The 72,089-nt window shown below is 39.9% G+C and overlaps 3 protein-coding genes across 3 annotated transcripts; 1 reads left to right on the top strand and 2 right to left on the bottom strand.

Moving 5' to 3' along the window:
* Positions 1-45,113: 45,113 nt before the first annotated feature.
* Positions 45,114-63,741, bottom strand: LOC119729312. Its single transcript, XM_038201937.1, has 8 exons — positions 63,659-63,741; positions 62,722-62,865; positions 61,419-61,596; positions 48,249-48,399; positions 47,509-47,630; positions 46,580-46,719; positions 46,228-46,369; positions 45,114-45,499 (listed from the first exon to the last, which is right to left on the bottom strand). Exons 2-8 carry the CDS (start codon positions 62,827-62,829, stop codon positions 45,294-45,296), a joined length of 1,047 nt encoding a protein of 348 aa, XP_038057865.1. The 5' UTR covers positions 62,830-62,865; positions 63,659-63,741; the 3' UTR covers positions 45,114-45,293.
* Positions 54,379-55,888, top strand: LOC119729304. The gene has a single exon (XM_038201929.1). The coding sequence runs from the start codon at positions 54,454-54,456 to the stop codon at positions 55,501-55,503; it is 1,050 nt and encodes a 349-aa protein (XP_038057857.1). The 5' UTR covers positions 54,379-54,453; the 3' UTR covers positions 55,504-55,888.
* Positions 63,736-68,784, bottom strand: LOC119729321. The gene is made up of 5 exons (XM_038201949.1): positions 68,664-68,784; positions 67,270-67,389; positions 66,218-66,346; positions 65,505-65,615; positions 63,736-63,888 (listed from the first exon to the last, which is right to left on the bottom strand). Exons 1-5 carry the CDS (start codon positions 68,772-68,774, stop codon positions 63,754-63,756), a joined length of 606 nt encoding a protein of 201 aa, XP_038057877.1. The 5' UTR covers positions 68,775-68,784; the 3' UTR covers positions 63,736-63,753.
* Positions 68,785-72,089: the final 3,305 nt, after the last annotated feature.

Here is a 72,089-nt window from a genome sequence, read left to right as displayed (position 1 = left end):
CTCCACATATGCACATTCTTTTCATGGCACAAAGAGTTACATTTACAATTGTGTAAGTCGTGTTAATATCCATATATGTAGGCTATGGTTTTACAAAGGTCAAACCTCTCGTAAGGTCACCAGTGGTTGAATATAAAATGCCGTATATATGAAAATTCTCTTTATAGCATGAATACCTTTCATTTAGACTTGAATTGTGAAAAAAAGATGGGGTTTAAAGAACAAATGGTACAAATATCAATAAACAGGTTTACAAAGGTCATTTACCTCTTAAAGGTCACCAGAGGTCAGATATGAAATGTTCCCACATCTGATCACTATTTTCATGTTATGAAGACCCATGACATAGGGTCATAGGAAAGTGAAGTTTTGAAGAACAAACGTTATGAATAGAGTATGTAAAGTCCATTGACCTCTCAAAGGTCACCAGAGGTCAAATATGAAATGCCTTTATATCTGAACAAAAAATCATGGGGTGAAGAACCAGCATGCGAAGTTTCATGCTTTTATCACAATTTGCACAATCCTTTAGCATATCAGGGCTATGCCGCGCACAAATATCGGTTCTTTGTTGACAAAAGTTTTCCATGAGAAATGTCGGAAATGTAAAAAATAAAATAAAACCCCTGAATTCATACATAGTCACAATACAATTATACAGGACGCGTCAAAAAGTGACCACTATGCGCTGCAGACTGTCGGAATGCTTCTGTTTGTAATCGAACCAATGAGATTACCTTTGTGCTGGTCCCAGAGGGCCAACCTACAGTCTTCTTTGTACAAACCTCACTGACTCACTGACGGACTGGCACCTGTGAATACGATTTTTTAAAGCCTCACCTGGGCCCCAAAATATCACTCAGATGACTACTTTGAATACTTATACCAAGTTTAAGGGACGAGCTAAAGGGGGCTTGCCAGTTGTCTTGTTTATCATTTCCTCGTCTTAACATTTAATATTACAGAAAAAAAGAGCTTCACTTTGTAGGAATGTATAACCAAAGCTGCTGTAAATATAACTGCGTGGTTAAGTAACTTTCTTAACAAGTGGAATAAGAGGATTTCGAAACAGTTGCAGGATAATTCTGCCAGATTGGGACGAACTGAATTCATGTTCAGTTTTATGTACTTAATAGGTATTAGTGTCGAAGCATGTAATAGCTGTTCGTGTACAATGTACGCATGAACGGTGGACTTCGCAAGGACATACACGCAAAATCATGATTTGTTTTACAAATTTCTTCCCCCTTTGGCATGTAATTTATAAAATTATCAAAACATCTTTCAAGCAAAACATGTAACGTATATGTGTCATCAAAAAAAGCGAAAGTTTAAAATACTTATTCTTGTCTATTTGCAGACCTTTCATAAAGCCCTAAGTATTTTAATGATTTGAAGAGTTTTTTTTCCAAAGCGCGCTATTTGAACAATGTGAGAAACTTCACGATTATGAAACTTAACAGAATAAAACTGGTATTACATTCTGTTTCTCAACTTGAGTTTTCGCTTTATTACTTTTAAGTAGGGGAGGGGGAGGGTGGGATTCTAAATAATAACAAAATGGCGTCTTTTGCGATTTGGAAAAAAAAACTAATTAATGTTCATGCTTTTGTTGCACCGATATCGTCAGCTTATTACCTTACTTAAAAGAATATTTAATCAAAAATAAAATTACTTCATGTTTAGCCAATAATCATGTGGTTTCGCAGATTTGTTGATTGTCGACTAAAGTGTAATTATTTGGATCTCATAGATTTTTGTGTTTTGTTATTTTGTACAAGGACATAATTAGATGTAGTAGTACATTGAGAAGACAATATTGTTTAAGTATGGCCATCCCTTTTAATTTCTTAACCTGGCTTCTTTGGTTTTATGAGAGCCTGTAGTTTCAGCTTGATGGGTTAGAGCAGGGTTTAATGATTGGATTGAGTCGTGGGTTGGGTTGGGCTGGACTTGTTGCTGGGCTGTGCTGGTCTTTGGCTTGGTTGGATGTGGGTTGGATGTGGCTTGGATGCAGGTTGGGCTGGGCTCAATGGCGGATCCAAGGGGGGGGCAGAGGGCCATGCCCCCCCCCCCAAAAAAAAAAAACGAATCCAATTTTCTTTTTTTTTCAGTGACTTCGCAGGCAGGCAATGAGTACCCCACCATGTTTTCCTAAAAAATATTGGTTAAAGTGGTCAGAAATTGCCTCAGATCGCACCACAGCGCATCTAGAATCCAAAAAAAATCGGGGCCCAGAAGCAGGCCCGAAACCCCACGCCGTAATTTTGTTGGACACACTTTTTAGGGACCAAAGTTTTTTTTGGCCACCCCAAAAGTTGTGTTCTGGATCCGCCCTTGGCTGGGCTTGGTTGGTTTGGGTTGAGCAGGGTTGGGCTAGGCTGTGCTCGGCTGATCTAGGCTGTGCTGATCTAGTATGGCTGGGCTTGGCAATTCTAGTCTTGTCTGGGCTTGGGTGGGCTGGGGCTCCGTTCGGCTTGGTTTGTGTAGGCTCGGCTCAGCTCGATCCAGTACTAGGCTTTTTTAGTGGCAAGGTTTACGTACAGTGTTTTACGGATACATCATGTGAAGTAAATATCCTTAAAGAGAGAAGTGACTCTGAAAAGAACTTACGGTGAACGACAGTGTTGTAGTACTCGTACTCGGTACTCGAGAAGTACTCGAGTACTTTTCTTGGAGTACTCGTACTCGTACTCGAATGTCAAAGTACTCGTACTCGAAATGATGGTACTCGTGCTCGGGCAGCAAAGAACTCGTGCGCGACATGTCGAAATTTGTACTCCATCATTTAAGTACTCGTACTCGAACAGCAGTACTCGGGGAATAAATGGTATACAGCTTTAGTTACCATGGCCTTATTTAATCGATACTTTCAGTTTGAAATGTTTGATTGGCTTGTGGAGAAATCGAAAATTCCTGATTTTCATCTGTGAACGCGCGTCCGGACAAACACATTTAACAGCTAGCTGTGAGTGGGTCTGTACAACGGTCTGACTGGGCCTGGGCAAATTACGCACAATGAACCATTTGCCGTATGGCCGTATTCGGAAATACTCGTACTCACACTCGGAAGTACAAGTACTCGTATTCGTACTCATCACAAAACTGCGCTGCAACAACCAAGTACAATTTATGAAGCACCGTAGACAATACAGACTATACAAAACTCGAAAACGTGGGATCGCTATCAACAATGTGAAACAAGGAATTAGACATGAAAAAAATATGTGACAAGTTAGCCCGTCTCAATGGAAATTTTTTGAACCATGCACATTTTATTTGCTCAGTCATGTCTATTGACAAAGAAAACCGGATACGTATACGATCGGCAGATAAACAGAGTAGAACCACGAAAAAAACATTATTAAATGAACAATGATGAGATCATTTCAAATAAATTGCTAACAAGAACGCAGATGTAACTCGACGGCGAGGAGTAGGAGAACACGCGCGCGCGCAACTTGGAACTCCTCTGACATGCCCAGACACCGCCACCGCCGCCGCCGTCTTTATTCCATCTTTTCAGCGTTTATTCTATCTACAAATAGAACATGCATGATCCACAACTTGATCCACACAGATCCACAACTTGATCCACAAACTTCCTTCTCAACGTAATCCTCCTCCTCCTCACAGATCCACAACTCGCTCCTCCTCATCACAAACTCCCTCCTCACAACTCACTCCTTAATTCACTCCTCTTCCTCCTCCTCACAAAATCCTAAAGCAATGCCCGATATACCCCTCAACTACTACTCATCGTGTTGTTGAGAATATGGCAATTATTTAACACACCTCATTTTGGGTCCATTCCAATGACATTACCACAGTACCTATTTGTGCATGAAATTTGTGTAGCGCATTGTGTCCTAGTTCTTACCAACAAAAACACCAAAACATGGCACATAATATAATGTGGGGAGCTGGGTTTGCGACTTGAAGAAAGTCTATTTATTTAGTACGCGGGACATGCACTTTTCCTGCTGTTCCAGGCTAATAGCCTGTGGTAGTGATTCCTCGGCTGCTCTTCCCTACTTACGGTACTGGGGTACCCCGTGGAATGAAACAGACACCGTGACTATCTGGATTTATTATATCGGTTAGTTTATTCTTTGAATTCATATGATTTGCCGTCAACATTATTTAGAAACCTACTTAATGTAAGCTGACTTTGTAATAATCCAGAGGGGGATATAACCGGAACGACGGAACAGCCCATGTGGTCTGATATGCGCGCTGCATGGCGCAGCAATGCGTTTGTGCGGCCTTTTTGCCGTTGTCACCTTGGCTTGGAACACCACTCTTACATTTATTGCTCGAGAAAGTTTCGTGGGTTTGACAAGCAGCTAGCCCCATAAATATAAAATGTGGCCTATTTACTGGACTACCTCCGTAAACATAGGCCACACATCCACATGTACAAAAACGTGTCGCACTTTGCCAAATTTTGATTTTCACATTTAGGCTTAGTTTCAGGGTTTTTTTTGCTTTAGAAGCATACTCACCCTCTTTATAGGATAATCAAAAAGTGCTGCCATTTTCAGATGTCTATTTTTCGTGAAATTTCCAGATTAATTTTCACACGTTTGCGTATCAAAATTTCAACATAAAATTTCACAAAAATTAGACATCTGAAAAAGGCAGCACTTTCTGATTAGCCTATAAAGAGGGTGAGTATGCTTCTTAAGCAAAAAAACCCTACAAACTAAGCCTAAATGTGAAAATCAAAATTTGGCAAAGTGCGACACGTTTTTGTACATGTGGATGTGTGGCCTATGTATGTTTACGGAGGTAGTCCAGTAAATAGGCCACATTTATGGGGCTAAGGGGCCATTCAGAATTGTCAATGTTTTAAAATTTCGACTTTTTTTCCAAATTACTTTGACCCACCCACCCACCCACCCCTAATTTCGATTAATACATATACTTGAACATGAACATATACCCATGTACATGTGTGTCTAGTTCAGTGACGGCGTGAAGTTGTTGGTCTTCCTCTTTTGCACTGGTGACCTCCAGTTTTCTTGTGTTTTGCCAGCTGATATGCTGTTGGGAATGACAGGTTGCAGTTTTGGAAGCCACAAAGATGACCGTGGTTTTGTCGTTTTCTGGATGAGGTGGATGACATGTGACACTAGGTTGTGCCTGTCACGTGAGGTAGCTGAGAAAAACATTCGCTCGTACCCCCCCCCCCCCCCCCCCGCCCTGTTTGCAGGGTGAGGGGTACGAGCGAGGTTAGAAAAAACATAAGGTTTGGGCAGACATCACATCACAGGCTGCGGTCCTCGTAGTCTTGAAGTCCAGTGGTTGAATAGTCCAGTTTTTATAGCGATTGGTAATCGACGCCCGCGGCGTGTTATAGAGCCGATCTAGTACACCTGGTACCCTGCTGCCTCTACACGGCCTAACCGCTACAAACGCCCGGCGTCCAAAAGTCTACTGAAAAACCACCTCCCTCTCATGCCACAGTGGGTCTATATACACGTACATGACGTATGTACAGTACATTTACAGGGGACGAAGTTGAATTGAATTCTTGCCAGATGATTTATCATGATAAATAGACAAACAAGACAGAAGATTGAGAAAAAATATTGTTATTCTCTCCCTCAACAGTATCTTGTGCAAAACTGGAGAAACACTTGGCGATAGGCTGCAGTTGCAGTCCAAACCGACCATTTGCCTCACTTTTGCACAGAAACGAAAGCACTGGAGGACAAAATATCTGACAACTTAAGTAACGCACCAAATTGAATTCTTGCCAGATGATTTATCATGATAAATAGACAACAAATAAAGAAGATTTAGACGAAATATTGTTTTTCTCTCCCTCAACAGTGTCTTGTGCGAAAACCGGAGAAACACTTGGCGATAGGCTGCAGTTGCAGTCCAAACCGATCATTTGCCTCACTTTTGCACAGAAACGATAGCCCTGGAGGACAAAATATCTAAAAACTTACGTAACGCACCAAATTGAATTCTTGCCAGAAGATTTATCATGATAAGTAGACAAAAAGTACAGAAGATTTAGACGAAATATTGTTTTTCTCTCCCTCAACAGTGCCTTGTGTGAAAACCGGAGAAACACTTGGCGATAGGCTGCAGTTGCAGTCCAAACCGATCATTTGCCTCACTTTTGCACAGAAACGATAGCCCTAAACGACAAAATATCTGACAACTTAAGTAACGCACCAAATTGAATTTTTGCCAAATGATTTATCATGATCAATAGAGAAACAAGACAGACGATTTAGGCAAAATATTGTTTTTCTCTCCCTCAACAGTATCTTGTGCAAAACTGGAGAAACACTTGACGAAAGGCGGCAGTTGCAGTCCAAACCGACCATTTGCCTCACTTTTGCACAGAAACGATAGCCCTGGACGACAAAATATAAATAAAAACTTAAGTAACGCAACAAATTGAATTCTTACCAGATAATTTATCATGATAAATAGACAAAAAATACAGAAGATTTAGACGAAATATTCTTTTTCTCTCCTTCAACAGTGTCTTGTGTGAAAACCGGAGAAACACTTGGCGATAGGCTGCAGTTGCAGTCCAAACAGACCATTTGCCTCACTTTTGCACAGAAACGATAGCCTTGGACGACACAATATCTAAAAACTTAAGTAACGCACCAAATTGAATTCTTGCCAGATGATTTATCATGATCAATAGACAAAAAAAAAATACAGAAGATTTAGACGAAATATTGTTTTTCTCTCCCTCAACAGTGTCTTATGTGAAAACCGGAGAAATACCTGGCGATAGGCTGCAGTTGCAGTCCAAACCGACCATTTGCCTCACTTTTGCACTGAAACGATAGCCATGGAGGACAAAATATCTAAAAACTTAAGTAAGGCACCAAATTGAATTCTTGCCAGATGATTTATCATGATAAATAGACAACAAATACTGAAGATTTAGACGAAATATTGTTTTTCTCTCCCTCAACAGTGTCTTGTGTGAAAACCGGAGAAACACTTGGCGATAGGCTGCAGTTGCAGTCCAAACAAACCATTTGCCTCACTTTTGCACAGAAACGATAGCCCTGGACGACAGAATATCTAAAAACTTAAGTAACGCACCAAATTGAATTCTTGCCAGATGATTTATCATGATAAATAGACAAACAAGACAGAAGATTAAAACGAATAATGTTTTTCTCTCCCTCAACAGTGTCTTGTGTGAAAACCGGAAAAATACTTGGCGATAGGCTGCAGTTGCAGTCCGAACAGACCATTTGTCTCATTTTTGCACAGAAACGATAGCCCTGGACGACAAAATATCTAAAAACTTAAGTAACGTACCAAATTGAATTCTTGCCAGATGATTTATCATGATAAATAGACAAAAAATACAGAAGCTTTTGGCAAAATATAGTTTTTCTCTTCCTCAACAGTGTCTTGTGCGAAAACTGGAGAAACACTTGGCGATAGGCTGCAGTTGCAGTCCAAACCGACCATTTGCCTCACTTTTGCACAGAAACGATAGCACTGGAGGACAAAATATCTAAAAACTTAAGTAACGCACCAAATTGAATTCTTCCCAGATGATTTATCATGATAAGTAGACAAAAAATACAGAAGATTTAGACGAAATATTGTTTTTTTCTCCCTCAACAGTGTCTTGTGTGAAAAACGGAGAAACACTTGGCGATAGGCTGCAGTTGCAGTCCAAACCGATCATTTGCCTCACTTTTGCACAGAAACGATAGCCCTAAACGACAAAATATCTGAAAACTTAAGTAACGCACCAAATTGAATTTTTGCCAAATGATTTATCATGATCAATAGAGAAACAAGACAGACGATTTAGGCAAAATATTGTTTTTCTCTCCCTCAACAGTATCTTGTGCAAAACTGGAGAAACACTTGACGAAAGGCGGCAGTTGCAGTCCAAACCGACCATTTGCCTCACTTTTGCACAGAAACGATAGCCCTGGACGACAAATATAAATAAAAACTTAAGTAACGCAACAAATTGAATTCTTACCAGATAATTTATCATGATAAATAGACAAAAAATACAGAAGATTTAGACGAAATATTCTTTTTCTCTCCTTCAACAGTGTCTTGTGTGAAAACCGGAGAAACACTTGGCGATAGGCTGCAGTTGCAGTCCAAACAGACCATTTGCCTCACTTTTGCACAGAAACGATAGCCTTGGACGACACAATATCTAAAAACTTAAGTAACGCACCAAATTGAATTCTTGCCAGATGATTTATCATGATCAATAGACAAAAAAAAAATACAGAAGATTTAGACGAAATATTGTTTTTCTCTCCCTCAACAGTGTCTTATGTGAAAACCGGAGAAATACCTGGCGATAGGCTGCAGTTGCAGTCCAAACCGACCATTTGCCTCACTTTTGCACTGAAACGATAGCCATGGAGGACAAAATATCTAAAAACTTAAGTAAGGCACCAAATTGAATTCTTGCCAGATGATTTATCATGATAAATAGACAACAAATACTGAAGATTTAGACGAAATATTGTTTTTCTCTCCCTCAACAGTGTCTTGTGTGAAAACCGGAGAAACACTTGGCGATAGGCTGCAGTTGCAGTCCAAACAAACCATTTGCCTCACTTTTGCACAGAAACGATAGCCCTGGACGACAGAATATCTAAAAACTTAAGTAACGCACCAAATTGAATTCTTGCCAGATGATTTATCATGATAAATAGACAAACAAGACAGAAGATTAAAACGAATAATGTTTTTCTCTCCCTCAACAGTGTCTTGTGTGAAAACCGGAAAAATACTTGGCGATAGGCTGCAGTTGCAGTCCGAACAGACCATTTGTCTCATTTTTGCACAGAAACGATAGCCCTGGACGACAAAATATCTAAAAACTTAAGTAACGTACCAAATTGAATTCTTGCCAGATGATTTATCATGATAAATAGACAAAAAATACAGAAGCTTTTGGCAAAATATAGTTTTTCTCTTCCTCAACAGTGTCTTGTGCGAAAACTGGAGAAACACTTGGCGATAGGCTGCAGTTGCAGTCCAAACCGACCATTTGCCTCACTTTTGCACAGAAACGATAGCACTGGAGGACAAAATATCTAAAAACTTAAGTAACGCACCAAATTGAATTCTTCCAGATGATTTATCATGATAAGTAGACAAAAAATACAGAAGATTTAGACGAAATATTGTTTTTTTCTCCCTCAACAGTGTCTTGTGTGAAAAACGGAGAAACACTTGGCGATAGGCTGCAGTTGCAGTCCAAACCGACCATTTGCCTCACTTTTGCACAGAAACGATAGCCCTGGAGGACAAAATATCTAAAAACTTAAGTAAGGAAACCAAATTGAATTCTTGCCAGATGATTTATCATGATAAATAGACAAAAAATTCAGAAGATTTAGACGAAATATTGTTTTTCTCTCCCTCAACAGTGTCTTGTGTGAAAACCGGAGAAATACTTGGCGATAGGCTGCAGTTGCAGTCCAAACCGACCATTTGCCTCACTTTTGCACGGAAATGATAGCCCTGGAAGACACAATATCTAAAAACTTAAGTAACGCACCCAATTGAATTCTTGCCAGATGATTTATCATGATCAATAGACAAAAAAATACAGAAGATTTAGACGAAATATTGTTTTTCTCTCCCTCAACAGTGTCTTGTGTGAAAACCGGAGAAACACTTGGCGATAGGCTGCAGTTGCAGTCCAAACCGACCATTTGCCTCACTTTTGCACAGAAACAATAGCCCTGGAGGACAAAATATCTAAAAACTTAAGTAACGTACCAAATTGAATTTTTGCCAGATGATTTATCACGATAAATAGACAAAAAAATACAGAAGATTGAGAAAAATATTGTTTTTTCTCTCCCTCAACAGTGTTTTGTGCGAAAACCGGAGAAACACTTGGCGATAGGCTGCAGTTGCAGTCCAAACCGACCATTTGCCTCACCCTTGCACAAAAACGATAGCCCTGGAGGACAAAATATCTAACAACTTCAGTTACGCACCAAATTGAATTTTTGCCAAATGATTTATCATGATCAACTGAGAAACAAGACAGACGATTTAGGCAAAATATTGTTTTTCTCTTGCTCAACAGCATCTTGTGTAAAACTGGAGAAACACTTGGCGATAGGCTGCAGTTGCAGTCCAAACCGACCATTTGCCTCACTTTTGCACAGAAACGATAGCCATGGACGACAAAATATCTAAAAACTTAAGCAACGCAACGAATTGAATTCTTGCCAGATGATTTATCATGATAAATAGACAAAAAATACAGAAGATTTAGACGAAATATTGTTTTTCTCTCCTTCAACTGTGTCTTGTGTGAAAACCGGAGAAACACTTGACGAAAGGCGGCAGTTGCAGTCCAAACCGACCATTTGCCTCACTTTTGCACAGAAACGATAGCCCTGGACGACAAAATATCAATAAAAACTTAAGTAACGCAACAAATTGAATTCTTACCAGATAATTTATCATGATAAATAGACAAAAAATACGGAAGATTTAGACGAAATATTGTTTTTCTCTCCTTCAACAGTGTCTTGTGTGAAAACCGGAGAAACACTTGGCGATAGGCTGCAGTTGCAGTCCAAACAGACCATTTGCCTCACTTTTGCACAGAAACGATAGCCTTGGACGACACAATATCTAAAAACTTAAGTAACGCACCAAATTGAATTCTTGCCAGATGATTTATCATGATCAATAGACAAAAAAAATACAGAAGATTTAGACGAAATATTGTTTTTCTCTCCCTCAACAGTGTCTTATGTGAAAACCGGAGAAATACCTGGCGATAGGCTGCAGTTGCAGTCCAAACCGACCATTTGCCTCACTTTTGCACAGAAACGATAGCCATGGAGGACAAAATATCTAAAAACTTAAGTAAGGCACCAAATTGAATTCTTGCCAGATGATTTATCATGATAAATAGACAACAAATACAGAAGATTTAGACGAAATATTGTTTTTCTCTCCCTCAACAGTGTCTTGTGTGAAAACCGGGGAAAAACTTGGCGATAGGCTGCAGTTGCAGTCCAAACAAACCATTTGCCTCACTTTTGCACAGAAACGATAGCCCTGGACGACAGAATATCTAAAAACTTAAGTAACGTACCAAATTGAATTCTTGCCAGATGATTTATCATGATAAATAGACAAACAAGACAGAAGATTAAAACGAATAATGTTTTTCTCTCCCTCAACAGTGTCTTGTGTGAAAACCGGAAAAATACTTGGCGATAGGCTGCAGTTGCAGTCCGAACAGACCATTTGTCTCATTTTTGCACAGAAACGATAGCCCTGGACGACAAAATATCTAAAAACTTAAGTAACGTACCAAATTGAATTCTTGCCAGATGATTTATCATGATAAATAGACAAAAAATACAGAAGCTTTTGGCAAAATATAGTTTTTCTCTTCCTCAACAGTGTCTCGTGCGAAAACTGGAGAAACACTTGGCGATAGGCTGCAGTTGCAGTCCAAACCGACCATTTGCCTCACATTTGCACAGAAACGATAGCACTGGAGGACAAAATATCCAAATTGAATTCTTGCCAGATGATTTATCATGATAAGTAGACAAAAAATACAGAAGATTTAGACGAAATATTGTTTTTCTCTCCCTCAACAGTGTCTTGTGTGAAAACCGGAGAAATACTTGTCGATAGGCTGCAGTTGCAGTCCAAACCGACCATTTGCCTCACTTTTGCACAGAAATGATAGCCCTGGACGACAAAATATCTCAAAACTTAAGTAACGCACCCAATTGAATTCTTGCCAGAGGATTTATCATGATAAATAGACAAAAAATACAGAAGATTTAGACGAAATATTGTTTTTTCTCCCTCAACAGTGTCTTGTGTGAAAAACGGAGAAACACTTGGCGATAGGCTGCAGTTGCAGTCCAAACCGACCATTTGCCTCACTTTTGCACAGAAATGATAGCCCTGGAGGACAAAATATCTAAAAACTTAAGTAAGGAAACCAAATTGAATTCTTGCCAGATGATTTATCATGATAAATAGACAAAAAATTCAGAAGATTTAGACGAAATATTGTTTTTCTCTCCCTCAACAGTGTCTTGTGTGAAAACCGGAGAAACACTTGGCGATAGGCTGCAGTTGCAGTCCAAACCGACCATTTGCCTCACTTTTGCACAGAAACGATAGCCTTGGACGACACAATATCTAAAAACTTAAGTAACGTACCAAATTGAATTTTTGCCAGATGATTTATCACGATAAATAGACAAAAAATACAGAAGATTGAGAAAATATTGTTTTTTCTCTCCCTCAACAGTGTCTTGTGCAAAAACCAGAGAAACACTTGGCGATAGGCTGCAGTTGCAGTCCAAACCGACCATTTGCCTCACCCTTGCACAAAAACGATAGCCCTGGACGACAAAATATCTAACAACTTCAGTTACGCACCAAATTAAATTTTTGCCAAATGATTTATCATGATCAACTGAGAAACAAGACAGACGATTTAGGCAAAATATTGTTTTTCTCTCCCTCAACAGCATCTTGTGCAAAACTGGAGAAACACTTGGCGATAGGCTGCAGTTGCAGTCCAAACCGACCATTTGCCTCACTTTTGCACAGAAACGATAGCCATGGACGACAAAATATCTAAAAACTTAAGCAACGCAACGAATTGAATTCTTGCCAGATGATTTATCATGATAAATAGACAAAAAATACAGAAGATTTAGACGAAATATTGTTTTTCTCTCCCACAACAGTGTTTTGTGTGAAAACCGGAGAAATACTTAGCGATAGGCTGCAGTTGCAGTCCAAACCGACCATTTGCCTCACTTTTGCACAGAAAAAATAGACATGGAGGACAAAATATCTGAAAAAACTTAAGTTACGCAACGAATTGAATTCTTGCCAGATGATTTATCATGATAAATAGACAAGAAATACAGAAGATTTAGACGAAATATTGTTTTTCTCTCCTTCAACTGTGTCTTGTGTGAAAACCGGAGAAACACTTGGCGATAGGCTGCAGTTGCAGTCCAAACAGACCATTTGCCTCACTTTTGCACAGAAACGATAGCCCTGGAGGACAAAATATCTAAAAACTTAAGTAACGTACCAAATTGAATTCTTGCCAGATAATTTATCATGATAAATAGACAAACAAGACAGAAGATTGAGAAAAATTCTTGTGTGAAAACCGGAGAAATACTTGGCGATAGGCTGCAGTTGCAGTCCAAACCGACCATTTGCCTCACTTTTGCACAGAAACGATAGCCCTGGAGGACAAAATATCTAAAAACTTAAGTAACGTACCAAATTGAATTCTTGCCAGATGATTTTTATCATGATAAAGAGACAAAAAATACAGAATATTTAGACAAAATATTGTTTTTCTCTTGCTCAACAGTGTCTTGTGTGAGAACCGGAGAAATACTTGGCGATAGGCTGCAGTTGCAGTCCAAACCGATCATTTGCCTCATTTTGCACAGAAACGATAGCCCTGGACGACAAAATATCTAAAAACTTAAGTAACGCACCAAATTGAATTCCTGCCAGATGATTTATCATGATAAATAGCAAAAAAATACAGAAGATTTAGACGAAATATTGTTTTTCTCTCCCTCAACAGTGTCTTGTGTGAAAACCGGAGAAACACTTGGCGATAGGCTGCAGTTGCAGTCCAAACCGACCATTTGCCTCACTTTTGCACAGAAACGATAGCCCTGGACGACACAATATCTAAAAACTTAAGTTACGCACCAAATTGAATTTTTGCCAAATGATTTATCATGATCAGTAGAGAAACAAGACAGACGACTTCAGCAAAATATTGTTTTTTCTCTCCCTCGACAGTGTCTTGTGTGAAAACCGGAGAAATACTTGGCGATAGGCTGCAGTTGCAGTCCAAACAGACCATTTGCCTCACTTTTGCACAGAAACGATAGCCTTGGACGACACAATATCTAAAAACTTAAGTAACGCACCAAATTGAATTCTTGCCAGATGATTTATCATGATCAATAGACAAAAAAAAATACAGAAGATTTAGACGAAATATTGTTTTTCTCTCCCTCAACAGTGTCTTATGTGAAAACCGGAGAAATACCTGGCGATAGGCTGCAGTTGCAGTCCAAACCGACCATTTGCCTCACTTTTGCACAGAAACGATAGCCATGGAGGACAAAATATCTAAAAACTTAAGTAAGGCACCAAATTGAATTCTTGCCAGATGATTTATCATGATAAATAGACAACAAATACTGAAGATTTAGACGAAATATTGTTTTTCTCTCCCTCAACAGTGTCTTGTGTGAAAACCGGAGAAACACTTGGCGATAGGCTGCAGTTGCAGTCCAAACAAACCATTTGCCTCACTTTTGCACAGAAACGATAGCCCTGGACGACAGAATATCTAAAAACTTAAGTAACGCACCAAATTGAATTCTTGCCAGATGATTTATCATGATAAATAGACAAACAAGACAGAAGATTAAAACGAATAATGTTTTTCTCTCCCTCAACAGTGTCTTGTGTGAAAACCGGAAAAATACTTGGCGATAGGCTGCAGTTGCAGTCCGAACAGACCATTTGTCTCATTTTTGCACAGAAACGATAGCCCTGGACGACAAAATATCTAAAAACTTAAGTAACGTACCAAATTGAATTCTTGCCAGATGATTTATCATGATAAATAGACAAAAAATACAGAAGCTTTTGGCAAAATATAGTTTTTCTCTTCCTCAACAGTGTCTTGTGCGAAAACTGGAGAAACACTTGGCGATAGGCTGCAGTTGCAGTCCAAACCGACCATTTGCCTCACTTTTGCACAGAAACGATAGCACTGGAGGACAAAATATCTAAAAACTTAAGTAACGTACCAAATTGAATTCTTGCCAGATGATTTTTATCATGATAAAGAGACAAAAAATACAGAATATTTAGACAAAATATTGTTTTTCTCTTGCTCAACAGTGTCTTGTGTGAGAACCGGAGAAATACTTGGCGATAGGCTGCAGTTGCAGTCCAAACCGATCATTTGCCTCACTTTTGCACAGAAACGATAGCCCTGGACGACAAAATATCTAAAAACTTAAGTAACGCACCAAATTGAATTCCTGCCAGATGATTTATCATGATAAATAGCCAAAAAATACAGAAGATTTAGACGAAATATTGTTTTTCTCTCCCTCAACAGTGTCTTGTGTGAAAACCGGAGAAACACTTGGCGATAGGCTGCAGTTGCAGTCCAAACCGACCATTTGCCTCACTTTTGCACAGAAACGATAGCCCTGGACGACACAATATCTAAAAACTTAAGTTACGCACCAAATTGAATTTTTGCCAAATGATTTATCATGATCAGTAGAGAAACAAGACAGACGACTTCAGCAAAATATTGTTTTTTCTCTCCCTCGACAGTGTCTTGTGTGAAAACCGGAGAAATACTTGGCGATAGGCTGCAGTTGCAGTCCAAACAGACCATTTGCCTCACTTTTGCACAGAAACGATAGCCTTGGACGACACAATATCTAAAAACTTAAGTAACGCACCAAATTGAATTCTTGCCAGATGATTTATCATGATCAATAGACAAAAAAAAATACAGAAGATTTAGACGAAATATTGTTTTTCTCTCCCTCAACAGTGTCTTATGTGAAAACCGGAGAAATACCTGGCGATAGGCTGCAGTTGCAGTCCAAACCGACCATTTGCCTCACTTTTGCACAGAAACGATAGCCATGGAGGACAAAATATCTAAAAACTTAAGTAAGGCACCAAATTGAATTCTTGCCAGATGATTTATCATGATAAATAGACAACAAATACTGAAGATTTAGACGAAATATTGTTTTTCTCTCCCTCAACAGTGTCTTGTGTGAAAACCGGAGAAACACTTGGCGATAGGCTGCAGTTGCAGTCCAAACAAACCATTTGCCTCACTTTTGCACAGAAACGATAGCCCTGGACGACAGAATATCTAAAAACTTAAGTAACGCACCAAATTGAATTCTTGCCAGATGATTTATCATGATAAATAGACAAACAAGACAGAAGATTAAAACGAATAATGTTTTTCTCTCCCTCAACAGTGTCTTGTGTGAAAACCGGAAAAATACTTGGCGATAGGCTGCAGTTGCAGTCCGAACAGACCATTTGTCTCATTTTTGCACAGAAACGATAGCCCTGGACGACAAAATATCTAAAAACTTAAGTAACGTACCAAATTGAATTCTTGCCAGATGATTTATCATGATAAATAGACAAAAAATACAGAAGCTTTTGGCAAAATATAGTTTTTCTCTTCCTCAACAGTGTCTTGTGCGAAAACTGGAGAAACACTTGGCGATAGGCTGCAGTTGCAGTCCAAACCGACCATTTGCCTCACTTTTGCACAGAAACGATAGCACTGGAGGACAAAATATCTAAAAACTTAAGTAACGCACCAAATTGAATTCTTGCCAGATGATTTATCATGATAAGTAGACAAAAAATACAGAAGATTTAGACGAAATATTGTTTTTTTCTCCCTCAACAGTGTCTTGTGTGAAAAACGGAGAAACACTTGGCGATAGGCTGCAGTTGCAGTCCAAACCGACCATTTTCCTCACTTTTGCACAGAAACGATAGCCCTGGAGGACAAAATATCTAAAAACTTAAGTAAGGAAACCAAATTGAATTCTTGCCAGATGATTTATCATGATAAATAGACAAAAAATTCAGAAGATTTAGACGAAATATTGTTTTTCTCTCCCTCAACAGTGTCTTGTGTGAAAACCGGAGAAACACTTGGCGATAGGCTGCAGTTGCAGTCCAAACCGACCATTTGCCTCACTTTTGCACAGAAACGATAGCCCTGGACGACACAATATCTAAAAACTTAAGTTACGCACCAAATTGAATTTTTGCCAAATGATTTATCATGATCAGTAGAGAAACAAGACAGACGACTTCAGCAAAATATTGTTTTTTCTCTCCCTCGACAGTGTCTTGTGTGAAAACCGGAGAAATACTTGGCGATAGGCTGCAGTTGCAGTCCAAACAGACCATTTGCCTCACTTTTGCACAGAAACGATAGCCTTGGACGACACAATATCTAAAAACTTAAGTAACGCACCAAATTGAATTCTTGCCAGATGATTTATCATGATCAATAGAAAAAAAAATACAGAAGATTTAGACGAAATATTGTTTTTCTCTCCCTCAACAGTGTCTTATGTGAAAACCGGAGAAATACCTGGCGATAGGCTGCAGTTGCAGTCCAAACCGACCATTTGCCTCACTTTTGCACAGAAACGATAGCCATGGAGGACAAAATATCTAAAAACTTAAGTAAGGCACCAAATTGAATTCTTGCCAGATGATTTATCATGATAAATAGACAACAAATACTGAAGATTTAGACGAAATATTGTTTTTCTCTCCCTCAACAGTGTCTTGTGTGAAAACCGGAGAAACACTTGGCGATAGGCTGCAGTTGCAGTCCAAACAAACCATTTGCCTCACTTTTGCACAGAAACGATAGCCCTGGACGACAGAATATCTAAAAACTTAAGTAACGCACCAAATTGAATTCTTGCCAGATGATTTATCATGATAAATAGACAAACAAGACAGAAGATTAAAACGAATAATGTTTTTCTCTCCCTCAACAGTGTCTTGTGTGAAAACCGGAAAAATACTTGGCGATAGGCTGCAGTTGCAGTCCGAACAGACCATTTGTCTCATTTTTGCACAGAAACGATAGCCCTGGACGACAAAATATCTAAAAACTTAAGTAACGTACCAAATTGAATTCTTGCCAGATGATTTATCATGATAAATAGACAAAAAATACAGAAGCTTTTGGCAAAATATAGTTTTTCTCTTCCTCAACAGTGTCTTGTGCGAAAACTGGAGAAACACTTGGCGATAGGCTGCAGTTGCAGTCCAAACCGACCATTTGCCTCACTTTTGCACAGAAACGATAGCACTGGAGGACAAAATATCTAAAAACTTAAGTAACGCACCAAATTGAATTCTTGCCAGATGATTTATCATGATAAGTAGACAAAAAATACAGAAGATTTAGACGAAATATTGTTTTTTTCTCCCTCAACAGTGTCTTGTGTGAAAAACGGAGAAACACTTGGCGATAGGCTGCAGTTGCAGTCCAAACCGACCATTTTCCTCACTTTTGCACAGAAACGATAGCCCTGGAGGACAAAATATCTAAAAACTTAAGTAAGGAAACCAAATTGAATTCTTGCCAGATGATTTATCATGATAAATAGACAAAAAATTCAGAAGATTTAGACGAAATATTGTTTTTCTCTCCCTCAACAGTGTCTTGTGTGAAAACCGGAGAAATACTTGGCGATAGGCTGCAGTTGCAGTCCAAACCGACCATTTGCCTCACTTTTGCACGGAAATGATAGCCCTGGAAGACACAATATCTAAAAACTTAAGTAACGCACCCAATTGAATTCTTGCCAGATGATTTATCATGATCAATAGACAAAAAAAATACAGAAGATTTAGACGAAATATTGTTTTTCTCTCCCTCAACAGTGTCTTGTGTGAAAACCGGAGAAACACTTGGCGATAGGCTGCAGTTGCAGTCCAAACCGACCATTTGCCTCACTTTTGCACAGAAACGATAGCCCTGGAGGACAAAATATCTAAAAACTTAAGTAACGTACCAAATTGAATTTTTGCCAGATGATTTATCACGATAAATAGACAAAAAAATACAGAAGATTGAGAAAAATATTGTTTTTTCTCTCCCTCAACAGTGTCTTGTGCGAAAACCGGAGAAACACTTGGCGATAGGCTGCAGTTGCAGTCCAAACCGACCATTTGCCTCACCCTTGCACAAAAACGATAGCCCTGGACGACAAAATATCTAACAACTTCAGTTACGCACCAAATTGAATTTTTGCCAAATGATTTATCATGATCAACTGAGAAACAAGACAGACGATTTAGGCAAAATATTGTTTTTCTCTTGCTCAACAGCATCTTGTGTAAAACTGGAGAAACACTTGGCGATAGGCTGCAGTTGCAGTCCAAACCGACCATTTGCCTCACTTTTGCACAGAAACGATAGCCATGGACGACAAAATATCTAAAAACTTAAGCAACGCAACGAATTGAATTCTTGCCAGATGATTTATCATGATAAATAGCCAAAAAATACAGAAGATTTAGACGAAATATTGTTTTTCTCTCCTTCAACTGTGTCTTGTGTGAAAACCGGAGAAACACTTGACGAAAGGCGGCAGTTGCAGTCCAAACCGACCATTTGCCTCACTTTTGCACAGAAACGATAGCCCTGGACGACAAAATATCAATAAAAACTTAAGTAACGCAACAAATTGAATTCTTACCAGATAATTTATCATGATAAATAGACAAAAAATACAGAAGATTTAGACGAAATATTGTTTTTCTCTCCTTCAACAGTGTCTTGTGTGAAAACCGGAGAAACACTTGGCGATAGGCTGCAGTTGCAGTCCAAACAGACCATTTGCCTCACTTTTGCACAGAAACGATAGCCTTGGACGACACAATATCTAAAAACTTAAGTAACGCACCAAATTGAATTCTTGCCAGATGATTTATCATGATCAATAGACAAAAAAAATACAGAAGATTTAGACGAAATATTGTTTTTCTCTCCCTCAACAGTGTCTTATGTGAAAACCGGAGAAATACCTGGCGATAGGCTGCAGTTGCAGTCCAAACCGACCATTTGCCTCACTTTTGCACAGAAACGATAGCCATGGAGGACAAAATATCTAAAAACTTAAGTAAGGCACCAAATTGAATTCTTGCCAGATGATTTATCATGATAAATAGACATCAAATACAGAAGATTTAGACGAAATATTGTTTTTCTCTCCCTCAACAGTGTCTTGTGTGAAAACCGGGGAAAAACTTGGCGATAGGCTGCAGTTGCAGTCCAAACAAACCATTTGCCTCACTTTTGCACAGAAACGATAGCCCTGGACGACAGAATATCTAAAAACTTAAGTAACGTACCAAATTGAATTCTTGCCAGATGATTTATCATGATAAATAGACAAACAAGACAGAAGATTAAAACGAATAATGTTTTTCTCTCCCTCAACAGTGTCTTGTGTGAAAACCGGAAAAATACTTGGCGATAGGCTGCAGTTGCAGTCCGAACAGACCATTTGTCTCATTTTTGCACAGAAACGATAGCCCTGGACGACAAAATATCTAAAAACTTAAGTAACGTACCAAATTGAATTCTTGCCAGATGATTTATCATGATAAATAGACAAAAAATACAGAAGCTTTTGGCAAAATATAGTTTTTCTCTTCCTCAACAGTGTCTCGTGCGAAAACTGGAGAAACACTTGGCGATAGGCTGCAGTTGCAGTCCAAACCGACCATTTGCCTCACTTTTGCACAGAAACGATAGCACTGGAGGACAAAATATCCAAATTGAATTCTTGCCAGATGATTTATCATGATAAGTAGACAAAAAATACAGAAGATTTAGACGAAATATTGTTTTTCTCTCCCTCAACAGTGTCTTGTGTGAAAACCGGAGAAATACTTGTCGATAGGCTGCAGTTGCAGTCCAAACCGACCATTTGCCTCACTTTTGCACAGAAATGATAGCCCTGGAGGACAAAATATCTCAAAACTTAAGTAACGCACCCAATTGAATTCATGCCAGAGGATTTATCATGATAAATAGACAAAAAATACAGAAGATTTAGACGAAATATTGTTTTTTTCTCCCTCAACAGTGTCTTGTGTGAAAAACGGAGAAACACTTGGCGATAGGCTGCAGTTGCAGTCCAAACCGACCATTTGCCTCACTTTTGCACAGAAACGATAGCCCTGGAGGACAAAATATCTAAAAACTTAAGTAAGGAAACCAAATTGAATTCTTGCCAGATGATTTATCATGATAAATAGACAAAAAATTCAGAAGATTTAGACGAAATATTGTTTTTCTCTCCCTCAACAGTGTCTTGTGTGAAAACCGGAGAAATACTTGGCGATAGGCTGCAGTTGCAGTCCAAACCGACCATTTGCCTCACTTTTGCACAGAAACGATAGCCTTGGACGACACAATATCTAAAAACTTAAGTAACGTACCAAATTGAATTCTTGCCAGATGATTTATCACGATAAATAGACAAAAAATACAGAAGATTGAGAAAAATATTGTTTTTCTTCTCCCTCAACAGTGTCTTGTGCGAAAACCAGAGAAACACTTGGCGATAGGCTGCAGTTGCAGTCCAAACCGACCATTTGCCTCACCCTTGCACAAAAACGATAGCCCTGGACGACAAAATATCTAACAACTTCAGTTACGCACCAAATTAAATTTTTGCCAAATGATTTATCATGATCAACTGAGAAACAAGACAGACGATTTAGGCAAAATATTGTTTTTCTCTCCCTCAACAGCATCTTGTGCAAAACTGGAGAAACACTTGGCGATAGGCTGCAGTTGCAGTCCAAACCGACCATTTGCCTCACTTTTGCACAGAAACGATAGCCATGGACGACAAAATATCTAAAAACTTAAGCAACGCAACGAATTGAATTCTTGCCCGATGATTTATCATGATAAATAGACAAAAAATACAGAAGATTTAGACGAAATATTGTTTTTCTCTCCCACAACAGTGTTTTGTGTGAAAACCGGAGAAATACTTAGCGATAGGCTGCAGTTGCAGTCCAAACCGACCATTTGCCTCACTTTTGCACAGAAACAATAGACATGGAGGACAAAATATCTGAAAAAACTTAAGTTACGCAACGAATTGAATTCTTGCCAGATGATTTATCATGATAAATAGACAAGAAATACAGAAGATTTAGACGAAATATTGTTTTTCTCTCCTTCAACTGTGTCTTGTGTGAAAACCGGAGAAACACTTGGCGATAGGCTGCAGTTGCAGTCCAAACAGACCATTTGCCTCACTTTTGCACAGAAACGATAGCCCTGGAGGACAAAATATCTAAAAACTTAAGTAACGTACCAAATTGAATTCTTGCCAGATAATTTATCATGATAAATAGACAAACAAGACAGAAGATTGAGAAAAAATCTTGTGTGAAAACCGGAGAAATACTTGGCGATAGGCTGCAGTTGCAGTCCAAACCGACCATTTGCCTCACTTTTGCACAGAAACGATAGCCCTGGAGGACAAAATATCTAAAAACTTAAGTAACGTACCAAATTGAATTCTTGCCAGATGATTTTTATCATGATAAAGAGACAAAAAATACAGAAGATTTAGACAAAATATTGTTTTTCTCTTGCTCAACAGTGTCTTGTGTGAGAACCGGAGAAATACTTGGCGATAGGCTGCAGTTGCAGTCCAAACCGATCATTTGCCTCACTTTTGCACAGAAACGATAGCCCTGGACGACAACATATCTAAAAACTTAAGTAACGCACCAAATTGAATTCCTGCCAGATGATTTATCATGATAAATAGCCAAAAAATACAGAAGATTTAGACGAAATATTGTTTTTCTCTCCCTCAACAGTGTCTTGTGTGAAAACCGGAGAAACACTTGGCGATAGGCTGCAGTTGCAGTCCAAACCGACCATTTGCCTCACTTTTGCAGAGAAACGATAGCCCTGGACGACACAATATCTAAAAACTTAAGTTACGCACCAAATTGAATTTTTGCCAAATGATTTATCATGATCAATAGAGAAACAAGACAGACGACTTCAGCAAAATATTGTTTTTTCTCTCCCTCGACAGTGTCTTGTGTGAAAACCGGAGAAATACTTGGCGATAGGCTGCAGTTGCAGTCCAAACCGACCATTTGCCTCACTTTTACACAGAAACGATAGCCCTGGAGGACAAAATATCTAAAAACTTAAGTAACGTACCAAATTGAATTCTTGCCAGATGATTTATCATGATAAATACAAAAAAACAAGACAGAAGATTTAGACAAAATATTGTTTTTCTCTTGCTCAACAGTGTCTTGTGTGAGAACCGGAGAAATACTTGGAGATAGGCTGCAGTTTCAGTCCGAACAGACCATTTGTCTCACTTTTGCACAGCCCTCGACGCCAAAAATTTAATTTCATAAGAAACCGAAAAACGATGAAGCAATATTGACCGTAACAATACAGTGTTATAAGTGCGACAAATGCAATTCGAATGAAAATCAATGAGTATTTTTCGCGTGTGAAACACTACATTGTTACGATCATATTATTTTCATTATGGGACTGTTTCTCACGATATTCAATACCCCTCTGTTACACATCGTTGGAAAATAATTGCACGAAATTTCAGTTGAATACATCTTGTATTTCTTGAGTTATTGATTGGAAACTGAGTTGTTATTTTTGTTCAATAGTGCAGCATCCGCACCAATATTCTTTTATTTAATAAAGGGCGCGCCACATAAATGTCTCGATAATACTCCACCACCAAACTCGTTTTGGGGGCAACTCCAGAAATACAAAATGTTTTAAATTGAATTTTCGCCTAGTGATTTGTCATTATGTTTTAAATTACAAAATTTAATTTCATAAGAAAACGTCAAACATTGAAGCAATATTGACCATAACAATACAGTGTTTTAAGCGCGACAAATGCAATCCGAATGAAAATCAATGTGTATTTTTCGCGTGTAAACACTACATTGTTACGATCATATTATTTTTATCGTTGGACTGTTTCTCATGATATTAAATACCCCTCTGTTCCACATCGTGGAAATTAATTGCACGAAATTTCAGTTTAATACGACTCGTTTTTCTTGAGTTATCGATCGGATAGGCTGAGTTGTTATTTCTGTTCAATAGTGCAGCATCCGCACCAATATTCTTTTGTTTCATAGAGGGCGCGCCACATAACATAAAAAAGCGCCACTTTCGAGCTCCATTGCATCCAAAAGTCTCAAAATTGGAAGTCCCAAGTCTGGGCCAGAGGTTCATTGCCATATTTTTTCCAATTCCCCAATTTTATGGCTCTCAGAACTCTCTGATATAAAATATTTTGAGGGTATAAATTTTATTCATGAGCTCGGCGGATAGGTTTAGGCCTATTTACAGGTGTGCACCCTTACACGTCAATTTCCTTCAATATATTACATTTATTTTTTGGCGGTTCCCGTCAATTTTCAATAACTGTGTTTACATCTCGAACGGCCAGACGTAGGTAGGCTCAGCGCGGTGAGCAATGTTTGTGTAGCGCGCCCTCTTTGTAAGAAATTGTTGCATGACGAGAAAATACGGAGTGTCCTTCATACTGCGATTTCCTTAAATTATATTTTATTCATTTTCGGCGGTTCCTGTCAAGTTTCTAGAGTTTCGTGTCAAATACCAAGACAAAATATTACAGGAATTTTCAATGCAATACAATGTGTTTATCTTGAGTTCCCAATTTCACAATAACTGTGTTGACATGACGAGAAAATACGGAGTGTCCTTCATACTGCAATTTCCTTAAATTATATTACATACATTCTTCGACGGTTCCTGTCAAGTTTCTAGATTTTCTTGTCAAATACTATGACAAAATATTACAGGAAATCTCATTCCAATACAATGTGTTTATCTTGAGTTCCCAATTTCACAATAACTGTGTTGACATGACGAGTGTCTTTCACACTGCAATTTCCTTAAATTATGTTACATACATTCTTCGACGGTTCCTGCATGCGCTTAGGTAAAATAAGCCCATAAATGTAATTGATCTATCTCCATACAAATTATTAGACATTTAATCAATATTTGTAATGAATCACGATCATTGCATTTGAATATTCCTGTCATAGTAATAGCGAAACAATGTTGGTAAATTGTTATATTATGCCGGACATGTAGGCCCAGTACTGTAATCTTACGCGACGTGCTTCGGCACACTGCACGAAACCGTCCTCCCTCTTACTGGAGTTCCCTTCGTATAGAAGTAAGTTCCACTTTCTCTGCAAATCTCACGTATTTTGCACATTTCATTCGTCGAAATACCTCATTTTGAGCTAACCATGTTATGAATGCAGGTTCATAGTACATTTGGACCGAGTGTGGACTCAAACCAAAATCAGAATCCGTCATTTTGGACACGTTTTCTGTGAAGCAGTTTTGGGAAACTGTGTGTGAAGTTTTGTGTGACTTTCACGTGAAGCATACGGCTGTTTCATGTGTGGTCTCGACGACTTTTTATTTATTCGCTCTGTGTGTTGTTTACACAGGTTGACTTTTATAAGTGGAGAGAGCGGGTCTGCACAGTGCTCATAACTCAGATTACTATTTACTCATAACTCGAATTACTATTTGCTCAGACTACATTTTGCTCAAGAGTGCACATTACTCAGAGTATAATTTACTTATATCATAATTAAGCCCATAGCTCATAATTGAGATTTAACTCATAAATAGCTCATATCCTAAACTGTATTACACCATAATTATTTTGGGTACATGCATCTGGGTTATATATGGACGTGCTGGATAGTTGGACGTGTTGATTCTTGCAAGCGGATGTGAAATACATTTACTATAGTTCATCATTGCAGATTTAGTAAAATATTTGTACTGACATAGTGATACAGTGCTTATACACGTAGAACATTTACACTGTGATAGCTGAGCATATCTTTGACATACTACACATATTGCCAAACATTCTTGGTATTTTTTTCGCTGGTGGCCCACCACTGGCATTCTTTGGCATCAGCTGTGGTATAGGCTTTCTATTATAGATTTGTGTCTTAGCATAATACTTGTCGACATCCTTTAACAGATTTGACGTGAAAGATATTTTACTCAAACTTAGAATATTTTAACTGGCTGATTTCCGGATAGTATTAATTTCTTTCACTAATTGTCTACAATTTACTCAAATAAGATTAAGTTTAAATAAATCATTGGAAAACACCTTGACAGTAAATATTGCCTTCAATTCGTGCTCATTTCTGATTGTTTTCCCCTTTAATTGCCAAGGAGATCTATTCTTAATTAATCATTAAGCGGACTTACCACGTTAGGCAGCATTTACCCTATGCAAAAACAAATTACACATACCTTGTACATGTGAAGAAAAAAAATAGGTACCCCCAAAATGTTTAAAGTCTAGGCACCATTTTTACCGTGTACATATGTGGCCGGGGTTACTGTTTTCAAACTTGTGTTAAAATCGAAGTATGCCTCAAAAATGGCTGAGTGGTTATGTCTCCCAACTGCTGTCAGCATTAAGTCAAGTCAAGACAATCACTCATTTAAAAAGTGGATGTAAGATTTATTTGAAATGGAATCCTCGGTATTTTTAATTTTATTTCCTGCACCCGATTTCACGAAGCGCTGCGACGCGTCGCAACTCGAGTTACGATGTGCAACACGTCGCAACTCGCGACGCGTCGTATCTTCCGTTTCGCGAAAGTTGCGATGTGTTGAACGCGTCGTAAGTTCCTTGACAACGGCTTAAAACACGTCACAAGTTACGACGTGTCTAGTGGTCATCGCAAAATAAGAAGAGTAATTTCTAAGCCAGTTTTATGCCATAAACATTACATTAACGAGATTATAATACCGAGGCAATGTGTGTAAAGTTGAAAATATAAGTTTCATTGAATAATTATGAATTAGACCGGAATATTGAAAGTTGAAATTTCAAAGTAGCTAAACAGTCCAATGAGAGCTTGTTTTCCTTCAAAATTGCATCGCACGGCCGCCATTTTGTTTTACGTTTTAACAAATTTCGAGCTGAGATCCGACGACTCTTTGTTGCATATCAGACGACTATTTACTGTACGCTGACTAAATACATAAAACATTCACCGAGTTGTGCTATAAATACACCTACGACGCGTCGCACTTACGACGTGTTTTGTGAAATGGATCGCAAGACGCGTCGCAGCTGCGACGCATCGTAGGGATACGACGTGTCGCATCGCTGCGATGCATTGGAAGTTACGAAGAGTTTCATGAAATCGGGTGCAGTTTGCCTGTTGGTATCGATTATTTGTACATGTATTCGATTATGAATTCGGTCTTATGATCCGCCCTACTGGGCCATCTTTGAGTGACTAATCGTGCAGACTCTAATTTTTGTTCTGCATGATTTTTTTTTCACGGGAAACAATCAGCCATGCACCTTTTGTTCTAATTCACGGCTGAGTGATGATAGATAGGATTATCCACCATCCATTCATCAGTCGTCGAGCGGCCTCCAGGCTTTGAAGTGTCATTGTCACTTTCCGGTACGACATCGGTGTCACCTCCCTTAGTCCCCATGACACCGCTGCTGCTGCTGCTGCTGCTAAAGTTGACATGTTCGTACACGGTGTCCTCGTCCTGTGTCCCCTGAGTGACGAAGTCGCAGACAGTGTCGTCCGGGACGACACTAAGACCGTGTTCCACACTCCCATCCATATGTGGTACATCTGCGTAATTAAGTGACCAATCCGCAAGAAGTGTCCAACTGAACTTTGACCTGGGAGTTTTGCTTCAAACTGACTGCGGTAGTTTCCCTCTTGGCCCCATGCACCGATTCCGTAACTGTGTCAGGGATTAAAGAAGCGGCAACGGTCGTCGCATCGTCGCTCCTATCTCCGGAGATTCCTGCATTTGTGTTCTCACTCTCGAGTTCTCGATGCCTCTTCCGTTTCAGGATGCACATCACTAGAACACAGCCGACAATCATAAAGAAAGGGGTGAGTAGTGCCGCTGCAATTATGCCAGTGTTGGAATGTGGGACATTTGAAGTCTCTGCAGCTACAGTTGAAGTCTCTGCAGCTACAGTTGAAGTCTCTGCAGCTACAGAAGCAGCTGTTGGAACTCGACCAGTGGCGGTTGGGGTATTTAGAAAGATGGGACCGATAGAGCAACTCCTATTCTGTCCTGGAAATGCAGAACTTGTCACCGTGCATACCAAGACTTGATTCTGCAGGTGCTCCCTGAGCTTAACAACACTCCTCACGCGTTCGTTCTGCGGTAGTCCTGTGCTGTAGACGCTACCTGTGACTTCCTTGTCAGAATGGTCCACTCTCCAAGTGATGGTTACCTCAGGGTTGCCGATCGCAGTGTCGCACCACACGGCGATGCTTTCGGTTGAAATCTCATCGCTTTCATTCGTGGCACAGATCGGGTTTTCTGCCGGAAAGTACTGCACCGATACGAAGATGTATCCAAACAAGTAAGCACCGCCCCACTCAGCGTAACAAGTGGAGTCACTTCTCGCGGAATGCAACTCAGCAAAACCACACCCATCAGAAGGAAGTACACGTACCTCCAAGACGCTGGCTGAGATTGTGCCTGCTGCTGCTTGAGTAGCATCATGATGTGTCGCATGGTTCGCTGCACGCTCGTGACTAAGATTAGCTGTTGTGGCGCAAATAAGTAACACTACACACATGTATGTACCTATTCGAATTTGATATCAAATCACCCAATTATTTATCGTTTCCTCTTTATAACTTGTAACTTGCGGCTGGCATGTGATAGTGTCACAGGTTTTCCTTTTGCCACTCGGTCATGTAATGTAAAAAAGAAACTTGTGCACGCGAATGAAAAACAAAATGTGTCATAACAGAACGATGCATGTCAGCATTTCTTTCGTTTTGGTTCCGCCCAGGTCAAAGAAATGGGTAAATAGCCTCTTATACAGGGTGACCAAAAATGCAACTCTGACACAATTGCCTTTTTTTCAAAAACGCAATCTGTAATGTTCTTATGTTTTATATATCGGCTTAAAGCTGAGAGGTTTTTAGTTCAAATACTGAAAAGACAAAATGTGTCATAACAGAACAATGCATTTGGGAATTTCTTTTGTTTTGTTTCCTGATTTTATTTATTTTATTTATTTAACTACAGGCTACTTTGTAAACAAACACTTTCAGTGTTGGATTTCATATTCGATTGATGGCGACGTTTTAAAGGCAAATTTAGGGCGGAAATAAATATTTTTTATTAAACTCAGTCGATCTTTTACGGTCTCCCCCCAGTCAAAAAAATGGGTGATGCATTGCGGTAGGTTTTTTTCTTCAAAATCGCGACTTGTGTGTTTTAAGTTTTAAATATCAGATTAAGTTGAGAGTCTTTCTTTCAAATACATGTTAAAAAAAAATCATGAAAACAGCACATTGGGTTGCTGAGAAAATGCCAATTATGTAAAATTATCTTTAATTTGTGCAATTTCTTTATTACATGTATATTGAGATATTTATGATGCCTAGAAGGTTGATAATTGAGCTAAAAAATAAGGTATTTCCATCAAATTCGTTTGTACTTTTGTCATGTGCTATGTTTTGATGTTTTTGTTGGTAAGAACTAGGACACAATGCGACATGAATTTCATGCACAAATAGGTACATTGTAAGTCTCTTAACTGTGGTAATGTCATTGGAATGGACCAAAAATGAGGTGTGTTAAATAATTGCCATATTGTGAAAAACAGGATGAGTAGTAGGTGAGGGGTAAATCGGGCATTGTTTTGAGGATTTTGTGAGGAGGAGGAGTGAGTTAAGGAGTGAGTTGTGAGGAGGGAGTTTGTGATGAGGAGGAGCGAGTTGTAGCCTTGGTCAATGCTCTCGTCGTTATTCGTCCCGTACGCGGTCAATCGTCGGCATATATCCTCACGCGCTATGCACATGCATGTCAAAATACAGCGCGAACAGCGACCTCATGCGGCCACTACTTTTTTATGCAAATCAGTTGGGGACGATCTCGAGCTGGATTTCTAGCGCACGACCTCGTATGCGAATACAGATAAGTGTAGTTGGGGCTAACATGTGGAGTGTCCAATCACACCTTGGTAAATCCGGACGTCATCAAATTATTTGCAGCTATTCGCCTTTTGCGGACGTGACAAGAACCACAGTTTTTGTGCATTGGTGCCGTGTGCAGAGACACACAACGTGTACGTGTATGGATTATGTACGGTGCCACGTTTCACTATGCAAGTTTCCACGCAACGATCGACCAATAAGAAAACGACATTTAAGGTCAGCTAAGGCTATTAACATAATGAGCACCACCCCCAAAACCGCACATGGACGATTGAACCAAGGCTCTCGATCGTCCCCAACTGATTTGCATATAAAAATGGTGGCCGCGTGAGGTCGCTGTTCGCGCTGTATTTTTACATGCATGTGCATATCGCGTGAGGATATACATATATGCCGACGATTGACCGCGTACGAGACGAATAACGACGAGAGCATTGACCAAGGCTAAGTGAATTGTGGATATGTGAGGAGGAGGGGGATTAAGTTGAGAAGGGAGTTTGTGGATCAAGTTGTGGATCTGTGTGGTTCAAGTTGTGGATCATGTTCTATTTGTAGATAGAATAAACGCTGAAAAGATGGAATAAAGACGGCGGCGGCGGTGGCGGTGTCTGCGCATGTCAGAGGAGTTCCAAGTTGCGCGCGCGCGTGTTCTCCTGCTCCTCGCCGTCGAGGTACATCCGCGTTCTTGTTAGCAATTTATTTGAAATGATCTCATCGTTGTCCATTTAATAATGTTTATTTCTTGGTTGTGCTCTGTATATCTGTCGATCGTATACGTATCCGGTTTTCTTTGTCAATAGATATGAAACAAAAAAAATGTGCATGGTTAAAAAACTTTCCATTGAGACGGGTTAACTTGTCACATATTTTTTTCATGTCTAATTCATGTCTAATCCCACGTGTTCGAGGTTTGTTTAGTCTTTATTGTCTATGTGCTTCATAAATTGTACTTGGTTGTTGCAGCGCAGTGTTGTGATGACGATCAGGCTCTAGGCTTGATTCTGTGCCAATTCGCGCCCGTGGAGCAGAAATCCCACCATTACATTTTATAGAACACAAAACTGATGTGTTAAACGTCGCATTCTGCGTTTCGTACAGGCTACAACTGCAAGTATTGAATAGGAGGTTGCAACGCCAGTTATCTCTGGAAACAATAGTAACCCCGTCATAAAGCGTAACAAACAATCTAAAAAAACACACAATCGCCCCAATCCCGTGTTAACCGTTAGTTCTTTTCAGAGTCACTTCACTTTTTACGGATATTTACTTCACTTGGCGTATCCGTAAAACACTCTACTTAAACCTTGCCACTAAAAAAGCCTAATACCGGATCGAGCCGAGCCGAGCCTGCACAAGCCAACCGAACGGAACCCTAGCTCAGCCAGCCCACCCCAGCCCAGACATGAATTGCCAAGCTCAGCCATACTACATCAGCCCAGCCCAGATCAGCCGAGCACAGCCCAGCCCAACCCAAAACCAACCAAGCCCAGCCAAGGGCGGATCCAGAACACAATTTTTTGGGATGGCCAAGAAAACTTTGGTCCCCAATAAGTTTTTGTTGGGATTCTATATGCTCTGCGCTGCGATCTGAGGTAATATTGTTTGACCACTTCAACCAATGTTTTTTTGAGGAAAAGATAGTGCGGTACTCATTTATTGCGAAGTCACTAAAAAAAGGATTCGGGTTGTTTTGTTTTGTTTTCTTTTTTGTTTTTTTTTTTGGGGGGGGGGGGGCATGGCTCCCTTTGGCCCCCCTGGATCCGCCCTTAAGCCCAGCCCAACCCACTGCCAATCCAAATCCAACTCAACCAAAACCAGCCAATCGAAGTCCAGGCAGCCCATCCCAGCCCAGCCCATCAACCCTCATCCAACCCACATCCAACCAAGCCAAAGACCAGCACAGTCCAGCAACAAGTCCAGCCCAACCCATCCCAAGACTCAATCCAATCATTAAACCCTGCTCTGACCCAACACGCTGAAACTACAGGCTTTCTTAAATCCCAAAGAAGCCGGGTTAAGAAATTAAAAGGGATGGCCATTTTTTCAATGTACCACTACATCTAATTATGTCCATGTACAAATCAACAAAACACAAAAACCAATGAGATCCAAATAATTACACTTTATTCAAGAACAAAATATTTTTAGTCGACAATCAGCAAATCTGCAAAACCACATGATTATAAGCTAAACATGAAGTGATTTTATTTTTTGATTAAGTAGTCTTTTAGGTAAGGTAATACGCTGAAGAAATCGGCGCAACAAAAGCATGAACATTAATGAAGATTTTTTTTTCCAAATCGCAAAAGACGCCATTTTGTTATTATTTAGAATCCCACCCTCCCCCTCCCCTACTTAAAAGTGAAAAAGCGAAAACTGAAGATGAGAAACAGAATGTAATACCAGTTTTATTTTGTTAAGTTTCATAATCGTGAAGTTTCTCACGTTGTTCAAATAGCGCCCTTTGGAAAAACTCTTCAAATCATTAAAATACTTAAGGCCTTATGAAATGTCTGCAAAAAGACAAGAATAAGTATTTTAAACTTTTGCTTTTTTGACGAAATGTAAATATAAATTACATGGGGGAAGAGATTTGTAAAACAAATCATGATTTTGCGTGTATGTCCTTGCGAAGTCTACCGTTCATGCGCACATTGTAAACGAACAGCTGTTACATGCTTCGACACTAATACCTAATAAGTACATAAAACTGAACCAGAATTCAGTTCGTCCCATTCTGGCAGAATTATCCTGCAACTGTTTCGAAATCCTCTTATTCCACTTGTTAACCCCATAGGCCCGGGAAGAGGTCATGCCCGCGGCCGCTAATCCTCATTGGAATGCAGTTGCCAGCTGTGGTATGCCGTGGCACACGGCTAGTGGGTAGTTCTACAGCTGCTGCTTTTGTAGCCTTGGTCAATGCTCTCGTCTTTATTCGTCCCGTACGCGGTCAATCGTCGGCATATATCCTCACGCACTATGCACATGCATGTAAAAATACAGCGCAAACAGCGACCTCATGCGGCCACTCTTTTTTTATGCAAATCATTTGAGGACGATCTCGAGCCTTGGTTCAATCGTCCATGTGAGGTTTTGGGGGTGGTGCTCATTATGTTAATAGCCTTAGCTGACCTTAAATGTCGTTTTTTTATTGGTCGATCGTTGCGTGGAAACTTGCATAGTGAAACGTGGCACCGTACATAATCCATACACGTACACGTTGCGTGTCTCTGCAAACGGCACCAATGCACAAAAACTGTGGTTCCTGTCACGTCCGCAAAAGGCGAATAGCTGCAAATAATTTGATGACGTCCGGATTTACCAAGGTGTGATTGGACACTCCACATATTAGCCCCGCCTACACTTTCTGTATTCGCATACGAGGTCGTGCGCTAGAAATCCAGCGCAAAATAAAGAAAAACATAAGCTTTTGCCGACGATTGAACCAAGGCTCGAGATCATCCTCAACTGATTTGCATAAAAAAAATAGTGGCCGCATGAGGTCGCTGTTCGCGCTGTAATTTTACATGCATGTGCATAGCGCGTGAGGATAATATGCCGACGATTGACCGCGTACGGGACGAATAACGACGAGAGCATTGACCAAGGCTACTGCTTTTGTGCAGTCCCGCTACCACACAAAGGCTGTGCAGTCATGCGGGCCACTTGCTCTATGTGTGGAGGAATGTCGCCATTATAACCCGTGCTTAAGGGGTTAAGAAAGTTACTTAACCACGCAGTTATATTTACAGCAGCTTTGGTTATACATTGCTACAAAGTGAAGCTCTTTTTTTCTATATTATTAAATGTTAAGACGAGGAAATAATAAACAAGACAGCTGGCAAGCCCGCTTTAACTCGTCCCTTAAACTTGGTAGAAGTATTCAAAGTAGTCATCTGAGTGATATTATTTGGGGGCCAAGGTGAGGCTTTAACAAATCGTATTCACAGGTGCCAGTCCGTCAATGAGTCATTGAGATAGGTACAAAGAAGACTTGTAGGTTAGCCCTCTGGGACCAGCACAAAGGTAGTGTCATCGGTTGGATTACAAACAGAACCAATCTGACAGTCTGCAACGCATAGTGGTTACTTTTTAACACGCCCTGTATAACTGTATTATGACTGTATAAATTCAGGATGTTTTTCTATTTTACATTTCCGATATTTATCACAGAAACTTTTTTTTTAACAAAGAACCGATAGTGGTGCGGCATAGCCAAACTATGCTAAAGGATTGTGCAAATTCTGATGAAAGCATGAAACTTCGCATGCTGGTTCTTCATGCCACGAAGAAAATTTTCAGATATACAGGCATTTCATATTTGACCTCTGGCGATCTTTGAGAGGTCAATGAACTTTACACTCTATTCATAACGTTTGTTCTTCAAAACTTCACTTTCCTATGACCTAAGTCTATGTCATAAGCCTGCAACATATACATCCCATAAGGGGAGAATGCTTGCAGTATTGATCCAGATCCAGAAGTCTTCATACAATTAAAATAATGATCAAATGAGAGGTCAATGACCTTGTAAACCTGTTTATAGATTTGCGTACGATTTATTCTTTAAACCCCATCTTTTTTCACGATTCAAGTCTAAATGAAAGGTGTTCATGCTATAAAGAGCATATACATATATAGGAAATTTCATATTCAACCTCTGGTGACCTTACGATAGCCAGCCTATGGATATTAACACAATTTACACAATTGTAATTGCTATTTTTTCATGACCCTAGTCTTAAACTTGACTCTTTGTGCCATGAAAAGAATTGTTAGATGTGGGGACATCATATTTGACGTAATGATACCATCGGAGAGGTAAATGAACTTTGTATATCTTAGTTGCCGTTATTTATCATAATTATTCGTCAAAACGATTTGTGACCCAAGCCTCAATTTGCTCTTTTCACACTCCGCCATTGGGCATGCAGAGCCTCGATCTGGTAACTTTACACAATAAAAATAGCCGGTTCAGTGATCTCAACCCCGACGCGGGAATCACTGAACCAGCTATACTTATTGTGCAAAGTTGCCAGATCGAGGCTCTGCATGCCCATGGCGGAAGTGTGAAAAGAGCGAATAGTGCCAAAGAACGGTATTGTACCTATTAGTGCAATGTCAAGTTATGAATTGAGACCAATTTTGAGGTGACCTCTGACCTCGTTTCTCCTTGTTTTATTGGCAGACGCAATATGATGAGATGGGAATAGACATTTGGCGGCCGTTTTGTAACGGAATATGTTCATGTTTCAAGCAATATTCCATCTTGTGTATTTATTACACCTTGCTGTATCAAGATGAACCCGGATAACTACGTTTTTAACCTTTTTACCAAGCGCTGGTCACTGTTAGAGAGTGATGCTTGTTCGATGTGCCGCTTATATTCTTTCGCGTCTGCATCTGCCCTCATAAAAAGGGAAAATTGAGATCAGAGGTCATGCAAAAATATTCTTTGGGATCTGTCTTCATGACATGTTGTAGAATAATTATTAAAATACACGCCTTTGCTTTTTGGTCACGAAAAAGTGGCATTTGGAAAATTAAACATGATAAATAATGGATAATCAGAGTATACAAAGTTCGTTGGCCTCGCAAAGGGCATCAGAGGTCAAATATGGAATGTGTGGATATATGAAAATTCATACCATGGCAAGAATACCCACAATGTTGATATGGGTAATAAAAAAGTGATGTTTTGTTTAGTTAATCCTCTTATTATCTTTAAATATGATACGCAAAGTTAATTGACCCCTTGAAAGTCATCAGAGGTCAGATATGAGATTCCCTACATATGAAATTCTTTCCTTAACATGAGCCTCTTAACAGTACGATTTGGGTCTTTAAAAAGTTGGGGTTTAAAAGGTTAATCGTATAAATAACTATAAATAGAGGTAGTGCAGTTATTACAAAGGTCATTGACCTCTGGTAGGTCATCAAAGGTCAATTGTGAATTCTTTTCGCAATCGGTCGTTATTTACATTGTATGAAGACTATGCACATACTTAGGTCATAGGAACGTGATGTTTTCAGAGAACAATAGAGTATTCAAAGGTCATTGACCCCTCAAAGGTCACCAGGGGTCAGATATGAAATGCCTCCATATCTGAATTTGTTGTAATGGTATGAAGACCTCACATGCCAAGTTTCATACTTATATCACAAAATGCACAATTCTGTCCCTATGCCGCACCACAACGAAAAATCTTTTGAAATGAATGTAACTTCAAAGGTTCACAAATTCATACCAGAACCGAACAATGAGTAACAAGTCCTTTTGGGTGTGTGTTATGTTGATGACTTAATTAATATACCAAATATTTAGGCCCACCCACCGCGCACGTGCACCAATGACTTACTGCGTGTTCCAGACGTGCGCGTCTCATACGCATTTGCAAGCATGTCAAACATAAATCGTGGCTGTAATTGGTCAAATTACTATGGGGAGGGGCTTATTAGTGGATCGGTCTATTGCAGTTCCAAGTAACTACTCGTCACTTTATTCTTGCCGATATCACGATCCACCTGCTGGTAGGCGGCGTTGTCAGTGTCTTCCCCAGGTCCGATCCGCGTTTCGTACGCTTGGACAGAGACTCTGGTCCCCGTGGCGTCATCGTCTCGCATTGTTGTAACCAAGTACGGAATGACCGAAAGTTCCGTGTCTGGTGGTTGATTTTCCCCGACGGGTGTGGCCGTTTCCCTCTTTGGATCGTTCCTTCGTCTCTTGACTGTCTGTTGACGCTTCCTTATGCACGCCAGGGAAACCAAAACGCCGACAACGAACGCTGCAGGGATTCCCACTGCAGCCACGAGCATGGTTTGCGTTGAGCATACCTCCATAATTGTTGGAGCTCGACTAGATGTGGTTGGGGTATTTAGCAGGATGAGAATGACCGAGCAGCTACGATTCTGTCCTGGAAATGCAGAACTAGTCACCGTGCATACCAAGACTTGATTCTGCAGGTATTCCCCGAGCTTAACAACACTCCTCACGCGTTCGTTCTGCGGAAGTTCTGTGCTGTAGATGCTTCCTGTGACTTCCTTGTCAGAATGGTCCACTCTCCAAGTGATGGTGACCTCAGGGTTGCCGATCGCAGTGTCGCACCACACGGCGATGCTTTCGGTTGAAATCCGATCACTGTCATTCGTGGCACAGATTGGGTTTTCTGCTGGAAAGTACTGCACCGATACAAAGATGTATCCAAACAAAAGAGCACCTCCCCACAGGGCGTGACAAGTGTACCTTCCGGCATCCGATTCGGTGATGTCGGTTATTTGCAAAGAATATGCATTGTGCTCGCCAAACGAGCGAGTTGCAATTGAAACTCGGGGATCATTTGTCTGAATGATGGAATTCCGGGTGAGCCAATTAGTGTCTTTGGATCCATTTGACTTACCCCACCAAACTCGATATAAAGTTTTGCTCGAGGCAGAGCAGTTTATAGACAGTGTCTTGCCTTCTGTGATATTAATGAACTCACTGGCTGGACTAGCTGAGCCTTTAGTCAGAAACAGTGGAGTCACTTCTCGAGGAATGCAACTCAGCAAAACCACACTCATCAGAAGGAAGTACACGTACCTCCAAGACGCTGGCTGAGATTGTACCTGCTGTGGCTTGAGTAGCATCATGATGTGTCGCGTTGTTCTCTGTACGCTCGCGACTTAGAGTAGCTGCTGTGGCGCGAATAAGTAACACTATACACATGTATACCTATTCGAATTTGATATCAAATCATCCAATTATTTATCGTTTCCTCCTTATAACTTGTAACTTGCGGCTGGCATGTTGTGATAGTGTCACAGGTTTTCCTTTTGCCACTCAGTCACATAATGTAGATAAGAAACTTGTGCACGCAAATGAAAAACAAAATGTGTCATAACAGAACGATGCATTTCAGCATTTCTTTCGTTTGTTTCCTCATTTAATTGTTTTATTTATTTAACTACAGGATACTTTGTGAACACTTTTTCAGTGTTGGATTTCATATTCGATTGATGGCGACGTTTTAAATAATAAATGCAAATTCAGGGCGTATATGGGTCATTCCATGTCAGACCAACTTACTTTTTTACCGATCCGACCTACCATGTGGTCAGGGCAGAAACCACAAAAAATTGACATTTTTAGAGTAAAATACCACCCTTTTGGTAGAAATATGTCAAAACCATGTTAATTTTCATCGAATATATGCGAATTTGGTATCAAAATAATAAGAATTGCATGCTCAAAGCAACTCTTTTGTCAAAATTAAATTTTGTGAAAAGGAGGTCAAGTGACCTTTAATATGTTATCGTGACCTTTGACCCAATTTATGTAATAATGTATCATTCCGAAAATCAACGAAATGAAAATAACTCGATAGAGCATGTCTTTCTCTATTAGAATCTACTAAAAATCAATTGGAGTCTTCAAAATTTACAACTTTATGACTATTTGTGTACAGTTGGTGGGTTACAAATGAGTCAATTTATAGACTTTACATTAGAAATCCACCAACACAACTTACTATTCTGTTTCTAAAGCTACTTAAATTAATCTTGGTTTGGGAATTTCTCATGTTTAGGACTGATGAGGTCTAAACCAGACTCATAATATAAATCATAAGCAGTGGCGCACCCAGGATTTTGCTTTTTTGTGGGGGGGGGGGGGGGGGGGGGACTCATAGCTTTTTGTTGTAAAATTTCTGTAGGAGATTGAAAAAAAAATCAAACAAACAAATTGACAACCTTGGAGGGGGTGGGTTCAAGCCCCTCGAGGCCCCCCCCCCCCCCCGCCACTGATAATTAGTTGTCCCACGAGCGCGCTTGGAATATTGGAATATGAAACAATGCAATGCTGCTGTGACCCATATGCCACCCGACGCTCTACATTATTCCGTGTTCCACGAGCCATATAACGCATTTATCTTCAAGCAAACTTGACGTCGAATGTGTACATTGCACGTGGTGAGGGATGTAGGTGCATAGTGTATCGGACCGTTCAGCAGCAAATAAAAAAGAACACAATACATACATGTACATGTACATTCGATATCTAGGGTGATATATTGCTGTGCAATATTATATCAAATCACACTGTTGCTATAGATGGACTAATCAGGGTCTAGTTTGCTTGAACATAATACTCAATATCGCAATCAAGTTACCTTACTCATTCATCACTGCGCTTGTTGAAATTTAATGAGTCTCACAGACTTGGCAATTTTTTCCTTCGAGATAAATTTCACCTGGATGTGTGTTTCGTACCCTAAACAGTAACTGCTGATGACAATCGACTCTCAAGCATTCGACGTCAAGTTTGCTTGAAGATAAATTCGTTAGCCCACTTGCGCTCGTGGAACACGGAATAATGTAGTGCGTCGGGTGGCGTATGGGTCACAGCAGCATTGCATTGTTTCATATTCCAAGCGCACTCGTGGGATAACTAATTATCAGTGGCACCCCGGGGTGGGTAATTTTTGTTTTTCAATCTTCTACAGAAATTTGAAAACAGAAAAGTAAGTTGTGTGGGTGGATTTCTCATGTAAAGTCTATAAACTGACTAATTTGTAACCTACCAACTGACAAAAATAGTCATAAAAGTGTAAATTTTGAAGACCCCAATTGATTTTTAGTGGATTCTAATAGAGGAAGACATGCTCTATCACGTCATTTTATTTTCGTTGATTTTCGGAATGATACATTATTACATAAATTGGGTCAAAGGTCACGATAACATATTAAAGGTCACGTGACCTCCTTTTCACAAAATTTAATTTTGACAAAACAGTTGATTTAAACATGCAATTCTTATTATTTTGATACTAAATTCGCATATATTCGATGAAAATTGACATGGTTTTGACATATTTCTGCCAAAAGGGTGGTATTTTAATCTAAAAATTTCCATTTTTTGTGGTTTCTGCCCTGACCACATGTTAGGTCGGATCGGGCTAAAAATTTGTGTGCATTCATTGCTCATCAGGACCTAAAAGTACAGCAATTTTTATCAAAATCAGAAGACATGAGGTAAAAAGTGCGTTGGTCTGACATGGAACGACCCATATGTATGTATTGTGTTAATCTCAGTCTATCCTTTACGGTCTTACCTCCTCCCCCCCCCCCCCCCCCCCCCCCCCGTCAAAGAAATGGGTAAATAGCCTCTTATACAGGGTGACAAAAAATGCAACTCTGAAACAAGTGCCTTTTTTTCAAAAACGCAATCTGTAATGTTCTTATGTTTTATATATCGGCTTAAAGCTGAGAGGTTTTTAGTTCAAATACTGAAAAGACAAAATGTGTCATAACAGAACAATGCATTTGGGCATTTCTTTCGTTTTGTTTCCTGATTTTTTTTCTTTTATTTATTTAACTACAGGCTACTTTGTAAACACACACTTTCAGTGTTGGATTTTATATTCGATTGATGGCGACGTTTTAAAGGCAAATTTAGGGCGGAAATGAATATTTTTTATTCAACTCAGTCGATCTTTTACGGTCTCCCCCAGTCAAAAAAATGGGTGAATAGCCTCCTATACAGGGTGACCCAAAAAATGCAACCCTGATGCATTGTGGTAGGTTTTTTTTCTTCAAAATCGCGACTTGTGTGTTTTAAGTTTTAAATATCAGATTAAGTTGAGAGTCTTTCTTTCAAATACATGTAAAAAAAAATCATAAAAACAGCACATTGGGTTGCTGAGAAAATGCCAATTATGTAAAATTGTCTTTAATTTGTGCAATTTCTTTATTACATGTATATTGAGATATTTATGATGCCTAGAAGGTTGATAATTGAGCTAAAAAATAAGGTATTTCCATCAAATTCGTTTGCACTTTTGTCATGTGCTGTGTTTTGATGTTTTTGTTGGTAAGAACTAGGACACAATGCGACATGAATTTCATGCACAAATAGGTACAGTGTAAGTCTCTTAACTGTGGTAATGTCATTGGAATGGACCAAAAATGAGGTGTGTTAAATAATTGCCATATTGTGAAAAACAGGATGAGTAGTAGGTGAGGGGTAAATCGGGCATTGTTTTGAGGATTTTGTGAGGAGGAGGAGTGAGTTAAGGAGTGAGTTGTGAGGAGGGAGTTTGTGATGAGGAGGAGCGAGTTGTAGCCTTGGTCAATGCTCTCGTCGTTATTCGTCCCGTACGCGGTCAATCGTCGGCATATATCCTCACGCGCTATGCACATGCATGTAAAAATACAGCGCGAACAGCGACCTGATGCGGCCACTACTTTTTTTATGCAAATCAGTTGGGGACGATCTCGAGCCCTGGTTCAATCGTCGGCAAAAGCTTATGTTTTTCTTTATTTTGCGCTGGATTTCTAGCGCACGACCTCGTATGCGAATACAGATAAGTGTAGGCGGGGCTAACATGTGGAGTGTCCAATCACACCTTGGTAAATCCGGACGTCATCAAATTATTTGCAGCTATTCGCCTTTTGCGGACGTGACAAGAACCACAGTTTTTGTGCATTGGTGCCGTGTGCAGAGACACACAACGTGTACGTGTATGGATTATGTACGGTGCCACGTTTCACTATGCAAGTTTCCACGCAACGATCGACCAATAAGAAAACGACATTTAAGGTCAGCTAAGGCTATTAACATAATGAGCACCACCCCCAAAACCTCACATGGACGATTGAACCAAGGCTCTCGATCGTCCCCAACTGATTTGCATATAAAAATGGTGGCCGCGTGAGGTCGCTGTTCGCGCTGTATTTTTACATGCATGTGCATAGCGCGTGAGGATATACATGTATGCCGACGATTGACCGCGTACGGGACGAATAACGATGAGAGCATTGACCAAGGCTAAGCGAGTTGTGGATATGTGAGGAGGAGGGGGATTAAGTTGAGAAGGGAGTTTGTGGATCAAGTTGTGGATCTGTGTGGATCAAGTTGTGGATCATGTTCTATTTGTAGATAGAATAAACGCTGAAAAGATGGAATAAAGACGGCCGCGGCGGTGGCGGTGTCTGCGCATGTCAGAGGAGTTCAAAGTTGCGCGCGCGCGTGTTCTCCTGCTCCTCGCCGTCGAGTTACATCTGCGTTCTTGTTAGCAATTCATTTGAAATGATCTCATCATTGTCCATTAAATAATGTTTATTTCGTGGTTCTGCTCTGTATATCTGTCGATCGTATACGTATCCGGTTTTCTTTGTCAATAGATATGACAGCAAATAAAATGCGCATGGTTCAAAAACTTTCCATTGAGACGGGTTAACTTGTCACATATTTTGTTCATGTCTAATTCATGTCTAATCCCACGTGTTCGAGGTTTGTATAATCTTTATTGTCTATGTGCTTCATAAATTGTACTTGGTTGTTGCAGCGCAGTGTTGTGATGACGAGGCTCTAGGCTTGATTCTGTGCCAATTCGCGCCCGTGTAGCAGGAATCCTACCATTGCATTTAGAATACCAAACTGGTGTGTTTAACTTCGCATTCTGCGTTTCTTACAGGCTGCAACTGCACGTATTGAACAGGAGGTTGCAACGCCAGTTATCTCTGGAAATAATGGTCACCCCGTCATAAAACGTTACAAGCAATGTAAAAAAACAACCATGGCCCAATCCCGTGTTCACCGTCAGTTCTTTTCAGCGTCGCTTCACTTTTTAGCGGATATTTACTTCACATGGTGTATCCGTAAAACACTCTACGTAAACCTTGCCACTAAAAAAGCCTAGTACCGGATCGAGCCGAGCCGAGCCTGCACAAGCCAAGCCGAACGGAGCCCCAGCCATAGCCCAACAAAGACTAGAATTGCCAAGCTCAGCCATACTAGATCAGCCTAGCCCAGATCGGCCGAGCACAGCCCAGCCCAACCCAAACCAACCAAGCCCAGCCAAGGGCGGATCCAGAACACAATTTTTTGGGGTGGCAAAAAAAACTTTGGTCCCCAAAAAGTGTGTCCATCAAAAATACGGCGTAGGGTTCGGGGCCCGCTTGAGGGCCCCGAAATTTTTATGGGATTCTATGCTCTGTGGTATGATCTGAGGTAATTTCTGACCACTTTAACCAATGTTTTTTTGAGGAAAAGATGGTGCGGTACTCATTGCCTGCCTTTATTGCGAAGTCACTAAAAAAATGGATTCTTTTTAGGGGGCATGGCCCCCTTTGGCCCCCCTGGATCCACCCATAAGCCCAGCCCAACCCATTGCCAATCCAAATCCAACCCAATCAAACCCAGCCAATCGAAGTCCAGGCAGCCCAGCCCATCCCATCCAAGCCACATCCAACCCACATCCAACCAAGCCAAAGACCAGCACAGCCCAGCAACAAGTCCAGCCCAACCCAAACCAAGACTCAATCCAATTATTAAACCGCTCCGACAAATCAAGCTGAAACTACAGGCTCTCATCAAACCAAAGAAGCCGGATTAAGAAATCAAAAGGGATTGCCATACATTATACAATATTGTTTTCTCAATGTACTATATACTTCATCTAATTATGTCTAATTATGTCCAATGAGATCCAAATAATTACAATTTATTCAAGAAAAAAGATATTTCCATTCGACAATCAACAAATCTGCGAAACCACATGATTATTGGCTAAACATGAAGTAATTTTATTTTTTGATTAAAATCTTTTAAGTAATGTAATAAGCTGACGAAATCAGTGCAACAAAAGCATGAACATTAATTAAAGATATTTTTTCCAAATCGCAAAAGACGCCATTTTGTTATTATTTAGAATCCCACTCTCCCCCTCCCCTACTTAAAAGTAATAAAGTGAAAACTCAAGTTGAGAAACAGAATGTAATACCAGTTTTATTCTGTTAAGTTTCATAATCGTGAAGTTTCTCACGTTGTTCAAATAGCGCGCTTGGGAAAAACACTTCAAATCATTAAAATACTTAGGGCTTGATGAAATGTCTGCAAATAGACAAGAATAAGTATTTTAAACTTTCGCTTTTTTATGAAACGTATACGTTACATGTTTTGCTTGAATAGATGTTTTGATAATTTTAAAAATTACATGCCAAAGGGGGAAGAAATTTCAAAAACAAATCATGATTTTGCGTGTATGTCCTTGCGAATCCACCGTTCATGCGTACATTGTACACGAACAGCTTTTACATGCTTCGACACTAATACCTATTAAGTACATACAACTGAACATGAATTCAGTGCGTCCCATTCTGGCAGAATTATCCTGCAACTGTTTCGAAATCCTCTTTGTCAAGAAAGTAACTTAACCACGCAGTTATATTTACAGCAGCTTTGGTTATACATTGCTACAAAGTGAAGCTCTTTTTGTCTATAATATTAAATGTTAAGACGAGGAAATAATAAACAAGACAGCTGGCAAGCCCCCTTTAGCTCGTCCCTTAAACTTGGTAGAAGTATTCAAAGTAGTCATCTGAATGATATTATTTGGGGGCCAAGGTGAGGCTTTAACAAATCGTATTCACAGGTGCCAGTCCGTCAGTGAGTCAGTGAGATAGGTACAAAGAGGACTGTAGGTTGGCCCTCTGGGACCAGCACAAAGGTAATCTCATCGGTTAAACAGAACCAATCTGACAGTCTGCAGTGCATAGTGGTTACTTTTTGACACGTCCTGTTTTATTTTATTATGACTGTGTATGAATTCAGGGTTTTTATTTTATTTTTTACATTTCCGACATTTCTCATGGAAAACTTTTTTTAACAAAGAACCGATAGTGGCGCGGCATAGCCCCGATATGCTATAAGGATTGTGCAAATTGTGATAAAAGCATGAAACTTCGCACGTTGGTTCTTCATGCCATGAAGAAAATTTTCAGATATACAGGCATTTCATATTTGACCTCTGGTGATCTTTGAGAGGTCAATGAACTTTACACTCTATTCATAACGTTTGTTCTTCAAAACTTCACTTTCCTATGACCTAAGTCTATGTCATAAGCCTGCAACATATACATCACATAACGGGAGATAGCTTGCAGTATTGATCCAGGTCCAGAAGTCTTCATACAATGAAAATAATGATCAGATGTGGGAACATTTCATATCTGACCTCTGGTGACCTTTGAGAGGTAAATGACCTTTGTAAACCTGTTTATAGATATTTGTAAGATTTATTCTTAAAACCCCAGCTTTTTCACGATTCAAGTCTAAATGAAAGACATTCATGCTATAAAGGGAATTTTCATATATAGGGTATTTTATATTTAACCACAGGTGACCTTACGAGAGGTCATGACCTTTGTAAAACCAAAGCCTACCTATGGATATTAACACGATTTACACAATCGTATGACCCAAGTCCAACATTTGTGCCATGAAAAGAATGTTCAGATGTGGGGACATCATATTTGAGGTAGTGATGCCCTCGAAGAGGTCAATGAACTTTGTATTTCCTTGTTGCCGTTATTTATCATATTTATTCGTCAAAACGCCATTTCTCGGTGACCTGAGCCTTAATTGTGCCAAAGAACGGTATTACACCTATAAGTTTAATGTGGATGGCAAAACTTACCTTTGGAGATTCCTGCGAAACAAGGTTTCAAGACTTATAAAACAATCGAAACGAGAATTCTACAAAAAGAGCGTGAGACACCTTAAATGTTCTAACCCCAGAGATTAGCATAAAGAAATCAAGAAACTAACAATCAAACACAAGGCCTGCATCTGGCCTCCTTGTGTCCACCACAAAGCCATCACTGCTTTTCAGCGTGTGCAGACCAGCTTTGTTGAATGCTCGTACGTTGCTGTAGTATCGCAGTCCACTCTTTAGATTCAGATTGGTGAACTGTGTGGAGGACACACTGGCCGGGAAGGTGTGGTCAGCAAACTGACGAATATCTTCACCTGAGAAACAAGATAGTTTACATCTTTTACATTCTGAAGTCAGGCAAAACATGACAAGAACGCATCACAGAGACCTCTAGTCCTGCTAGTAAATGTTTTAAAGAGCAAGGGTGACTCATATAGGAAACAAGATGGTTCTCGAACCATGCGTCGCCTGCTTTCGCGAATATCTTTAAAGAGTGACTAATCAGTATGAAGGTTGCCATGTTGCATGTATATGACCCAAGTTTGGTTCCAATTGGACTTCAACTTTTGAAATGAGACCAATACGTTCTGCCTATTTTACAACTTGACCTCAGATGACCTTTAACCTTGGTACGTGACCTTTGACTTCATTATCACATATCACAGAAGGTTGCCATGTTGCACCTATGACCCAAGTTTGGTTCCAATTGGACTTCAACTGTTGAAATGAAAGCAATTTAACATGTTCAGCCTATTTTACAACTTGACCCCAGATGACCTTTGACCTTGGTATGTGACCTTTGACATCAATGTCAGAAGAAGATTTCTATGTTGTATTTATGATTTAAGTTTGGTTCCAATTGGACTTCAACTTTTGAAACGAGACCAATTTGATGAAACTTTAACCAAAATACCACATACATGTACACACTATACATGACTTGTGCAGACTTAGTCATTGCATAGTCTCTTTCCTGAACTTCATTCAGGCGAGACAAAAAGTGAGTCTTTGAGTTGATTTGGTGAGATTTGAGTGTACTTACCTCCTGGGTAGGTACTCAGAGACACCTGGTAGTGGGACATCGCGTCGTCTAAAAACACTCTCTTCCAGGAGATAAAGAGGACGTTAGGATCCATCAAGTAATCAGTGTCTTTCCTGGCATAAGATCTGGCAAGATCTTTTATCTGGAACAAAAACGTATTTCATTCAGGTACTTTGACAATATTGAAGGAATGATTGGCTGAAGAGGTTTGATAAAACTGCAATTACGGCTTGTGTATTCTCAATGATCTCACATTATTAGAAGAAAGAGCACTGTTAAAGAACCAAAGAAAGGATATATTGCCAGGTTTTGTCAGATTCCATTTGTACATCTGACTCTCTAATTCTCATACCTTTGCACCTCTGACTGTTGATATTTTTGGTGGTGTGATATCCGGGGTGATGCCATCTGATCTGAACACTGCGTATGTAGTAGGATTATACCAGGCCCTGATGAACACATGATACGTGACTCCCTTCTCCATCTTGTGATCTATAACAGATATTAACATTAGTTTCTTTGCTTCTTGTACACAACAAAAAAAGGGGGGGGGGGAAAGCAAGGTCAGGGTGACATTCTGCTCATTTTATAAGAAACTTTAATAACCAATCAGTCCCTGTTGTGCCCTAAACCGCCCGAGCAATATATGGATTATGGATCGATTCATCAGGGAACAGATACAATGCAATACAGGGTGAGTAAAAAAAACAAAACCCAAATAGCAGGACAAATTTTTGAATGAAGTTTTGCCTGTAACACTTTCAAAATCTAGGATATCAAAGCCCAGTAATTAAGCTTTCTTTTAGTACAAGAATAGTTCAAATCACTCATGTACTTTTCAAGTCACGGGATGTTTAACACAAACTCTGTTTTAAAGTTCTGTCCAAGGATCGCAAACACGTATATTCCTACAGCAAGACGAAAACGATTCTCATGAATCGTTGTACATGAATTGTTTTCGTTTTACTAAAAGAACACTTTTTGTGATCTGTGGATCAATTTAAAATGGTGTTTGTGTTCAAAATTCCGTAACTTGAAAAGTACATGAGTGATTTGAATGATTTTTTTGTACTAAAAGAAAGTTCAGAGATTCAGATTTCATATCCTAGATTTTGAAAGTGCTACAGGCAAAACTTCATTCAAAAAATGATCCTGCTATTTGGGTTTCGTTTTTTTACTCACCCTGTACAATTTAGTACATTATGTACAACATTTATTAAAAAACTTCTTTTTTTTTCATTATTTATAACGTTGACTTATAAATTGGACGGATTTCATTACCTTCATCCAGTGTGATGATAGTTTGGTTGTTTTGTCCAATATCATACCATAACCTATCCTGAACTGGATCAAAGATTCCCACAGGATCTGATGAAGAGTCATCACCAATGCTCCATTCGAACCTGCAAATATTATAAATTCATAAATTTCTACGACAGTCTACCCAATCCTATTGGTAGACAGCCAGTCACGTGGCCGGCTTTAAACGGTTGATAAAGACCAGCTGAAATTTCACATGAAATTTGGACTCCTCTAAAATCTGGTGCCAGTACAGTTTTATTGGTTGAACGTTCACAATCCTCATGCATGCATGCGCAATACCACAAGTGAGTCAGTATTTCATAGTCCTAAATTCACACTACACAAGCACAGCTGCATTCTGCGTCACATCACGCAGTACACGCGGTACACGCGCGCCAATCTCCATATAAGGAGTTTTTTTTAACTTCTCGCGAGAGGGCCATACCATAGCATAGCTAGAGGGGTGTTTCGAAAAACATGAAGTAAAGTTGTTGGAAAGATCTTACAGACCTGAGTCCTTACAGTCCTGCAATTATATCATAAACGTCAATCATAGAACGACATATCAAAAACCCCTTTAAGGAGCAGTGGCCACCACTATTAAACTGGGTAAAAGTTTACCAAGTATCAATTTCTAAAGATGCATAGTCACTCAAGAATTATATAGTAAATGGTTCACAGATATCAATTCCATAATCGATATAAATCACATGTCTCACCACTTAATATCCAGTCCTTTCTGCTCAGTGACTCGCCATACTGCAGCAGCTATAGACTGAGTGGCGGTATCATCAATATCAATCACATTATTGATATCATCATTCATCAGATCCAATACATCCAAAACTTCTATCTCAGTGTTGGGGTTACCTTCAAGTCATCGTAAAAGAATGGGTCAAGACAATCAAAATAACATAACAGTTTAACAGCACTGGTTTGAATCCTGCTTAAATAGTTATCAAGCTGCATGTCATCATTTCCTTACTATCATAACTGATGTTTATCACTTTTCTGCTTAAAGATGTTTGCTCACATCTCTAAAACCCACGCCTTTATCAACCTCGTCCCCAGTGCTTACTTTATTTCCAACCTCGTTTCCAATAGTAAACCCTGGATAGGAAACTCTGTACTTGTGCTCTGATTGGACAACGACAACACAATATTAGCATATGTTCCATATTCATAAATCTATAAGAATTACACCGTACAGTTGGTGACTTCTTTTTAAGCTCGTTAAAAGTTAAGTTAGATTGCGCGCGAAATAGTCTGAAAGTCACACACGGTAGGCCTACAACTTTTCTAGCCCAGAAAGTCTTGCCGAGTTTCTACAATGGCGACGCCCAGTCCCTGTAAAACTAAAAGTACCCCAGTCAAATCTGATACTTGCATGCTGTGCTCCAAAAGGGACAAAAATGGAACGCACTTATGGGGAGTCATTGGACGAAAAAAGAATTTCCCGCAATTGCTGTCACAACTCAACGTACCCGTTCCGGGTTTGAGCGACTTGGTTGGTGACATACTCTGCCGAAGTTGTGGAACGAAGGTGCACAAAATGGTTACGTTTTTGGAGGAGGCACGTGTGAACATCGCTAAAATGACACTAAGTCGTACCAGTCGTAGCAAACGGTTCCTGACTTCTCCTGCTCAGAGTGTTCCTACTGCGAAACGGCGGATTTTTTAGCCAAACACCGGTGCCCAGGCCCGCGCCCGTCCCCCAAGGCCAATTGCCCCGAAAGCCTGCCCATCGTCGGAAGCGGCAAGTCCCAGGCCTTTGCCTCATAAGTGCGCAACTTATGGGCAAACCACAACGAAGACTGGTCTCGCACGGGTATGGGATTTTTTTCTTGGATTTATTTACATTTATATTAACTCTCAAGGCCTACCTTAATAATTGCTTGTGTTGTGCTTTTATTTTAATTTGATAACGATTGATTATTAATATTGATGATACATTGACATTGTTTATATCTGCACCTATCAAATTCCCCCTGCCCCCCTCCCCCGGCTCTCCCACCTCCCCTCCCCCCATTTTGTAACTTCAAAAGTGACAATCCCCAACGTCTTGGGTGGGGCAGCCCGGGGGGGGGGGGGAAGATGGAGGAAACAATTGATGAGTGCATAGTGTGTGACATGTTAATGACCTTGGCGCCAACTTTTTTTTAAATGGGGTGGGGGAGGGAGGGGGAACTGAATTACAGGCATGACAGGGGACAATGCCTATAGTCACTACAGTTTGGAAGATCCTAGTTAATTACACTTTGAAATAGAATTCTGAATCTGAATATGGAAACATTTTTTTATTTGGAAACAAACAATTTGCAAAGTGTTGTCCTAAATCATATTTCTGTAGATGTCTAGTTAATCATGTAAAACAAAAGGCAAAATTTGCATTGAGTTCATCCAAAAAACTTGCAGCTTTTGCAGAACAACTTTTCTCAGGATCAAGGGTCATGAAAATTTGATCTTTTGATTTCCCCTGGTTAATAAACTGCTGAGTGCCTCACAATAATGGTGGAGCACTAGTGAGTCAGTCACATGGAAGTTGTTGATACCCGTGTCAATAACAGTATTATGCAGTTGCCTTTTTAATCAATTTTGACATCCTTTTTCTCTTCATTTCATTCAATTTCAGTACACAAGTTCAAATCAGCGCTTGCTGAGCTTGGAAGAATTCAACGGCTAGAGATCCAGACTCCATTGCAAACGTCATGTGGGGGATAAAACCCATACAGAGTGCAGTGAAGCACTTGAGTCTGGCAGAGGTGAAAGCAAACTGCTGCAGTCTGCAGCGTTGTTCCATACTCAGGAAATGCGACTTCTCAGATCATTCCAACTTCAATTGGAGAGACATCCTCCAGGAGATGGATAAACAGTAGGTGGCATCAGTTCTCTTTGTCATCCCTATGTACACCCCTCAACAAATAATGCATGATATGTTCCTGTTAGAACTAGAAGGAATTGATAAAGAACAGATCAACTCTGTAACCCAACCCACCCAACAAACATGTGAACATTTAAGCACTTCCTTTTAAATGCTGACTCAGTTCAAGTTAATTCGAAATTTCTATTGTGTTGTAAAAACTGTACAGAAAACTGCCAACTCAGTCACAGGCATATACATATATTATACTTTAAATAAAACTCACAAAAGTGAAAAATAATTGCAGTAATGTACATTTCAGGTGTCCATTTCTACTTGATGTCCTTGTGACAACAGCTAGTGATGATTCACATGTCTTCGAGGATGCCAAAGTACCGGTTATCTGCATGGCATATGGAATGCTGTTGTACCAGAGGAGTTGTCGCATTGGAAGACTGCAGCAGCTGTTCACGATCCTTTTAAGTAGATCAGCAGCCAAGAAGGAGGTCAGTTTGTTTGTTTGTTTTTCTGAAATCAATTGCCGATAAAATCACTTAGTTTTATTTTGAAATTCTGTTGGTGACAACTGCATGAAGCTGTATAGTTCTGTGCAGTAAATGAAACTTTGGGAATATGGGAAATAGTTGCTAAGTTGTAATTATTGGTAAAAGAGATCACTTTCACACAATGCTAGGACTATTTCAGTCAATTTTTTCTTCAATTTCTGTTATTTTATATTAACACCAGCGACCATGGTAAATTCTAACAAAACCCCAGAGTGAGAGTATTCTTCATGTAATGTTATGCAAGCTTTTCCATGACACTCAAGTGGAAATATTCAAGATGGAAAATATTATAACTCCTGCAGCAGGCACTTTGTTTTCAATAATGAACACAAATAAAATCCACAAATGAAATATGCTTTTTGCCCCCAAAGCCTGAGACACTGTGGAGGACCCCCCCCCCCCGTCCCCTTCAAGTGGTGCTTGTGTAAAATGGTGGGTGAATTTCTGAAAACCATAATTCTACCTCCATGGTTATACAGTCTGTACAAAAGAAATCCACACTGAAAACAGCTACATGTATTTGAAACCTTACAGTCAAGTCTTGTTAATTCAAATTCAAAATGTTTTTTTTTAATCCAGAATTTTGTATTAAGAGGATCATCAGCCCCAGATCAAGGCTTTACATTTACTTTATCCAAATCTTAATAAGTCATTCAATCATACAGGGTTTTTCTTCAATATTTATTTTCCAAACAGATCTACAGGGAGTTTCAGCGGGTGGGAGTATGCCAGTCCTTCACACAAAAAGATGTGCTGCTGAACAAAATCGGTGGTCATTTCAACGAGGAAGCAATGGAACTGGTCAAGAAGGGAAGCAAATTCCAGATTATTGGAGATAACTTTGACCTCCGGGTTCTGCGACATGACATGACGAAGGATGCAAAGAACATTGACTTACATTACTTTGCAAGCACCATTGTATTTGACAGGATATCATTTGAACTGCCTGATGACAAACCAACCCGACCACTCCAGCAGTGTCCCATCTCATCTTTCGTGCCTAACGAGGATGAAATCAACACACTGAAGAAGAGCTACAAGATTCTGGTGGCAAGAGACATTGTCGAGTGCTGTCCTGCATTGGCTTTCATGAAGTCGGTCATACCACATCACATCAAGCACAAGTACAGTGACATTACAAAGGAGAAGAGTGCCCTGTTTACCCAAGAGATTCTCCCATGCAACGAGAATAACTATGGGGAAGTGGTCCAGATCCTTAGCAGATACGAAGAATGGGTCCAAATATATTTCGAAAAGAATCTGCAACTCCACTGGTTGAAAAGCAAACTGAAGTAAGTGTGAACAAGTTAGACGCATGTTTCGAAAGTAAAATCCTGCTGTCTCATACAAATGGAATAATCACCGGCCATGTATTTGTTACAACCACAACCCAAAACATTTTTTTTTTAAATTTTACTAAAGAAAAAATAATGACACTTACACACATAGATAGTTGATCATAATAGCTGTAAATAAGACTTGACAAATGTACAGACGTATCCAATCTATCTCGTACATATCATACATGTGCTGATTCACTGACTAAATGATAAAGTATAGTTGTTTTGGTTCAAACATAACTTAATTAGAGTGCAATTTTCCCCCACTAGCAAATACTAAGAACCTTAAGGAAATTTGGAACTTGCACAACAGTGTCTACAGTATTGTTGTTACAGGTTTTGGGTCCCTGAGGAGGGGAAAGTGTGAGGGATAGGGTGATTTTCTCTTTTTTGGAAAGGTTACAATTGAAATTGATTCAATGAGAAGTTTCTACTTTTGAGTTTTGAAGTAACCTAAATTGCATGCTTGTTCTTCTCAGGGAGATGGGGATGCGGATTTCTGCATGTTGGGAGCTGACGAGCTTACTTTCCATGATCATGTCCATACCAAAGATCTACAAGACGAGGGTGTTGTCATCTGTTCAGGCACTGACAACGTAAGTTATTGCCAAATATAAAATAATGCATGCTGCCCTTCCTTAACACACAAAAACCAAAACATTTAAATTTGGGTGTTGTATGGTGATTCTACACAAAGACTAAACCTTGAAACACAAAGAATCAACCTGTTTCTGTTGTACATGTGTGTTTGGAAGAATCATGTACACATGTACCAGCTGTGATATGGCAGCATAAAAATGTTCCTGCCCCACCCCCCTCTAAAAATGATAAAACAAGAATGTGTTGTGAAATAAAGAAATTTTTTGGGGGAAAAACATGTGCCCCCTTCTCGAAAAAAATCCTTTTGGCTTTGTTTCATCTGAAGTTGGGTCAGGGAACCAGACTACACGAACAGCACTTTTTTCTTGGTTTTCCCAGCATTATGAACACATAACTGTAAAACGGGTCAGTGTATCAACATTTGTTATAAAAAAAACTAACCCCAAATCCATCCATTCCTGGAAATTACAGCAAAAGCAAATATGGCATTTACCTTTTTTTTCTTTTCTTTTTTAAATATGTGTTACAGGAAACTGGAGCAAAGTCTGATACACCAGCTTCATGTCCGAATGTTCAGTCAAGACCAGACCAGCCAGGATCTCATATGATGCAAGTGGATCCAGCTGATCCGCTACAGCACGTCCACATTCCTGTTGGTGGTGACCAGCTGACAAGAGTCCGGCTTGCCGGGGCAAAGGATCTCAGGGCTGGAGTTCACACTGCAAGACAGCGGTTCGATCATCTGTACCCCTTCGTCTGTGAAATTTGGCATGCTAAAAAGGCTTTTTTGAATGTACGTTTTGGATTATGCATTTTCCTGTACTTTCCAAAAAGCACCCATGACAACAAAATTTGCAGCCTTCCTGACCTTGTTTTAGAAGTTTTCTAATTTTTGGATAGAAACAAAAAACGTACATTTTGTAGATGATGATGTTCCTTCTCTCGTTTTTAAACCGCTTAAATTCTTAACAATATTCTGCATTTATCTTCAAATCAAGTTGAATCCTCAATCCTAATTGGTCAGTTCATAACAATGGTGGCGATATAATTCCAAAATATCACTGCCCATATCACTCTATATCATGCATACATGTGATTACGATAACCACAGCAAAGCTCATGTTCAGTGTGCATATAATCTGTACTATTTTTGCTTGAACTGAAGATGAAGTTTTTATCCCACTTGCAATCACTGAAAATGATGTGTGTTTATGTTCCAAATGCCATAAGCCTGAATACTTTCTTAAAAAAAAACCAAGTATCTTTCCACGCCCACAGTATGGGAAAACTCACTTTTTTATTGAACCTTTAAAATACCCTTGCATTCCCACTTCTAACAGATTGTTTGCTTTCTTTTTTTACACAAATATTTTCAGATGGCTTTCGATGTGCTGTTCAGCAACAAGTCAGCTCACGATGTAGGTACTCTGAAGTACTTTCGGGAGAGGATTGGAAGGCGCAATGTGACAACTCCTGACAAAATTATGAAGCGTGTGAGCAGCTGTTTCTGACTGTTGGCAAGGGATACCTTCGGAATGCTGCTTGTCAATTCTAGGGAATGAAAGACATCTCATCTGAACCTACCCAGCACATCCCTACAAAACTACAGCGAGAACGACAAGCTCACACAGAGCTGTATTTTGATAAGGTTATTACTGAATTTGTGGATCAGTATGTACTAGTCAGTCATGAGTCTGAGCAGATGATAGTTGCCAAAGATAGATTGGTTCAGTGCAGCAGAGTTGCCCTTGATCATAATTACACAGTAAGACAGCCTGAAGATAATGCTGAAGTGGTGGTTGAGAAGGTGAAGGAAAACATACAAGTCACTGCACACACGTCCCAGATCACTAACCCTCCAAAACCTCCTCCCACTCCGAATCTGCAACCGTCTTCGGTAAAAGTGTCAAAACCTGATGATGAAACACCATCACCTTCACAAACGGTAAATCGTTTAGATGGAGTTAGATCTTATGGGATGTGTTTGCTTGACATGTATGTGTTTCTCCGACAAATGATTGACACAACTAAAGAAGGAGATGGAAGTCGACTCCTGATAAACATGAAAAGGCTACTTTTGTACTTCTATGCAATGGGTCAGAAAAAGAAAAAATATGCTCTAGAAACGCTAGTTGCTATTGCTCAGGTGGAAGCACTTTTAACTCCCCAAATGGCCCAAAGAGTTTTGTGGGGACGTTTCTGTAGTATTAGAGGAGGTCCTGGCAACAATATGGAGTGTGATTTAATGCAAGAGATTTACAACAGAGAAGGCAAGAAACAAATACAGTGCATGGGACCAAATAAAACTGTGAAAGCTATCCAACGAATCTCAAAAGCGCAAGCAGGTCTGCAGAAAATTTCTGAGAATTTTGCTGGTAATACCAGTGTACACAATTTGTCAGTGAAACACACTCATAGGTCAGCTGCAAAGGATGAATACCAGGTCATTAAAGATTTGAGTAAACTACAGCCATTTAGCTTCAGGGCAGGAAGATTACACAGCACTTTCACAAAGGTCCCCTTCTGTGTGATCAATAATGTCAATCACGACAAGTTAAGCTCATGGATTCGTAAACATGTCAAATGTATCCAAGAAGGTTTATTGTAAAGGCAAACCAAAAAACACAAGTGTGCCAGTAACCTGTCCAATTTTTTTCTTATTAATTAAAATACACAAGATAGATTTTTTTTGCAAATAAAAGTTGTTTTGGTCGGGCAATGCCTTTGTGTAGCAAAGCCTACAAACATTGCAACAAACACAGATGTTAATGTTACGAAAACATTTGAACATTTGAAAAAGAAAGGAAAAAACCTTTCATGACCATCATCCCACCACAGAGTTCTTGTAAGACAAAACATTTATAAGAGCAAATAAAAATAATCAATTTGACTTTTTACACCATTAACGCCAAATGTATTAATTTTTTTCAGTGTGACTAGAAACACATTGATTGGCATCATGTAATAATCATTGTGTTCCTTGCAATTGCATAATTGGGAGCTTATCTTTTACATGTACTTTGTTTTATTTTTGGGGATTGGTTTTTGAAGGTGGACAATAAAGAGATGATACAAGACAAGTTTTTGCTAGTGTGGGTCGATCATGACGGATGTTGATTTACTTTCCATGTACAGAAAGATTGTGCAACTAGAGATGAGTTTGTGGACAAACACAAGCTGTTTCGGATATTCGAAATACTCTGTGCACGTCATGAACAATCAGTGACGTCACTAAAAATGTCATTTATAACAGCACATTATACGTACATGTCAAGTTATAACCAAATCGAAAATGTAAGTCTGTAAATATAGGCCTATAAAGAACAAAATGCCCCTTTAAGGGACGTCACATGACATTTGATGATGACATCACATGACATTTGATGATGACATCACATGAATTTGTCTATAACCCATCTCGGCATTGGTACGATCGCGAATTTCTTCTAGGACCATCTGTGGGTGATAGTCTAAGTGTGTACCAGGTCTAACGTCGATCGCATAATTTACAAAAGTGCCAAAGTAGAGTGTTTTAAAACGTGTACAAACCCTATGGGGAAAAATGCATCTTTAATGTGATGTAACCCAACACCTGATGACGTCACGATCACGAATTTCTTCTAGGACCATCTGTGGGTGGTGGTCTAAGTATGTATCAAGACTGAGGTCGATCGGATTTACGAAGGTGCCAAAGTGGATTGTTTTAAAACGTGTACAAAACATATGGGGAAAAACGCATCTTTAATGTGACGTAACCCAACACCTGATGACGCCACGATCACAAATTTCTTCTTGGACCATCTGTAGGTGGTGGTCTAAGTATGTATTAAGTCTGAGGTCGATCGCATTTATGAAGGTGCCAAGGTGGAGCGTTTTAAAACGTGTACAAAACATATAGGGAAAATGTGCATCTTTAATGTGAAGTAACGTGACACCTGATGACGTCACGATCTCGAATTTCTTCAAGAACCATCTGTGGGTGATGGTCTAAGTGTGTACCAAGTGTAACGTCCATCGGATTTACAAAAGTGCCGAAATGGAGCGTGTTAATACATGTACAAACCCTATGGGGAAAAATGCATCTTTAATGTGACGTAACCTGACACTTGATGACGTCACGATCACGAATTTCGTCTTGAACCATCTGTGGGTGGTGGTCTAAGTATGAATTAAGTTTAAAGTCGATCGGATTTACGAAAATGCCAAACTGGAGTGTTTTAAAACGTGTACAAAACATATGGGGAAAAATGCATCTTTAATGTGACGTAACCTGACACCAGATGACGTCACGATCACAAATTTCTTCTAGGACCATCTGTGGGTGGTGGTCTAAGTATGTACCAAGTCTGAAATCAATCGGATTGAAAAAAGTGGCAAAGTCGACTGCCAGAAGAAACGTGTGTTAAACCTATGGAGAAAAAGTCTGAAAAAGGAGAAGAAAAAAAAAAAAAAAAACTAGAAATGTGTTTGTGGACAAACACAAGCTGTTTCGGATATTTGAAATACTCTGTGCACGTGATGAACACTTGATGAAGTCACTTCGAATGTCATCTGCCAAGTGAAAAGTCAATCAGACATACAGTGCCAAAGTACATGGTTTGAAGAAAAACGTGTACAAAACCTATGGGGAAAATGCATCTTTAATGTGAAGTAACCTTACACCTGATGATGTCACGATCACGAATTTTTTCTAGGACCATCTGTGGGTGGTAGTCTAAGTGTATACAAAGTCTAATGTCGATCGGATTTACCAAAGTGCCAAAGTAGAATGTTTTAAAACGTGTACAAACCCTACGGGGAAAAATGCATCTTTAATGTGACGTAAACCAACACCTGATGACGTCACGATCACAAATTTGTTCTAGGACCATCTGTGGGTGATGGTCTAAGTGTGTGCCAAGTGTAAAGTCCATCGAATTTATGAAAGTGCCAAAGTGGAGTGTTTTAAAACGTGTACAAAACATATGGGGGAAAATGCATCTATAATGTGACGTAACTCGACACCTGATGACGTCACGGTCACGAATTTCTTCTACAACCATCTGTGGGTGGTGATCTAAGTATGTATCAAGTCTGAGGTCGATCGGATTGACGAAGAGGCCAGCGTGGAGTCTTTTAAAACGTGTACAAAACATATGGGGAAAAATGCATCTATAATGTGACGTAACCCGACACCTGATGACGTCACGGTCACAAATTTCCTCTAGGACCATCTGTGGGTGGTGGTCTAAGTATGTACCAAGTCTGAAATCGATCGGATTTAAAAAAGTGGCAAAGTGGACTGGCTGAAGAAACGTGTGCTAAACCTATGGAGAAAAAGTCTGAAAAAAAAAAAGCAAAAAAAAGAAAAAAAAAAATCTTAACGAAAACAAGAGCTGTTTCGGTGTGTCACCGAAACAGCTAAAAAGAAAAAAGAAAAAAAAAATCTTAACGAAAACAAGAGCTGTTTCGGTGTGTAACCGAAACAGCTAATTACAACATTTCATGCAAATCCTACTGTGAGTCGCCATCATCATATAGGAGGTTGAGACATAATTCCATATCACATTCAAGGCATGGACATTTCTCTGTGTGACACTTGGCTTGTACCCGAAATGTTGAAGAATAGTTGCTCTCCTGCATTTATCTCCTCGGCATAATTCCCGCATAATTTGTTGCATGCCTGCCTTGTTCTTTGCTATATCTGAACCGTTGAAGTACATAGTGGCTGTGGCTGGACAACCATCACGTCCTGCACGTCCTGTCTCTTGAAAGTAAGCTCTCATTGTATGTGGCACTCCAATGTGTACAACATGGCGAATACTTGGGGCATCTACACCCATCCCTACTGCACATGTTACAAACACAACCCTGCATGTGTTCTGATGTGATGACAGTTGCTTGAGCAGAACTTGTTTCATTTCTTCAGTTTGGGGCGCATGATACTGACCAAACAATCTGTGATCTGGACCAGCACATGTTTCTGGATAGTACTGATGAACTCCAAGTACATTTTCAAATAGCCTGTGTGCATAGCTGCAGTACTTTAGTTTCATGTAAATGATAGTGGATGGATAACAGATGCGTTCTTCAAGCAACTTGATGGCTATTGGATAGAGTATGTCGTAGTAACTTTGAACACCATGGGTAGAGGACAATCGACTCTTTACGGCATACATGATGTTTTCTCTGTCGGGGTTCCTGCTAATAATTACTGGCTTCTTCAAGCAAAGTGATTTAATTATGGCTTCTCTGTAATCTTGGGGAGCGGTTGCCGTCATTGCAGCTGTTGGAGTATGTGGAAATAGGCTAGCTAAAATGGCTAACTTTGCAAAGTCCTGTCTAAAATCCAGACCCCATTCTACTATGCAATGTGCTTCATCTACCACCGTAGCAACCACGGTATTTTGGATTGCATCAGACAGTAAATAGGGACGAGATGACACAACTGCTTCAGGATGGGCATAGACAATATTTGCTTTGCGTAGTTGCTCCTCGGTGCTCCCAGCAATACAAACATCTGTAGATGAAATGCGCTTTGTCTCTTCTTCTTCTTCTTCATCACTTTGATGATCAGGACAAGACCCAGTCATATGACCACGAAGAATACCAACTTGGACCCCAATGCTAGAAAGTTTTGAGGCTTGATCTTGAACTATGGCATTCAGAGGAGTGACTACCAGAAGTTTTGGATTTTTTATGTTTAGTTTATGTCCAAGCATATAAACAGCTAGCTGATAAATAAGGCTTTTGCCATAGCCTGTGGGAAGAATGACAAACACATCATGTCCATTGAACAGTTCCCATAATGCCCGACACTGTGCAGGTTTGAGATTAACACTGAGCTGTAACTGATTTACTGCATATTGCACCGAGGGCCAAAAGCTGTTAATTTGCCAGGATGACATTGTAGATGCCGGCAACTCCATGCAACTGATCGAGGAGAGAGCCATCAAATGTAGATTTTACTTGTACTTGTACAGTAGTTTAGCAGTAGTAGCCCCCCAAAAATGCCTAATCTAAATAATGTTAGCAACCTGAACTGTCTCTGTCTGACAGTGACATTGTCTGAGTTACACTCATATTAATATGTCATGTACTATTTACTAATAGAGTGTCCAGTACACTACCACGTAATAAATAAGTAAACAAGAGGAGATGTGAGGTGCAGTACTGAAGTGACGATGTCTGGTTAAATTTCTGTTCACAAGTTGTCGATATAAATATAGATTCGCCTCTTTTTACCTTTGTTTTCAACATCAGCAATCGGCAACGATTGATTTGCACACCGAAGACTACATGGCCGGCCTTGTATTGCATGAATTTTCCAATCAAGTTATTAAATCTAGTTCCAGACCACACAGACTACGTTATGAATGCGACGAAGATGCGAAGTTCAATTCGGAACCAGACTATTACGTGCGCCCAGAATACATCGCCCACAGGGAGACTAATTTACATACGTGTGCAAAAATCTTGCACATGCAAATGATCCAATACCAGGGTGAGAGAGCAGATAGTGATGGGCGCGTACTGTTCGACACCCTGGGTACGAGGTTGCGCCTTTATCATCATCATCTCACAAAATTGTCATACTTTGTCATCAGTTGGCATGTTACTTTTCAGCTTTGGTTCATGGAAATACATGTACACTGCGAAAAAAAGCGTCTCTGCTAACTATAAAGCTTGACTATGGGCTCAGTGCACCAACAAAAGAGGGCGCGTTTTTGCCACTTTTCAGAGCATCGTGGACAGGACACACAGCGTGTGCATACTGTACTGTACTCTACTGGTTAGAGCACAAAGTGTGCACGACTTCCTGAACGTGCCAAAGCTATTAGCCACAGTGTCTTCGCGTGAGCGTCAGGCGTAGTCAGCGCGTGAATACAATCAAATTTTACTTGCGATGGTCTCCCCGACTAATCCCGCCCCCAATATCTTTGGATCATTCAAAATACGCAGTGGATGGACTAAGAACCGGCCCCCAACTCTACTTTCTGTCTGTTGAAAGGGTACTTGTGCATGGAGCCCATGACAGACTGAGGGTAACCGAGAACCTTGTTCTTGGATCTCCATCTAGTTCTAAGGATTAACACATTAGTCTCTGTACCGCCCAAAAGTGCCGGACTTGTCAATTCTTTATACACCCCTCAACCACCCCAACACTCTATGGTGTCAAGGATTCAATGAGTAAACACGGTTTAATACCAGGTTAAACAAATGAAATTTTTTAAACTCATAATGATGATTTGTGCCAATAGTTGCTACCCTTGGTAGCAATTTTCAGCACAAATCCTTGATTCATTTCCAAGATATTAGCCTCCAAAAACCCTATAAATTTATGCGTTTGCGAAAGTGGGCATGGCACCAATCTTTGTTAAGGCCATATCTCAGAAACCCTTAGGAGATGGTGCTTAAATTGTTGCATGTGTTCATTATACACAGAAAGGTACTTCTAGGTTTTTTTAAGCCAAATCCGAGTCGATTGCCATATAGGACCTCTGGTTGGAGTGAATATGGAATGGCCTATACACCTAAACTTACTGTGAGTGACATCAGTGCAAGACTGGTCTGGATTACATGCTCTATCAATGGGTGCACACGCACAATGGCCCTTGCATGTTGTAGGGAAGCAGCGTCGCAGCAGGACAAGGGAGCCCTCGTCTGGTAGAGTAGGAGTGGCTTCGAAAGTGGAATGATGGCGGCTGCTTGGTATCCCAACCTAGAGAGATATTAAAAACAATATGAATTCAAAAAGTAGTTTATCTTTTTATACTTTCATTGATCAAGTTACAACCAAACCTCTTCCTAGAATGAGACAAAGTTTTTATGACCAGTAACATCTTTTCACGAGATGAATCTGCGTCAGGGTGATGTAAATCAATATAAGGTTTTGCCCATTTAACATCTTAAAGGAAGGGTAGATCATTTGTCATTTGTGCATTTTTTCGTTTGAAGCAACGAAAGTGCTCAAAAACTAAAGACAGGTGCTTAACAACTAACCTGATGAAGTTTTAGCTCTATGAATGCTGTGCACTCAGAGAAAACAATATTCTAGAATCTCGGTTTCAATTCTAAAGTTGCTGAGTCATGTTTAAATTGCGCACGAAATCAGCATGCGGCACACGTTCTCTTTCAGGCTACTGCAGCTATACGTGATGTCGCGTACTGAGCCGATGAATAATAGCAACCCCGCGCAGGTGTGCGTCGTGTCAACACTTGCAAAATGTGACATTTGGCTCATCCTTGGAAAATGACCTTCTTTTATTATTTTCTTCATAATGACAGCAAGCAAGAAGGAACCATTTCGCAGGGAGTTGTAATAGTGCCATTACTATCATTAAACCAAGTAAGCTTGTCAACAACAATTCAGTCAGTTACTTTTTGGATAGCTGCAAATGATCTACTCTACCTCTAACTGGAGTTGATCAACCTCGGCTTTCACCATTTGGTATTGTTTCATGTTGAATGGAGAATAAATGTTAATACAAATATTGTGATTTGTTTCACTTTTTAAAATATGACCAAAAATTTAAATACTCCACAAGTTCTCCTCAGTTCATACATGATTATTTTAATAGAGACCTCAAAGGAATGTATCCTTTCATAAATTATGAAAAGATACATTCCTTTGAGGATTATGATAATGTCAAATATTTTCCAAAATGGCTGATCTCAATTTGAACTGAATCTATAAAATTGCACGATGGCTCCAGATGACTTGAGACCAATTACAAGTAACATTTCAAATGAATGTTACACTTGCAAATCAGAGGTTTTACACTTTTCCAACCAAACGTGTTTTAATCTACATTTGTAAAGATTCATAACAATTACAACTCATTACCCCATTAACAGCCCAGATGGAGATGCAGAGATACAGATGAGATGGGTCTGTTATACTGCCCTCTAGTGGTATGATGGCTGTCTGTGCGATGCCTTCATCCAATGACATGCCGTCATTGCTGTGGTTTACACGAACCGGTCCATTCTTAGGAAAACAAAATTGTCATTTACTTCACTTTTGACACACAAGAGTTCCATAAACTGAACAAAATATAACATTCTCGAAAACCACACAAAACCAGAATTGGATAGTTCAAAAGAGTCATCTAGAGCAAAGAGCGCTTCAGATTCTTGCAATTAACAGAAAACTTGACATAGAAAACTGAATCAAAGGGCAAGTTTGTGCAAGAACTACTGTTAACCATAGTTCGAATAAGTTAACCCGAACTCTGTCTACTGGACGATGGTTGGACTACGCTAGTAAAATATTTGGAACCAGCCTACTGGGGCTGGTCGCATCACTGGTTATCAGTAGCCTCGTTTTGTTACTTAAGTGCAGAGGGAACCATTGACAAAAGGTTAAACCGTAGCGAGTTGTACTACCCACTGGTGGGCCTCGGAGATATCTTCCGGTTCATTCAACAGGTCAAAGAACGTAAACAATCCATACATACTCGTGACCGCCATATGTTGACAATGGTTTGACTAGAGTCGTTCGCACTTTAATGTTACAGCGCATGCGCCCTGTTTGATACCAACCAACCATTGGTTGACCACAATGGTTGTTGTGCAAACTTGCCCAGAGATGCAACAAACAGAACACATCAATGAAAGTTCAAATACAATTGAATAAAATGGTCAACAAATGATTAACACTTTTTTTTGGGGGGGGGGCAGATCAATGTTGAACTATTTATGCAATTATTTGAAAAATTTTCATTTGTCAATAACAGCCATATAATGCTGGACCTGGAATTCCAAATAAAGCATAAAGGTACCGGAGTGAGTTCAGTGCCGCTGTACGTGCGTCCGGCAGAGACCAAGTAGTGGCTGATACCAGAGTGTACATCAGCAAATCCCAGCCAGGCAAGGGCTAAGGAACCAGGGATGTACGGGGGTCTTCAAGCCACGTCATCCAGCCAGAGTGGTGGCGTGGAGGAGATGGGGTGGTCGGTGGACTCTCCGTGGTAGAGCTGATTGAGTCGGTGGCGTAGTCTGTTCCATCAGGCTGTTTTGGAGGTTAGTATACAGGGTGGTTAAAAACACTTTTGAAAGCAATTTTCACCAACTTAATGAACTTATTTTAAATATCTTATCACATAGTAGTAAAGTATAGGCCTTTAACTATGCATGGTGAAAAAAAAGCTTAGTAAAAGTCGCAAAAATAGTGATTATTATGCTAATTTGAATACAAGTCACCAAAATCAGTCTTGTCCACGGGTTATTCCATGTACATTTGACGTTTTCGTAGTTCATAAAAATTAAAGAGGTTGTGGAATGCTCGAAGACATTTCCGTCATTTTTCGGGTATATGTAGCCTAAGGTGTGATGAAACAAAAACGACTATTGTTTCTGTCATGAAATGAGTACAAAAGGTACTTTTGAGAGCTGTTTTTCAGGTCCAGTTTCGACCTGAACGTTCAACTGTGTAAAAGTCGTCGTTGCGGGCAGCAAACAAAACACAGTAAATCGTGACGTAATAAACAGGACTCCCGATGCACAGTAGCATACACGAGTCCTGTTTATTACGTCACGATTTACTGTGTTTTGTTTGCTGCCCGCAACGACGACTTTTACACAGTTGCACGTTCGGGTCGAAACTGGACCTGAAAAACAGCTCTCAAAAGTACCTTTTGTACTCATTTCATGACAGAAACAATAGTCGTTTTTATTTCATCACACCTTAGGCTACATATACACGAAAAATGACGGAAATGTCTTCGAGCATTCCACAACCTCTTTAAAAAAAAACCTTCCCACCAAAATATATTTTGCCATGGTAACTTTTTTTGAAGCCGTCCAATTATTCATGTCAGTGTTAAGATCATCTACTCAATGAGCTGTCAGCTTAAGTTCACTGTTGCATAACATTACATAACATAACAATCAAATGTCATGCCCTTTCAAATAAAGCTCCAATAGCTGAGCTCAGTCAAGCGAAGGGAATGTATACCTCCATGGAAAAACAGGTTTCGCACATGAAATGTTCAAATTAGCATAGCTCAACAACAAAATGTGTAAATGCAACGATTTCTTCATCACATTTGCTTAAAGGCCAGTACTTTAATAGCTACTAATCGACAGTTAAAAATAATTTTGAAAATAAGTGAAAATTGCTGTCAAATGTGGGTGTCCTTTTTTTTTTAACCACCCTGTATGAATCATACCACAATAACTAAAAAAAAAAATTCACATTCACAAACATTTTAGCAGGATTCAAGGGACAGTTGTCTTCTTTGTGTGATTCTGACAGTCTCTGATGTAGGGCACAAGACATCCTATTATTGATTAGAGGAACTTGAGGTTCATGTGGAAACTGCCGTTGCTACTTGGAGATTTCAACATGCAAACAGCAAACCAAAACTGGTACTATACTTAGTTAAGTCTGTCAAATGCTTTCCCTTCAACAAACTTCCTAAACACTTTTTTCAATTATAAATTTCTGTATATCTTCTCATTTAAACATAACAGGTGTACTTTCTTAAGTACGAATTTTCACAAGAATTTCAATAAAACAGCAGCAACAGTGATTCAGCATTTTGTCTTCTTTTATTCACTGAAAGCTAAATGCTATGAAAATTCTACAAAACTGTCAAAGACTGAACAGTAATATCATAAACTCACAGTTTCAGCCGGTTCAGTTGGATCAATCCAGATGATGTGATGACGCTGCAAGTTAGCAGCACTCTCTGTGCCAATGGCAAAAGTCACAACAGAAGGTGGGCTGCCATCAACCTGAGGAAGAGAAATGATACAAGAAATGATGGTACAGTGCCATCTTACTAATGAGAGAACTAGTTAAAAAGGATTATGGGTGGGGATAAATTAAGACATCAATAACACTGCAGACATATCTAAAGTAAACATCTTAGACAGAGACGCATGATACTTCGAAAGGGGGATGAAGGAGGCAGCCTACATAAGAGCCTTCAAACTTTCTCTGGACCGGGGGAGGTACAAACTCCCAGGAGTCTATGACCCGGTGTTGGGATCACGTGTCTGTAAGATCAAGAATGCAACATCCGGGTCATCCTGCTGATAGAGACCAAGGTTTCGGTCAAAAAATTTCAGGTACAAAATTTTCTAGTGATGTGATCACAAGTTTACCTCTAAATTGTAAATAACACAAATGGTAATAATGACGACTGATGACAACAGAGATAAGCAGTCTATGGCATGTGTGTATGGCAACTCAAAGAACTGAATCGATCACTCTGATGGATGGAAAGGTCTACCAGAGATTAAATGTAGAAGTACTAAAATCTGTCATGAAAGGTCAAGTTGGTGGAGGTACATGTGTGGTTATGATCAGGGATTGTGAAGTGGATGTCACTTACCAAAAAGGATTCCGTATTGGCCTGAGTGCAGAGACCAGCAAAGTTACAAGCCACTACGGTAACGATGTAACGACTGCCTTCATGTAATGTCAGATTGGTGAAGGTGTAGTCCAACTCACTCCCTGCAATCTTCAAATGATACCAGAATCAGATCCATTAAGTTGCTGCTAATAAACATACACTGCAATCCAATTCAGACAAACAGCGGAATGCGAAGTGACAAATGGTCGACCTTCCAACTGTCAAAAAGGTGGAACGGCTGTACAAGGGTGTTTAAAAAAAAAAGGCAACCCAAATGTAAACTACAAAATTAATGTAAACTACAAAAAAAACCTAATATTTTCAGATAGGTTAAAAATCATGTAAAACACCAATGTGTCCTCTTTCCAATGATACCTTGATTGTGTGTCTGGGGCCACGGATGACTGAGCAATCATTGTTATTCTGTCAAGGGTCAAAACCTGCACTGGGCCAAGTTTGTGAAAAAGAGTACCTGGTACTCTGGGTAACTGGTATTCTGGGCACGTAGAACGGCTTTATTTAAAGAAAGAATGCATCCTGTTCTTTAAAACAATTTATATAGCACGTGAAGTTTACCCCTCATGGCCCGATGCCTTCAACGTGGCCGCCACCTCTTTCCACCCAAAGCTCTGCATGAAGTCTAGTCCATTTCAACCCTTGCACAACAAACCAGCCAGCAATCTTAATAGCTAGGTAAAACTTGGCCCAGTACAGGTTTTGACTCTTGACAGAATAACGAATGCTCAGTCATCCGTGGCCACAGACACATAATCAAGGTATCATTGGGAAGAGGACACATTGACATTTCGCATTATCTTTAACTTATTTGAAAACATTTATTAGATTTGTTATAATTGACATTTACATCTGGGTTTCCTTTTTGATACACCCTGTATGTATTTAAAATTGTTACCTAGACCGATTGCACATTATGTTGGTTATATTTGGTAAACTTAGCTCACTCTTTGTACTTTCATTTTCACCTCTCCCATCTCAACCCATGAATATTTTTATACAGATAAAAACTTTACCTTTATTGATGGAATATTCACATCTCCATTGTGATGTGTGCTGACTGATACGTACTGGTCTTTAATACCACTTTCAGGGTCACTGAACTTCCAGGAAAAGTGAATCAGATCCCGCAGAACCTAAACAAAGAATGTTACAGGTTAATTTCAAATAGAGATTTGAAATCGCAAAAAAACCAAAAGCAATTTTATCACGGATAAATGCAAGACTAATCTTGTTTAACCAGTTTGAAGCCGGGTTTATTTTGACAGTGACAGACCCAGGCGTGGGATTATTTCTCACAAGCCTCGATGCCAGACGGGTTCAGGCCAAATGTGCAGGTAGCACACCCTGAGATATCCGGCCTTGCTCACTGCGAGCGGGTCGCTGACAGATATTTCCGGCCTCACTCGTTGCGGGTTTATCTGTCATCCAATCTGAATTTCAGAAAACTTTTGCGTGTATAGGCCTACACATCCTCTGGCACTAACTGGTTAAACATAAACACAAAAGGTTTCTAATTTTATCCTCTCTTGTCTGCAGAATATGTCTCTGAAAATAGGGGGCATGGAAATCCTTCGGTCCCATGAGTCTAGAGTTAGTTATATGGGAAAATGTCCAATTATGGTTTATTGAAAATTTGTTATAACAAGCAGCATCCTCTCTGAGTTATGCCCATATATTTCCCATGTTTGCAGTGTTGCTATGTTGCTAGCATCATGGCATGTGGTGTGATCCCTGGCAACATGGCATATACTGGTTTATGGCTTCTGACAAGCCCCCTTTGAACAAAGATATTGGGAAAATGGAGAACCACCAAAATAGGGCAAGATTGCTCAGTTGGTAGAGCACCGAATAGCAATTTGACGATTGCAGGTTCAAACCTGCTCCAAGTTTTGTTCAATTTTTTTTAAATGGAAACATTTCAAAAGGAAGGATAACTTATGGACATTCTTGTGTACTTGTGTATGGTTATTATCTGTCAGTTCCTGTTGCTAAATGTTGTCATGAGATCCAAAAGAGAGCAAACGCCACTTCCCCTGCTACATGTTCCTTCTGCTTATTTTCTACTTAACCAGTTCACGCCAGGATTTTTTTTGACAAGAATGGAACCAGGTGCGGGATGTATTTTCACCTCAAGCCAGGGGGGTTGAAGCCATCACCCTCGGGCAGCGTGCACTCATATTTCCGGCCTCGCTCGCTGCGAGCGAGTCACTGACAGAAATTTCCGGCCTCGCTCCCTACATGTTTATCCGTCATTCATTCCGAATACCACAAAACTTTTGCGTACATACACGGCCTCCAGCGCGAATGGGTTAATAGTCTATTCAGTGCAATGCAAGTACAGGGTTGTCCAAGATGTAGAATGAAACAAAATGGCCGTTTTTAATTGTGAATCATTTTGGGTTCTTACTTGAGTGTTTCTGACAGCCATCCCCTGAGTCACATCCACAGCGGGTGCATCCACTACATCAGGAGGGCTAGAGTCCACACGGAACCCATTAGATGTAGCCCGACTCCACATACCAAGCCGGTTAAAGGCATGGACTGTGATGTAGATATCAGTGCCAGCTGGCATCTGGTCAGCTGCTGACAGGAATATCAGAGCATCTTCTGACAGCTCAATGCGTGTAGAGGGGAGAATGTCTGCAGCTCCTGGTGTCGTGCCGGCGCGCCATTCGTAGTGGGAGAGGCCCGAGTGAGGATCATGGAAGCCCCACCAATGGGCTCGCAACTGACGCCTAATGAATCATGAAAAACAAGAACACGGAACACATCATAACAACACCTCAAGTAATGACATGTTGATAATGCAAATATATCTCAATTTGCTCCTTTAGATCCTAAACAGCACACTTAAATATGAAAAGCTACCAAAAAGGGCAGCAGAGCAACCAGTACAGAATCCTGTTGGTCACAGGTTCAAATCCAACACTTGTCAAACTTCTTAAAATAAAACTCAAATGAACCACTAACCACCTATCCCTGTCCAGAACTGATGGACTTGTAAGGAGACTGCTAACATGGGACTTGACAAATTTCAGTTTAATGAGTTTAAATTGAAGTGGAGCTATCTAGATGAACATGTTTCAATCGAGCATCTTAATTCAATCGAAACAACTGGCTGCCCCCCGCCTTGCAGCCTGCATCAGTATTCTTTCTTGCTTTAAGCACTGTGACTTTCAATGATTTGGGCGGTTGGGGTTTGTCTTCTCCAGTTTAGAAAGTTTTTGTATTTGTGATCACCTTGACGATTGGAAGCTGATATCACCACCCCCAGGACCACCATCATTGACACGCCCCTGCAATGGGGGAGAGTCATCCACCGTGACCCCATCAGACGTCACTGAGGTACAAAGGTCAGCAGCATTGCAAGCCGTCACTGTCACGTAGTAGGTCAGACCTGGCACTAGGTTCAGGTTTTCAGCAAGGACATCTGCGAAGGAATATATGAACATCAATGCTTAGATGGGTTATCATTATATCTAGGCTACAAAACTCAATAGAACAATACAGGGTGGTTCAAAAAAAGGACACCCACATATGACAGTAATTTTCACCAATTTTTAAAAATTACTTGTAACTGTTGATTAGTAGCTATTAAAGTACTGGCCTTTAAGCAAATATGACGAAAAAAATCATTGCATTTGCATATTTTGTCGTTGAGCTATGCTAATTTGAACATTTCATGTGCAAAACCTGTTTGTCCATGGAGGTATACATTCCCTTCGCTTGACTGAGCTCAGCTATTGGAGCTTTATTTCAAAGGGCATGGCATTTGATAATTATGTTAGGTCATGTTATGGAGCAATGAACTTAAGCCGACAGCTCATTGAGTAGATGATCTTAACACGGACATGAATAATTGGACAGCTTCAATAAAAGTTACCATGACAAAATATACTTTGACGGGAAGGTTTTTTAATTTTTATGAACAATGAAAACGTCCAATTTACATAGAATAACCCTGGGACAAGACTGATTTTGGTGACTTGTATTCAAATTAGCATAATATCACTATTTCTGTGACTTTGACTAAGCTTTTTTTCACCATGCATGCATGGTTAAAGGCCTATACTTTACTACTATGTGAAAAAAAATATTTAAAATAAGTGCATTAAGTAGGTGAAAATTGCTGTCAAAAATGGGTGTCCTTTTTTTTAACCACCCTGTAGACCCCATAAGGGAGTCTTTAGAAATCCATGTACCCCATAAGGGAAACGCTACGGAGTTCAATAGGAACAAAGGAGAACAAAAGAAGGGAGACTAAGGTCTTCCTCGCAAGTATATGTGCCTAGGGCTATGTGCGTATTTGTTTTTGCATTTAATAGGACAATAGGGGCCACAATTCCCGAAGGTCCATGATTGACGATCGTGTACAAAACATATGGGAGGTCTTCCTAAACAGTTAAGGTACAAACAAAAGAGGGACAAAAGGTTCACACAGTCTTGTTCCGTAGTTGTGGGGACAAACACTCGTCTGTACATGGTATTTGTTGGGACCAAAAGATGCTGTGGGGACACCAGCAAGTCCCCACAACTCGGTCCTAATTAGCCTAATGATAAAAAACTTCCCCATAACGCGGTGTAGGCCAGGCCACATTTGAAAGTGTTTACACACTGATGTATGTGGTTTTGTTTTTGTATTCCATAGGGGATGTTAAACAATAGAGGACAATAGGGTCCACAATTCCTTGAAGGTCCATGATTGACGATCGTGTACAAAACATATGGGAGGTCTTCCTAAAAAGTTAAGGTACAAACAAAAGAGGGACTATAGGGGGTTCGCGATTGAAGGTGTTTACACACTTTTGCTCTAACCTTACATGCTTTTTTTTTGTTACCTGTGAACAGAATAGGTCCACAGGATGCAGGAAGCATGATCGTTGTGTGGACTTACACATGTCCACACGTTGTGTGGACTTACACATGTCCACACTAGGTTTCCCCCTCTCTGGAAAACAGGTTTAGAGGCATTTTTGGGGTTATGTTCATCAACCCAAAATGAAGAGGAACACTCAAAGAAATCACACACAAAAACATGGGTTGAAAGATTTTTCTCAGTGCGAGTAAAGGTAGTTTTTTTCTCTGGTTTTTTTTAACTACACGAATACTAAAGCCCTGTCCGCACTGGACTTTTTTGGGTCAAACTAACCGAGACTATGGGTACTTTTCCCATTTTAAGTCCAGTGCGGACAGCCTAGGACGTTTTTTCTCTCGGTTACTTTTCCTGAGTCCAGCGGTTACTTTTACTGGCCAACTGCTGCCCAGGAAAACTTCCCACGCGCCCAGGAAAACTGACCAGGTCACTTTTCCCGAGACGATAAGTCCAGTGCGGACAGTGCGAGTCGGTAAAAGCGGCTCAGGAAAGCGTACATCCGGCCCGAGCGCCCTGTTATGCATATAGACACCGCACGAACCTGCACATGCAGTGGCCGAACATTTTGTAGAAACACGCTGCGGTGTATCATCAAGTCCGAGCGGTAGAATCTCGTTAAAATATATATTTCAACGGACAAATACATACACAGAGAAGAGAGATCACGTTCTGAAAATTAATTTGGGGAAATTCTCTTTCTCCACCGATGTATGTTATTTTCTACAATCCAAATTTGTCCTGATACGCTACTGTAGGCATGCACGGAACATCATGGTCCGGTACCGTACGTAGGCCGTAGTCACTGGTTCCTGGCCCACATCATAGCTTCGATTCTGTAAGCATGCAATGGGAACCAACGAATACTGATGGCGCTGCTGCCGCGCGCACGGAACATCGTACAGCGGCATGGCTTCGACGACGTGCATCACAAATGCGTCAGAATTATAGGCCTTTTCGTCA

The sequence above is a fragment of the Patiria miniata genome, unplaced genomic scaffold (assembly GCF_015706575.1).
Source record: "Patiria miniata isolate m_02_andy unplaced genomic scaffold, ASM1570657v1 HiC_scaffold_1, whole genome shotgun sequence".
In the NCBI taxonomy this organism is placed as follows: Eukaryota; Metazoa; Echinodermata; class Asteroidea; order Valvatida; family Asterinidae; genus Patiria; species Patiria miniata.
This window is presented reverse-complemented; position numbering and strand designations above follow the sequence as displayed.

Coding starts and splice junctions, on each gene's coding strand:
- LOC119729321 (XM_038201949.1), bottom strand. CDS start 68,774: ATGTGGAGTCGGGCTACATCTAATGGGTTCCGTGTGGACTCTAGCCCT. Junction 65,616..66,217: donor CCAATACGGAATCCTTTTTG/GTAAGTGACATC, acceptor TCTCTTCCTCAG/GTTGATGGCAGCCCACCTTC. Junction 63,889..65,504: donor CAACTGAACCGGCTGAAACT/GTGAGTTTATGA, acceptor CCTCCAAAACAG/CCTGATGGAACAGACTACGC.
- LOC119729312 (XM_038201937.1), bottom strand. CDS start 62,829: ATGTCATTGGATGAAGGCATCGCACAGACAGCCATCATACCACTAGAG. Junction 46,370..46,579: donor CAACAGTCAGAGGTGCAAAG/GTATGAGAATTA, acceptor TTTTTGTTCCAG/ATAAAAGATCTTGCCAGATC. Junction 45,500..46,227: donor TCTGAGTACCTACCCAGGAG/GTAAGTACACTC, acceptor CTTGTTTCTCAG/GTGAAGATATTCGTCAGTTT.
- LOC119729304 (XM_038201929.1), top strand. CDS start 54,454: ATGAAAGACATCTCATCTGAACCTACCCAGCACATCCCTACAAAACTA.